Source organism: Sminthopsis crassicaudata, chromosome X, assembly GCF_048593235.1.
Source record: "Sminthopsis crassicaudata isolate SCR6 chromosome X, ASM4859323v1, whole genome shotgun sequence".
In the NCBI taxonomy this organism is placed as follows: Eukaryota; Metazoa; Chordata; class Mammalia; order Dasyuromorphia; family Dasyuridae; genus Sminthopsis; species Sminthopsis crassicaudata.
Window position 1 is genome coordinate 88,858,598 of NC_133623.1, and position 72,089 is coordinate 88,930,686.

At 41.0% G+C, this 72,089-nt stretch overlaps 1 protein-coding gene across 8 annotated transcripts; it reads right to left on the minus strand.

Moving 5' to 3' along the window:
- Positions 1-21,285: 21,285 nt before the first annotated feature.
- On the minus strand, positions 21,286-49,006 carry LOC141548221 (structural maintenance of chromosomes protein 6-like). 8 transcript variants are annotated; one of them, XM_074276946.1, is made up of 4 exons: positions 48,915-49,006; positions 39,747-40,029; positions 35,702-35,794; positions 21,286-29,187 (listed from the first exon to the last, which is right to left on the minus strand). In XM_074276946.1, exon 4 carries the CDS (start codon positions 29,164-29,166, stop codon positions 25,909-25,911), a length of 3,258 nt encoding a protein of 1,085 aa, XP_074133047.1. In that variant the 5' UTR covers positions 29,167-29,187; positions 35,702-35,794; positions 39,747-40,029; positions 48,915-49,006; the 3' UTR covers positions 21,286-25,908. The 8 variants fall into 8 exon arrangements, with proteins under 8 accessions (XP_074133047.1, XP_074133048.1, XP_074133049.1 ...); XM_074276947.1 differs by lacking the exon at positions 48,915-49,006 and adding an exon at positions 48,784-48,844; XM_074276948.1 differs by lacking the exon at positions 48,915-49,006 and adding an exon at positions 48,749-48,763.
- Positions 49,007-72,089: the final 23,083 nt, after the last annotated feature.

The following is a 72,089-nucleotide window of genomic DNA, read 5'->3' on the forward strand; positions in this document are numbered from 1 at the left end:
CTGGTCACCATAGCAACCAGTGGTTGAGACCAGCTGACTCCATCTTGAAGTCTTTTTCAACAGGGCCTCATGAGTGTTAAGGATAAGAGCTTCTGCTCAGAGCCCATATTGAGATCCTTTCCTCCCGCAGGGCCCCCATCAGCATCCTCCTCTCTCCCACCACCCATTCAGAACAGAAAAAGGGAATTCAGGCAAGTTAGAATCCAGATGAATGGAAAGGAGAGGAAGCCAGTAGTCCTTAGTGCACCCTCAGGCACTCCTCCCCACCAGTCTCCACAGCCCAGTAGGGATGCAAGAACTGGCCTTAAGCTTCCTTCCTCGGGTTCCTATTGGGATCCTTTTTTACTTTACAAGCATGCTGTTTCCCCTCCTCCCTCCTCCCTTCAACAAGTGGCAGGCAGATTCTTTCCTCTTATTGGAGAAGAAAGGGGGTACTGGTGGGGGGCCCCCGACGATGGTCTGCATTCTGTCTGTTGTCATCCCTGAGCTAGGGACCCCAAATCAGTAAAGACTGTGTTCAGATTTCCTCTCCCAACGCTGCCAAAAAGCCGTCGATGCCGATGAAGCCCAGAACAGAAGGAAAGGGGAGCCAAGGAAGGAAACGGGCAGGGAGCCAGGCTAGCTGACTCCAAACCCCAAACCAGATGTCTTTCCACTATGTCATAGTCAAGGAGTGGAAACCACAGGTGAGCGGGGGAGAGATTTAGGATGATGGCAGTGAACACTTTCCCTAAAATCACCCTTCACAGACAGGTCTGTCCCAGGTCAGGCTTGGGGAAAACCTTCACCGTTTCCTACGGCAGAATCCGTCCAGTGTCGGCCGAGGCATTTTAAGTGACTGACAAAGGGTCAGCCCACTAGTAAGGGTCTGAAGTGGGATTTGAACTCAGGACTTCTTGGTTTCAAGCACAGTCCTGCATCTACTACTTTACTGAAGTCAAAATGGGATAGAATGAGATGGGGAAAACTCCTATGGTCTATGATGATCATGATCGCCAGCCTCAAGTTTTGTTTTGTCTTCTATTATATTGCAGAAGCTCTTCAATAGCGGATTCTCTTGACAGAAGCTTTGAAAAATTGTATTTGTGTCCCCAGGGCCTGGCATACAGATAGTGTACACTTAATAAATGCTTGGGGTGAGAGGGAATCGCTTTTCCTGCTTACCAAGCATGCAACAAGTAAATCCAGTGCTTTGCAAAGTAGAAAAGACATATTTGTTAATACAGATTCTGGCTTCCATTGATTTCTGGCCCACAGCTCCATCTACTGAGCCACACTAGCTATTGTTATCTAGGCAGGGCTTCACAGGGATGCTCCTATTGTCATGATGTGTTTTTCTCCTAAGCTGCGATTATACTTAATAGTTTATATAAATGTAAAGCTATAAGGCTGTGAAAATACTTTCCTTACAATTGTCTGGTAATGGAGGAAATGCATTATTGCCATTTTTCATTTGAGAAACAGAAGGCTTAGAAAATTTTCTTTCTATTTAGTTGACCAGAAAGTAATATCAGTAGCCAGAGCCTGTAATTCTCTGAACCAATGAAAACTCTAATAATTTTAATACCTTTTAAAATGCATTTTTACCAAAGCTTTTTAGTTTCAAAATATATGCAGGGATGATTTTTAACATTGACCCTTACAAAACCTTGGCTTCCAAATCTCCCCCTTTACCCACTCCCTCCCCAAGATGACAAGTAATACAATATATGCTAAATATGTTAAAAATATATGTTAAATCCAATGTACGTATACATATTTATACAATTATCTTGCTGCAAAAGATAAATCAGATTGGGGGCAGCTAGGTGGCGCAGTGGAGAGAGCCCCAGACCTGAATTCAGGAGGACCCGAGTTCAAATCTGGCCTTAGACACTTAACACTTCCTAGCTGTGTGACCCTGGGCAAGTCACTTAACCCCAGCCTCAGGGGGGAAAAAAAGAGAGAGAGAAACCAGATCAAAAATGAAAAAAGATAAGAAAGAAAAAATGCAAGTGAACAACAACTAAAAGAATGAAAATGCTATGTTGTAGTTCACCCTCAGTTCCCACAGTCTTCTGAGTGTAGATCACAAGTCTATTGGAACTGGCCTGAATCACCTTGCTGTTGAAAAGAATCAAGAACATCAGAATTAATTGTTACATAATGCTGTCGTGTACAAAGATCTCCTGGTTCTGCTCATTTCACTTTGCATCAGTTCCAGGCCTCTCTGAAATCATCCTGCTGGTCATTTCTTTTTTTTTTTTTTTAATTTCATACTTTATTTTTTAAATTAATCATTTTTCAGTTTTGGGCTTCTGTCTATCTGATGCTTAAGAACTCTGACCTGCTAAGTATTGCCTTTTTAAAATTTTTTTTATTAACTTTATAATTATAACATTTTTGACAGTACATATGCATATGTAATATTTTACAACATTATCCCTTGTACTCCCTTCTGTTCTGAATTTTCCCTCCTTCCCTCCACCCCCTCCCCTAGATGGCAGGCATTCCCATACATATTAAATATGTTATAGTATGTTCTAGATACAATATATGTGTGCAGAACCGAATTTCTTGTTGCACAGGGAGAACTGGATTCAGAAGGTAAAAATAACCTGGGGAGAAAAACAGAAATGCAAACAGTTTACACTCAGTTCCCAGTGTTCCTTCTCTGGGTGTAGTTGTTTCTGTCCATCATTGATCAACTGGAACTGAATTAAATCTTCTCTATGTTGAAGATCTCCACTTCCATCAGAATACATCTTCATACAGTATTGTTGTTGAACTGCTGGACATTTCCTACAGAACAATAAACATTCATAGACCATAATTTACCCAACCATTCTCCAATTGATGGACATTCATTCATCTTCCAGCTTCTAGCCACTACAAAAAGGGCTGCCACAAACACTTTGGCACATACAGGTCCCTTTCCCTTCTTTAGTATTTCTTTGGGATATAAGCCCAGTAGTAGCACTGCTGGATCAAAGGGTATGCACAGTTTGATAGCTATTTGGGCATAGTTCCAGATTGCTCTCCAGAATGGTTGGATTCTTTCACAACTCCACCAACAATGTATCAGTGTCCCAGTTTTCCCACAGCCCCTCCAACATTCATCATTATCTTTCCCTGTCATCTTAGCCAATCTGACAGGTGTGTAGTGGTATCTCAGAGCTGTCTTAATTTGCATTTCTTTGATCAACAGTGATTTAGAACACCTTTTTATGTGACTAGAAATGGTTTTAATTTCTTCATCTGAAAATTGTTCATATCCTTTGACCCTTTATCAATTGGAGAATGGCTTGAATTCTTATAAATTGGAGTCAGTTCTCTATAGAGAACCCTAACCCTTAAATGTAAAAATGTTTTCCCAATATATTGCTTCCCTTCTAATCTTGTCTGCATTCATTTTGTTGGTACAAAAACTTTTCAACTTGATATAATCAAAATTATCTATTTTGTGGTCAATACTGATCGCTAGTTCTTTAGTCACAAATTCCTTCCTTCTCCATAGATCTGACACGTAAACTATTCTATGTTCTTCTAATTTGCTTATCATATCACTCTTTATGTCTGAATCATGAACCCATTTCAACCTTTTCTTGGCATGGGGTGTTAGGTGTGGATCAATGCCTACTTTCTGCCATACTAGTTTCCAAGACTGGGGTCTTTGTGTTTGTCAAACACTAGATTTCCATAGTTATTGACTATTTTGTCCTGTGAACCTAACCTATTCCACTAATCGACCATTCTATTTCTTAGCCAGTACCAAATGTTTTTTGAGGATCACTGTTTTATAATATAGTTTTAGGTCTGGCACAGTCAGACCAGCTTCATTGGCATTTTTTTTTTGCATTAATTCCCTTGAAGTTCTTGACCTTTTGTTCTTCCAGATGAACTTTGTAATTATTTTTTTCTAGCTCTGTAAAATAGTTTCTTGGGAGTTTGATTGGTATGACACTAAATGAGTAGATTAGGTAGTATTGTCATTTTTTGTTATATTCACTTGATATTTTTCCAGGTGATTAGATCTATTTGTGTGGAAACTGTTTTGTAGTTGTTCATAGTTTCTGACTTTGCCTTTGCAGGTAGACTCCCAAATATTTTATACTATTTACTTACCTATAATTATTTATTTTAAATGGAATTTCACTTTGTATCTCTTGCTGCTGGGCTTTGTTGGTAATATGTAAAAATGCTGATGATTTCTGTGGATTTATTTTGTATCCTGCAACTTTGCTAAAGTTGTGAATTGTTTCTAGTATTTTTTTTAGTTGATTCTCTAGGATTCTCTAAGTATATCATTGGGTCAACTGCAAAGAGTGATAATTTGGTTTCCTCATCACCTACTCTAATTCCTTTAATCAAATCTTTTTCTTCTCTTATTGCCAAAGCTAACATATTGAATATTGAATGAATGGTGATAGTGGGCAACTTTGTTTCACCCCAATCTTATTGGGAATGCTTCTAGTTTATCTCCATTACATCTGATGCTTGCTGATAGCTTTAAATAAATGCTATTGATCCTTTTCATTAAAAATTCATTTATTAAAATAAGTTTTTAATTGATTCCTTTTGACATCACCACAGTATCCTTCCTATCCTTCCCAGAGAGCCATCTCATAGATCAAAAAAATGTTTTAAACAAAAAAAGGAAATTTATAAATCAGCATATTTGACTTCAGGCTGGTTTGAAAATATGTGCAATGTGCAATATTTTCCAATTCCCATATCTACGAAGCTGTTGTTTTGGCAGTCTCTTCTCGTAACTTTTCACTCCAGCAGGGATAGGAAACAAAGAAATGTATGCAAACATCATTATAATGATCTGGAGTAGAATGTATTCGGAAAAAAAGTAGGGATGGTAATCGATGATCTCAAACAAAGTTAAAGCTAAATTAGATTCAATTAAAAAAGAAAAATAGAGAGTCTGCACTATATGTCAGCTGTTTTACATTGTTTTAGACTATTTAAAGCGAGATAGTATAAGGTTGGAATATTGCTGTGGTGTAGGAAATGATGAGTTGGTGGATTTAGAAAAACACAAAGACTTGGGCCTAAAAAGGATGATCGTATTCACCTTCAGAGAAACAGGACAGACAAATGTAGTGCAACCTTAGATGTATATGAATGTAGATGCATATATATGTATATGGTTATAGATATCTATGTATATGTACATGTGATGCATGTATGTGCATATATATGGATGTACATATGCATTGTGTATATATGTATGTGTATGTATACTATATGTTTGTCTATATATGTACATGTGTATATTCATGTGTACAAGAATATGTATATGTGCATATATATGCATATAAGAATGATGTATGTATATATATGTATTATAGGTATATATAGATATGTGTGTTTACATGTATACATGTATGTGTATATATGTATATATGTTTGTATAGATATATATAGATATAGATAAATGTATGTATGTTTAACCCTAACCCTATAGTTTGCTTGGAGTTAGTAAGGGTGGGGAGGGGGAAAATATTAAAGTAAAAAGTGCAGCAGAGAACAAAAGAAAACCAAGAAGAAAGCAAAGATGGCCAGTTCTGAATATATGATGTGGTGTTTATTATATACATTTTCTTGAAATGGAAAATTATTGTTTTGTATTTTGAATCCTCTTGTGTTCTCTGTGCATGTGCTAATTTTTTGTTTTTCTATTTTATACTTAAGTTTTAAATAAATACATTAAAAAAAAAAGATGATAGCTGTATTTGGCTGCTGCTGCTGTTGTTAAATTCTTCCAGTGATAATGAATTTGTGAAATTATGAAATGGGAATAGGCACACCTGGTTCTTTCAGTACTTACCAGGAGAGACCACAACTGGCCACAGAAAACAAACTGGCAATCACATTTTAATTGAGCACAGAGAATATGGAGGCAAAAACACAAAAAGGCAAAGACCAGCAGAGAAAAGTTTTACAGGGGCAGAGGGAGTAGGGAGCTAAAGAAAACAGATAGCGTTGGGGAAGAGGAAACAGAAGAGGAGGTAGAGTTGGATTCGAGTTGGGAGTGCTTGGTGGCCTAGACCTGGATAGAGGCAAGAGAAGAATGGGGGGAAAGGCAGCAGTTTGAGATCTTTTTGTGGAGTTGTTTGGGGAAACAGACCAACTGCTATCTCTATAACCTGGGGGGTAGGTCATTAACATATCCAAACAGTTAAAAGGTCATCCACCCCTTTTTGAAGTTCTGCTGGTTTGGAGTTGGAGAGGTCTGGGTTTGGTCTGGAAATTATATATGGTAGGACTGGAACTTTGACAAGCAGAGCCTAGATAGCTTTTCTTGATTCAGCACATATTACAGAATGTGAGTTTTTGTTAATATACAATTGAGTGATGTATCGTATAATAATACAATTAGTACCATTTTATTCCTTTGATCTTTGTGACTTCCAGGTTTCCTTCTGCAATTTTATTTGCTGCTAAAATGAACTTCTGTACTGATCAGAAGGGGGGTGGTAATCAAGGGGACCAGAATGAGACAATTTCAACACAATTCCCTCCCTGGTTGCCACCATGAGCTACCTTGTCCATGGAGTAAGCTAAACAAAATCCAAGCACAATAATTAAAATAACTCCCAAGAATCCTTGCAGGAATCCTGCCCATTTGCCTGGGGAAAAATCCAGGAGAAAAGATAAACAGTCCTAGGCCCTAGTGAGATGTTCTTGCTGTCTGCAGATAGGGCAGCGAAGGCATTGAATCAAGTGTTTTTACTCTACTTACCATGTGGTGGGTGGCGAGGGCTATTTCTCTGGACAAGTCAATGTCCCACCTGCAATGGGAGGATTTTACAAAACCACACACTCTGCCCTGTTTGACTAACAGGAAGTCCAAGGCAAGCTGATGGTCCATCACCATGACTCCTAAAGCAGCCAAATGTACTTCAGCCAAATTGGGTTCTTTAGTTGCTCTGCAACAGTCATGGGTGCATCCTTCAGCTTGCTAGGGACCTCTCCTCCTGCAATTGCCCATATTTCAAGTCCAACAGATCTCCCGGGCCTATTGGAACAAGTCCCCCAGCACAGCGATCATGGTGCAAAAAGCCTGGGGACCTGGTGGGTATTGCTGGGCATCTCTGCAGAAGGTGAGGCGCAGCCCTCTAGTGACCAGGATGCAGGTAAAGTTGAGCAAGAAAGGTATTGGGTCGTGTCTGGAGTGCTGCCCCTGGAGGCCATTTGCTTTTCCCTGAAGAGTGAGGTAAGGACTAGCCTGGGCTCATAGGTGTGCTGGGAGCTCAAGGGCCTGTAAGGGCAGCTGTTCTGAGTACAGATTTCTCCAGGTACCATCTGCATCCACATGGGGTTCCGGTTTCCTCCTAGAAGTTTGAGCTGGACGATTTTTACGAGTTCATCATGCTTTTCAAACAGTCCAACAGCCTGGAGACTATGGAGCAGGAGGAAAGACCGCAGAAGCCCATCACCTTCATGGTCTGGGTTATAAAAGAGGTGCCCTGACCCAAATGGCACAAGAATTTCCCTTGAAGATCCCTATGTAGATGACACGGCAAGAGTTCAGTCTGCCATGATGAGGGCATGAGCAACAACTCCAGTTTGAGACAGCAAAGGTCCTATAAAGCTCACTTGCCAAATTGGGTGAGGCAGCCACCCCTTAACAACGCTGCCTGGAAGTCCGAGCTTCCAGAATCCAGACCGTCTCCGGCGTTGCCTGGTGACCTGGTCGGTGGGTGCCGTGAAGGCTCTCGACCTGGCAAACAAGGCTGACGGTCCGCAAACGTCTGGAGCACCTAAGTGACCACTTCCACTGTGTCCCGGTCTAGGCTGTTGCTTGTGTGAAGTTGTCTTAGACATGACTGACCCAGACTGGCTGGGTTGGTGCACAGGCTGCTTCCGATTTTCAGTGCTTCACAGTGATGGATGTGCCACTCATCCTGGACCTGCTTGCCAGACCATTGGCAACTCTCTAGAATTAGTATAGACCCAGGGAGGGCCCTCCTTTGCTTCTGTGAGGCCCTTGTAGCTAGGTAGATGGCTTTCAGCTCTGCCCATTGGGCACTATGTCCTCCTACCCCCAACCCTTAAGGAGACTGCAGATTGGAAGGCTACAGCTACAGCAGATATTCCTTCCAGAATGGGAGGCAGCTGTATGTGAAATAAGTCTCATCTACCAGCTGAATCCAGACTTAGCTAGTGGGTTTGGCAATGGGGGAGAGGGCCCTAACGAGGCTGGTACCACCCCCTGGTGTATATTGTTGACTCCCTGGGGATCCCAGCCTAGACTCGCCCCCAGTGCCATTTCCATTTTAACAGACACAGCAGCATCATTGGCTATTTTCCCTAATCCAAGCCCGTATAGGTAATGCAGTGCCTGCCCAGGGCTCTGTGGTCCTCTTCACAGAGAAATACCTGGTGGTCCTTGCAATTCAAGTTTTACCAAAATATGGCATGTAAAAGGGAATGAGCTGTAAGAGCAAGAAAGCCAGAAGTCCACTACAGAGCAGATCCAAATTGCTTATTTATCCTAGTAGTAAAGATTGCTTTTTCAAATTTAGGAAACCTTGGCCATGATCAGCCTTAGTTTCAATATAGTGTAATTGGGTCCCCTTAAACAACAGGGATGTGAATAATAGGGATGCTGACCGATACACCCAAAGTAATGTCTCTATTTCTTCTCTTGCTAAGAAGTGTGGTAGAGACGTGGGAAAACCGAGAACCTCAAACTTGGACAAATAATATGTTCGTGGCAGCAAAATGGAACCTTTCATGGTTATATTTCCTGCTTGGGAATAACATTGGTCAGTGCTTGTGTTTGATCAGCTCTCTGTGAAGGGAATGGCCATTGTCTGAACCTTAATCTTATCAGATTTGGCGCAAAGAGGGAATATCCTGCATAGTTTGGTATGGAAACTTATCTCAGAAAATGGATCCCCGGTCAGTTCTGTCAGTAACTCACCCTGTGGGTGCAAGAGGCCCATTCCCTAAAACCATAAGTTACAGGCCAGAGCTTGATCTGCTCCTGGAAAGAGAACTCTTTCATTGGGAATTCCTCGGACCAGATGGAGCCACAGGATTGGTCCAAAAACAAAAAAACATTTTGTTTCCCCATTTCCGTTGTGGTTATCTGAATCAATCCACAGAAAAGTGGCCAGTATTCATTTTCAAGCTACTCATATCCTAATAATATTTATTTTTTATTATATTAATTTTTCCTACTAATATTAAAAAATAAATTCTTGTAAGTGAAGCGGTTTGGGGTCCCTTTAAGAAACTATATTTCCTGAATAGAACCAGAAGATCGCTGTACACTTCAATGCTGTATGAAGAGGTATTCTGATGGAAGTGGAAATCTTCAACATAAAGAAGATCCAACTCACTTCCAGTTGATCAATGATGGACAGAGGTAGCTACACCCAGAGAAGAAACACTAGGAAGTGAATGTAAATTGTTAGCACTACTGTCTATCTACCCAGGTTACATGTACCTTCGGAATCTAATACTTAACGTTCAACAAGAAAATGGTATTTACACACATATAGTGTATCTAGGTTATATTGTAACACATGTAAAATGTATGGGATTGCCTGTCATCGGGGGGAGGGAGTGGAGGGAGGGGGGATAATTTGGAAAAATGAATACAAGGGAAAATATAAAAAAAATTTACTCATGCATATACTGTGAAAAAAAATTATAAATAAATAAAAAAAAGAAAAGGAAAAAAAAATCTTATCAAATGCCTTCCTGAAAATAAAAAAAAAAGAAAAGAAACTATATTTCCTATTGATCTGTGATTCCTTTCAGATTCTCAACCCCTCCTGGCTGAGGCATATCCTCTCCAGCTTTCCTGGATGCCAGGGCCTTTGATTCACAAATCCTGGTCAAAAGCATCCCTTTGAATTCCAATAGGAGATCCGGGCTTGTCTCAGCCCCCACCAGAATGGATCTGCTCCGGTTGTCCCAGCCCCCATTCTGATGATCTGTTGGGGTTTCCCAACCCCCACCAAGCAAAGCAATATAATGAGCTTCCATCAAGTAAGGTCTTTGCAGATGGACCTCGGCAGCTCCCTTTGCTGCCAGGACTTTCTGTCCACTGAGAACTGCATTCTCAGAGCAAAACTCCATTTTCCAGAGATCTGCCCGCTGGAATAATATTCTTTTCCAGGGTTATCCTCTCTTTATCCTCACCTATTTCCCTAACCAGACTTTATGCCTCTCTGTCAGGATTTCCAATCTCCAGAATAACCTCTTATATCAATCTAGGTTTTCGGGTCTGTAAATTCCTTTATGGAGAACCTCTGTGCCACCAGAAGGAGGTTCCCAAAACTCCCTACCCTTGCGCTGAATCCCAAGGGGTTGTAGGGGAAACAAACCTCTCCACTTGGTTCTCTGAACCCCAAACCTGCCACTAGACCTTATCATTTAACTCCCTGACCACCAGAAACGCTTCCCCAAATCTAAACCTCATCATAAGGAAGAAAACTTCCCAAGCAGAAATTGTATTGACCTCCCAAATCTCTTTTCTTAAAGGAAATAGAAAGGGCAGGAGTAGGAATTGGGCCATTTTATCTTAATACACATTGGAGATAGGCAAGATTTGGAGATGTTGGATCTTCAAATTTCTGTGACCTGCAAAAGTAGCAACAATAGCTACAGGAGAAACCACTGTTGTGTTTTCCCCAAGAAGTTAAGTGGATCCAAAGTTTATTTTTGTTTTTAAAGGACACTTTGGGTTAGGATATGGCCTGACACCCAGATATAATGACAAGGAACTTAAAAATCAGAGGGGCTGCTAGCTAGCACAGTAGCCAGCTAGTAAGCACAGTTCTTATGAGAGCATTAAGACTTGGAGTCCGGAAGTTCAAATCTGGCCCCAGACACTTACTAGCTATGTAGTCCTGTTTTTCTCAGTTTCCTCATCTGTAAAATGAGCTGGAGAAGGAAATGGCAAACTACTCCCGAATCTCTGCCCAGAAAACCCCAAATGGGGTCACATAGAATGGAAAACAACTCCACAACAGCAAATAAGAGTCAGAAATCTTGCGCTCAGACCCTGACTGTGCTTAGGCCTAACATACCTTTGTTCTGAGCTCCAGTTTTTTTTCTAGATGGAGAAAGCAGTTGCTTGTTCAACTTAACTTCCAGAGTTATTGTGAAGATCAAGTAAGATGACATAGCTAAAGCCAGTGCTGGCGGTAAACTTTCCAGCACTATATGAAGCTAAGTAAGGTCCTGTTTTGACTTTGATGGAGGATGGATTGTAGAGGGTGTGAAGGAGCCTGGAAAGATAGGGGTTAGAGCCAAATTGTGAAGGGCTCAAGAAGCCAAACAGAACAGTTTCTGTCTGATCCTGGAGCTCTCCTGAGATCTTTTGGCCTTGGTCTCCAAACACCGCAAGACTGAACTCATAAAATAAGCAAGCAGTTTTGCTCTCGAGAAAGAAGCATCTGTTACTTGGTTCAGATCCAGGACTGCTAGCGAGTACAGAAGGGAAGACGAGAGTTCTTCTGGGCCCACAAGAAGGAGAAGAAGGGGAAGCAGGAGCAGATCCATCAGTCAAAAGGCAACACATAAGGAACAGGCTCCTCAGATTCCTGCCCCCTCTGCAGTCCCCAATTTGAGGTTCTTCTTCACTGCTGGACCCTTTCCAGACTTTCATTCCACACTCTCGGCAGTCCAGCCATATCAGTCACATTGATATACTTGTTGTTCCTTACAAAGCAACAGTTTCACTCTGTCCCTGCCTGTGCACTGGCTGTCTCTCCCCTGCCCACTCTTCTCCCTATCTCTGCCAGTTTACAGTTAATTTGCCAGAGATTGCACTGGCCCTCTTCCTGTCCATTTACCTGAATGCTTCCCACCACCACTTTCCCTGGTATAATTTCTATAGCCATTCTGGCCATCTCTTTGTGCAGATTCTGACCTGGATGGAAGAAAATCTTATTTATGGTTTTCTTTTTGTTTTTATTATTAGTCTTTCTAGGGCCTCTTTTGAGATATGTCATGGGTTTGAAGTAGCACATCCAGATTTATGTTTGACCTGTCACATTGCCACTTAAACCACAAGTCCTTCCAGAGCCGTCTTTAAAAAAATACATTCTCACAACACCTAAATATGCTTCTGAATCTTTCTGCCTGTTCTCTCCCAGCAAACTACTTCACAGGACAAGGAATATTTTAAAGGAAGAACATTAATAAAACTAATCAATATGTCCCCCTCAAAATCTCAAAACATTTTACTAGTTCACCCCTGGGGACCTCTCACTTCTACAAAGTGAGAGAGAAAGTTGTTCTTCTCCTGTTTCTTCTTTGCAGCCATGCTTGGACTTTGTAATTTTGCAGTGTTCACTATTCTTCATTGAGTAAAAGTTTTCTTTCCACATATATTGCCTGTCATCCTTGTTTATGTTGTTTTCTTGGCCCTGCTTATTTCACTCTGTATCAGTGCTATTCCTCATAGCACAATAATCTTCCATCGCATCCAGGGACCACAATTTGGTTAGCTTTCCCCTAGTTGATGTACACCTACTTCGGTTCCCAGTCGCTTTTTTTTTTGGGGGGGGGGTTGCTGCCACAAGTATATAAGTAGTATTTTAGTGTAAATGGAATCCTTTTTTTTTTTCTCCATGACAAACCAAAAAAAAAAAACCAAAAAACAAAAAACTAGATTGTGTTGAAAGGAGCCATAGACAACAGATCAATAATAGTAAGAACCTTAAATGCTTCAAATGCATTAACATCTGAATTCATAAAGGAAACATTTGAGGTTCAAAAAGATATAGGAACTATCAATGCCCGTCTTTCAGTTTTGAAAAAGTTTAACAAAAAAGATAAAGAAAAAAGAATAATACAGAACACGTCAGACCTTAGACAATCTGATTAAAAAGAAGAAAGCAAAAAAGTGAATTCAACAAAATAACAAATGAGTGAGGTAAAATCATAATATAGCCAGAAGAAATAAAAAATAATCAGAACATATTCCAAACAGTTCTATGCTAACAAAGCCAAGAACAGAAAAGAAATAGAGGAATACCTTCAAGAGTAAACCAACAAAAACAACACCATTGGAAGCCCTGCTAGGGATCTTAAAAAAACACATCTCAAAAAATGAAATTGATCTAGCTGTAAGAAAGGGGGAAAGGAAGGGGAATGGAAAGGAAAGAAAAAAAAAGGAAAAAATCCTAGTGTTGAGGAATTTAATTCAAAGGGGAATTCTATCCAACTTTTAAAGAACAATGAATGCCCATTCTTCACAAATTATTCTTAAAAATCAAAAAAGCACCCTCCTCCCCAAAGCCTCTTATAAGACAAATATATAGTCCTAATGCCTAAATTGTAGAAAGGAGAAACATAGAATCAAGAACAATATAATTAATGAATATTTACTCAAAAAAAATTCAACAGAACCTTATCATATGGACTACAGCAATTTATCCAAGAATTTATTCATTTTGAGTAAGTGGAATATATTCCAGGGATGTGAGGATGGCTCAACATAAGGAAAACAATCAACACAATTATAACAAAGACCAAACTATCTGGAACCACATGATCATGTCAATAGATATAGAAAAAGCTTTTTGGCAAGCTACAAAACTCTCTTATTCTAAATACCCTACAAAGTATAGGCATAGATGTACCATTATTAATATGATAAAAGTAGCTATTTAAAATGAAAAGTAGACCTCATATGCAGGAACATACTAGGACTTTCTCCAATAAATACAAGAATGAAGCAAGAATGCTCATTCTTCTCACTATTATTTGATATAATTGATATTTTTATATTATATTATTATATTATATTATTATTATATTATATTTATATTATTTTATAAAATTGACTATTTGATATAATTCTAAAAATGCTATAGTGATAAGACAAGAGAAAGAAATTTAAAGGAACATAGGCAAAGACATGATTAAACTGTCCCTGTTTGCTGATGATGTCATAGTTTATTTGGAAAATTCTAGGGAATTAGAAAAGATAATAATTAAGACAATTGTTTCAGCAAATTTGTAGGCTACAAAATAAATCCTCAAAAAATCAGTAGTGTTGCTATGTAATAATAACAAAATACAAGAAGAATAAAAAGGAAAATCTCATTCTAAGTAACTAAAAGATGCATGCAATGTGTGCAAGTCCACTTCCCACCTTTAGTCTACTTTATTAAAAATTGGTATACATTCCATTCTCCTTAATAAGAAGAAACAATTGAATAGCTGGAATAATATTCTATGGCTATGATTAGGTCAGGCCAATAGAATAAAAATGACAATACTATCAAAATTAATTTATATTTTTCCTGCTATAGCAATCCCCAAGGGGAGATACTTTACAAAACTTGATAAAACGAGAAGAAAATTAATTTTGAAATACAAAAGATTTAAAATTTCAAGGGGAGTGATGAAAAGAAGTAGGGATGAAGGGACCTCAAACTAAATTATAAAGTAGCAATTTATCAAAACTATCTGGTCTTGCTTAAAGAATAGAGATAGATCAATGGAGCAGAGTAGATAAGGGGGATTCAGAAAGAATAAAATCCAATGATCCCATGTCTGATCAAATGGAAAACATAAAGCAGAAAAGCAGAAAAATCTCTTATTTGATGGGACTTGCTAGAAAAACCAAAGGGCAGTCCAACAGAAATCAGGCTTAAAGTAGAAGTTTATACCAAGGGCACCTAGGTGGCACAGTAGACGGAAAGCCCAGCTTGAAACCATGAAGATCTGAGTTCAAATCCAGCCTCAGACAACTCACTAGGCTATGTGACATTGGGCACCTCACCCTGTTTGCCCCAGTTTTCTCATCTGCAAAATGAACTACAGAAAGAAATGGCAAACCATTTGAGGTATCTTTGGCAAGAAAACTCCAAATGAGACATGATTAGAACGACTGAAGAATGAGATCAGCTTATATACCTCATTCCATGGCATGATAGATAGCCTTAATTTAACAATTAAATTCTTTTTTAAAAAAATAGAGAAGAAAAACAATACATGTCATCTTGGCTCGAGACATTTTCTCCCACTGTCAGCCTTACCTGAAATGTTGTCTTCTCTGTTCTTCCTATTGACTTCCCTGGCTTCCTTTAAGACCAAATTTCAATTGCACTCTCTTACCTTCCTTTATTCCTCTGAAGTCCAGTGCTTTTCCTCTGTTCATTATTTTCCATTTATTCTGTCTAGAGCTGCCTTTGTATAGATTTGTTTTCTGTTGTCTCTCATTACATCATAAGCTTTTTGAGGACAGGGATTGTCTTTTGCCATCTTTTGTATCCCCTCATTTAGCATGAGCCTGGCACATGAGACAAATGTTTATCGATTGATCGATGGGGACAATTTGAATCAGGCTACAAACCCCCTTTTTATCGCACTTTCTAGTGCTTTGCATATTTTTAATGGAAATAGCTAAAAATAGCTTTTCCATATTTCCATAAAAAGGCTTGTTGACTTGACTTCCCCTGTTGTGTGGAACCACATGCTGTTTTAGAAGAGAATTCAAATAAATGTTTTTGTTTCCCCAGGACACACAAATTTGACTATGGGACAGTGGGGAGAAAGGAATCCAGATCCCAAAGTGGATACATACTCCTAATGTGCCCTACCACTCTTCCAGGATTGTGTAAGGACGCAAAGTGCCCATGACATCTAATGGGAGGTCAAATTACACAGAAGCCATTTCTGAAGAGTTTGCTATATGTTTCAGAGACGCAAAAAGTGCATTTAACCCTAACCCTAACCCTCTTGACTTCAAGGAGCTCATATTCTATACTGGAGTGAGGTTGGTGGAGATGTCAAGCCTATTAAGTAGATACTCAGCAAGCGCAAGATAATTAGAGAGGAAGGGGCAGGAAAGGCATCCTGTAGGAACTGGCCCTTGATCTGAGCTTTGAATGCTATGGGTGTATTCCAGCCCTGGCAATAATAGCTAGAACCAGAGAGGAAATACAGTTAGAGAAAACAAAGTCACGCCAACTGGACAACGGAACATATGAAGATTGATCAGTAAGGGGGAGGTATAAGTACAGTATAGACGAAGAATTGGATTAGGTAGAAAGGAAACAAACTCTCAAAGAGGGGATGGAGGGGAAGAGAAGAAAAAGGTAGAAGAATGGGGGGAGGGAAATACACAATTAGGGCACTTGGGAATATTGAATGAGATGAACCTTCTGTTCCACAAAAAAAGGGAAAACATAGCAAAGGGATTCAGAAAACAGTCTAGCAGTGTTATATACAGGTCACATACAGGCTATATACAGATTACATGTACACACATACACACACAATTAAAATAAGGCCTCTAGGAGACAGTGGTTATCCTTTGAGTCCCAAAGGGATATGATGTAGGTCAAAGCCCATTCAATTCCCTACTAGTCTGAACCCTGCAGTACAGTCTGGGGTTACAGTCCGAGGCTCTTATGGGGCTATAGCAACTGGACTACAGGATCCTCTTTGGTCTGGGACCCCTGCCCTAGTTATTCCAGTGCAGGCTTCCACCCCGAGCTAGAGGCTAGAGCTGAGTCCCCGATCTACTGCTGGCATCAGACATAGGTCACTGTGTGCTTCTGAACTTGTTCCATGCTTGGCACACACAGCTAAGTAGCCAACTCGAAGCGATTGCTCCTTTGCACCACTCCAATGTGCAGGTCTCTCCAAATGATCTGACCAAGAACAGACTCATAGGTGGCAGAGCTGCCAGCTGATACCCATTCCTATAGGCTGTACTAGTTCAGGAATTGTCTGGCATCTCTTTCTGCCCCAACGATGCATAGTGTACATAAACAGCAAATTTATTATTACAAATATGCTAACTGGTGTGACAGACACATGAATTAGATGTACACTTTTCAGTGCTGACAGTCAAACTTTATGAATTAACTATTTCTTTAATGCTTTGTTGACTATTACATTATGAAATATTAACTATTTAATTCACTACTTAATGAAACATTCGTTTATAACATCTTTTAAAAACATTTTTATTTTCAGCTCCAAATTTTCTCCCTCTTATCCCTCTCCAACCTTTGAAAAGGCAAGAAACGAAATCCCCATGATCCTTATGAAATCATACAGAATATATTTCCACATTGGCCACTTTTGTGTGTGAGGGTGTGGAAAGCAAGATAAATAAAGTGGGGGAAAATGTGTCGATCTTCATTGAGTTCATCAGTTCACTCTGGAGAGATGGATAGTATTTTTCATGATGAGTCCTTTGGAATTTCTTGAATCACTGTCTTGCTGAAAATAAGCAAGTCGTTCACAGTTAATCTGTGTTACAGTGTTGCTGTTACATTGAACGATATTCTTTTTCTCATCACCTCACTACACATAAATCTTCCCAGGTTTTTCTGAAACCATTGCCGTCATTGTGTCTTACAGTACAACAACATTCCGTTAGGATCATACCTAACCTGTTCAGCTATTATCCACTTTACGGGCATCCCCTAGTTTCTAATTCTTTGCCAGCACAAAGAGATGCTATAAATATATTTGTTACCAACAGGTACTTTTCCTTTTTTCCCTGATCTCTTTGGTGTGTAAACCTAGTAGCAGTATTAATGGGTCAAAGGGAATGTAGAGTTTTAAAGACCTTTGGGAGTAGTTCTGAACTGTTCTCCAGAATAATTGGACCATTTCACCGCTCCACCAACATTAGACTCCTTATCTTCCGCATTCTGGAGAGCGTCTGTCATTTTCCTTTTCTGTCACATCAGCCAATCTGATGGCTATGGGATAGAAGTTGTTTTAATTGGCATTTCTCTACTATTAAAGATTCAGAGCATTTTGATATGCCTATTGAGAGCCTTGATTCCTTCTGCAAAGTATCTTTTTAATCCTTTGACCATTTATCAATTGGACAATGACATCACAAAATGGCCTAATATGAAATGCAGTCACTTGTGTCAAGGCCATAAATGTATTCTCAGTACAATTCTCTTCTGGCGGCTGGCTGTCCCTGTAGCCATCTCGGATGGCCTCTTCATAGTATTACAATGATCACTTATACAATCCAAACAGCACCATCATTTAAGGTCAGAACATGATACACCAATATTGCACTTAGCATTGACGAATGGCCTGAGATTTTCCCTCTAGTGTTCACTATCACGTCCTTCATCACCTGGCTTTCCTCAGGCTAGCCATGGCTCAAGTTTGTGCTTGCCTACAGCTCCCTCAGTGGTGCTTAAGCAGTCACCGTGCCTCGGTGAAGTTTTCCTGGGTCTCTGGCAAAAGCAAAGTTTGTAGCCCTTCACTTTCAGTAGGTGACACTTCTCACTCTCAAGCTGGTGGGGTTTGGTGCCCTTGTGCATCCTGCTTACTGCAACACTGATTTACCAGAACAGCTGGATATCAGCCACCCGACCAGAAGGTGAAGTCATCCTTGGAAGTCCCTAGAAGGGACTGCATGAAAATACTGTGATCTACCATAAAGGATAAGGCGTGTGTGTGATGAGATATGCAAGGAGCAGCAGCAGTAGAGTCAGGAAAACACAACTGCTGAAATCCTAGCACCTGCTCATCTGGTAAAAAGAAAAGAAAAAAAAACTTGGCCTATTTCTCTATGTGACTTGTTTTCAAGACACTTGAAACCATTTACCAGGCCCATCTGGAACCCACGCTATATTCTGCTTTCCTTGGCTCACTGGGCTTCCCTAGAATGAGCTGCTGTTCCGTTGAAGGGGGAGGGAGATCTACTCCACCACAGTCTGGCTCTCTGTGAAAATTTGTCGGCCCTTTTCCAAATCAGTGGGAGGTGGGGCAAGAATTTTAAACTCCACCATCCATGCAGGATGAATTTTCCTAGATCACTGGCTCACGGATTTTCAAATGACTACATTCTACTTGGTAACGTTTGCATCCTCTTAAGATTGTGTTCACTTCAGTTTTAATCAGCTAGGATTCCTACACATTGTGGCCTGTAAAGTAGGTGGAACCATAAAGGCATGGGGCCTTCATTTAGTCCTTGACCATATGGCTTACCAAATAATTACTATTTGGCCCAAACCAATTAATGATGCTTTCCTTTCAAGAGCAGAGTCTGTGTCTTCTCAAGTTCAGGGGAAAACAAAACCCAGTCCTATGCCTGTGCAGACAGAATTTTTTGGTTAAGTTAACTAGCAAATAGGCAAATATAATCTCTATGCATACAGTCCCAGCTGTTGGTGATGGATCCAGACGACAGTTTCAAGAAAGGTCTAGACTTCTAGCAAATGGGCCAACGTAAGTGCTGTGGGTTGAAGAACTACTTTTTCTATCATTAGCCCTGATTTATTATCAGTCCAACATCTGCTGAGATGGGAGATCCCTCTACAAGCAGTTTACCTGTTTGGGTGCCATCCTTCTCTGATACCTTAGAAAGCATGTCAGTGTAATGGGATGCTAGCTACATTCTCATGAAGATGGCTCATCTCTTTTTCTTTAGTACTGGCTCTCGGTTTTAAACCATTATACTTCAGCACCAACTGAGCGGTAGAAGTTCCAACACATTTGTTGGGGTTGATTTTGGCCCATGCTAATACAGGAATCAATATTTCTACCATTAGCAGCATCCCTTAGGTTTGGCCTTTGGTCTCCATGATAGTATATGAACAAGGACAATTTTCCCCACGATTATCTTTTTGGTGCCAAATTCTATTCCCAGGTAAGCTTTTTCGTTATTTCACTTGGGCTTGATTTACAAGCACCAAGTCATGAAATCTCCTTCAAACTGACTTCTGGCTTTAAAAGGGGGTTGAAAAAACTGGAAGAGACATGGATGCTGAATTGCCTCTTTCCCTTGTTCTAATGCATGCTGTGGTTTTGCTCCTCATTCAGGATATCTGTACTTCTTTTTAATTTTATATTTGGTGCCACCATTATACCTAAATGTGGAACGTTTTCTCCAGAAAACAAAACATAGTGATCCAACTGTTTTTGGTTTTTTTTTTTTCCTTCCTGTGCTTCCCTTTTTGCCTTTTGGGAATAGCTTTAAAACTATTTTGTTCTACTTTTGGTTGAGTAAGATACTTCTCCTTCCCTAAGATACTTTGCTAGGATAATTGAAAATAATGATAAAGTTGTTGTTGCCTCATCATCATCATATTTGCATAGTGCCATGTGATACATAGTGCATAGTGACACTGTGTGAGCTACTTTACAATTATTGAATCTCCGGTACCAATTGTGCTCTATTAGTTACATCCTTCTGTGACCTGTACTACTTTCCGTTTATCATGTCCCCTAAGATGTCATGTATAAGCTGCCGTCTAAAACATGTACCCAAGTCCATTTTATGTAGGTCTTCTCTGCATAGATTACAGAAGAAGAGTGCTTTTTCATTTCAACTTAGATAATGGGCTATACAAGAACCTGTAGTAGGCCAGTTTGGGTTTGTGGCACCACAGTAGATTTATATTATCATTTACGTCCCACTAAGAAGAAAGCACCAACATGAATCCCTAGGGCTTGCAAATCAGCGTGTCTTAGTAACACGTTTCCTTCTCTTTGCTCAGCCAGAAGTCATCTGTCTCTCGAGGAGATGGTTGACTGGCAAGTCTGCATATCTCTGTCAGTCAGCACTGTCTTCAAGCAAACAAGAGGTGGATGCTTGAGACTCAAATGTGAGGAACATAGGAGCCAGGCTAAGTATCAAGCCAAGAGCAGGCTGGAGACAAGAGCCACCAGTGTGTTCCTGTTGTGTCCTGCTTTCTAGTGCCCCCACGCTGGGGTGATTAAAATATCCTGCTTTCTAGAGCCCCCAAGTTGGGTGACAAAACATACCATTGCTTTCTAGATCTCCCCTCCCTCCCCTGCCCGGGGTGATTACAATGTCCCTTCCTAGTGGAGAAGTGCTGAGGTGGGACTCCTGAGGATGGTGGGAAAATGGAGTCTGTTCATTTCAAGGGCTTTCCCCTTTTTAGCCTTTATATCCTTAAGTAACATGCACCCAGTACATACTGCCCAAGTGGGACCACAGAAATAACTTGCTATTGTCTGTAGTTTGCCACCTGGTATCCCTCTGCTTCAATCACAACACAGGTTGTCACCGCCCCCTGACTTCTCAGGAAGGTCGAGAGCACTCAGGGGAGATGGGAGCCAGACCCGACATTGTCAGCAGGTTCCCTCTGGGCTGAAGGGTCTTATACCTCACCCAGAGTTCCCCCAGTGTTTGTGGCCCTCCACATGTTCCCTATAGGTCTAGCGATACACATTAGCTGGTTATACACAAATTCAGACTGGGCAATGAGAAACTAAGCCGTTTGCCAATTGATCTCACTGACAACTGATACAGGTGTGAAGATTACAATTGCCCAATTTACAAGAAAAACCACTGAGGCAGAATTTTAAACTCATAACACTTTATTAAAGGATTTGTGGACCTCAGACCTTCTTCCTGCCCTCTCCTTACAGAGACCTTGTTTTAAATATGCAAAAAAAAGAAAAGGTATGGCAAAATGTGTTGACTTATTCACCTGCTCGTGTTGGACAAGAGAGAATGGCCCAGAGGTACAAAATTAAGTTTGGGGGACTTTCCGAAGCATCAAGGCAGCTCACCCATGCTGAGTTTGGTCTCAGAATTTGAACAAAACAAATGGAAATGTCTTTGTCAGCATCCTTCCCGTTGTGCAAGTGAGCCTCCTTATTTGGTAAAGAAGTAGAGAACATCACATTAAAGTTTGAGGCTCACTATTAAGAACCTATTTTCCCCTCTATGATTTATGTGAAATATTAAACTGATAAACTGATTGGAACAGAGCAGGTCCCCAAATGAATTATATCTCACATTCCCCCACTTGGATTCAAAGAAAGATCTCAGTCTTTCTTTCTATCCTTACTATCTAAATGCATGAAGGGCAATTTTCCATGGGTGATGCAAAACCAGAAGGGGGCAGTCCCCTTACTGAGGCACAAAGGTTACATTAGAGTAGCTGGAAATGGGCACAATCTATAATATACTGCTTATGATCTATTTGATTAAACATTAACTCATAACATACTAACTATAAAATAAATGTCTGAAGTGACTTTCTCACTAACCAAAACCACAATGGACAAGTATTTCTCCTAGCCAAACACATGAAAATTTGGACACCACAGGGCATTCATTCAAGGGCAAGCATTGTTTGCCCTATACACAAATTCAGGAAATCTTTTGACTTTTTGAAAACGAGTCAAGCAATTGTGACAATTTTTCAGTCTCTGAAACATCTTCTGATGTAGTCCTGTTTCTCTGGAGATCTCCCCTCTTCGGAATACTGGAATGACTGGGACTTCACAGCAGCTTCTAGTGGATTTGCTTCTCCAATTCCGATCACTTGCAGAGTTCCTCTTCTCTGTTAAAAAGCTGGCAAAATTATCTTAATACAATTCTAGTGTGCTATTAGGATAATCAGGTCGGGTAGTGACAATGAGCTCAAACCTTAGTAGCATTAATATGAACATCACTAGATGAGAGATTTTACATTCTTAAGTAGACTAATTGAAATAACTAAAAAAAAAAAAAAAAATTCTGAGCCCAAATTTTGTATTTGGTATAATTACCTAATAATGATAATAATCTATATCTATCTATCTATCTATCTATCTAATATAACCTATATCCTACTACCAAACAGTATCTATATTATACTTATACTATACCTATACCTATAATTACCTAATCTTATTACAATTATTTATTTAAACCAACTGAAAAATTATCACTCTAGCTATTTTCTTTTCGCTGCTCATTGAGGATGAGATTCTGCTAGGGAACTATTAACAAAACATCTTCTTAAAAAAAATAATATGATGACCTTGATACACAACTAAATTCATTTAAAAGTTGCTAAAGCATTTTCAATTGTAACAAAAAGTCCTGGGAAGAAATGTGCAAATATATCAAGTAGCTGATTTTGAGACAGTGCAGGTCCAATTAGTTCTAAGATTATTCTCTCGAGTTTCCCAGGGATAGACATTTGCCCGTGGCAGTCTGACTGCAGGGTCACGTGGCATTTCCCTTGAATGATGAACCCGCAGCCTTTTGAGGAATCAGCCACAATGCTTGGATACAAGACTTAGAATAACACCAAGTTCAAGTCCCAAGAGACTTCCTCAAGCAGCAAAGTTTCACTAATTACAGCTTAGGGCTAGATAATTGTTATCTCTCATATATTATCCTCAAAAGCTCAACCTGAACATTTCATTTATCCATCAATTCCATTTACAACTATCATTTTAAAATATTTATTCGTCTATTCACGAATATCATCCCCCTTCCTTGATCTGCACATAAAGCCAAAGACAGCCCATCAGATCATTTGTAGAATACAATGAGATGAGACCCCATCACAGTCCATGTAGACAAGTGGGTCATATCTGGGTCCAATTTCATTGGGGAAAGCTAAGAGACCCATTTTAACCTTGTACTGCTGGTTCCACTTTTTCACTACAGTGAGTAATTGATTCAAAATAATAGTAACAAACAATACGTGAATTTCCAAATTATCTCATATGGCATCCACTTACTTTTTAAAAGCTTCATTTCTCCACTTTGGATGGGAGAGGCTCTAGATCCTCAAATGGCATTGCTGCAAAGTTTCATAATCTCCCAAGGAACTTTATAGACAACAAGCTCCTGAGATTTTACTATGTTTTTCTCCCAATGAGAAGTCATTTGCTATTTTTTCTAGGTTTTTAAAGGAATAGACAAAATATGTTCTAATAATCATATCAGATATATTTATAATGTAAAAGTATTCAAGTTGAAAAGAGGAATAAACTTAACAGTTTCTCTTAGTCCTCTTGTATTTAAAACTTCACCAATCAGGGGATAATAAGTGAGTTAAATACCTTTCTAATTTATCAATTCATAAAAGGTCATTTATCTTATCACCCCTGGCATTTTAATGCTAATCACGGTAGTTTTTGCAGTGCCTTCCACATGCCAGGCTTTTTCTCTATCTTTAAAGTTGCTTAAGTCTGTTTTTATTTCTATTTTTAAAAGCTCAGTCTATAACATCACAGTACCTAGATTTATGTATGCATATATCCATATACATACATGGATGAATGTAATGAAATATTATCCTTCTGTAAGAAAACAATCAGCAAGCTGATTTCTGAACAGCCTGGAAAGACTTACATGAACTGATGCTAATTGAGGTGAGTAGAACCAAGAGAACACCACGTACACCACGGCAACAGCAAATTTATGTGATGAACAACTATGATGGACTTGGTTCTTTTCAACAATGGGATCCTTCAGTCCAATACCAATAGACTTGTGATAGAGAGAGCCATCTGCATCAGAGAGAGGATTATGAGGTCTAAATGGGGATCACAACATAGTATTTTCCCCTTTGTTGTTATTGCTTGCCTGCTTGTTTTTTTTTTTTCTCATGTTTTCCTCCTTTTAATCTTATTTTTCTTGTGCAGCATTAGAAATCTGCAAATGTTTAGAAGAATTCCTTGCTGTCTAGGGGAGGTGGGGAGAGGAAGGGAAGCAGAACAATTTGGAACACAAGGTTTTGCAAGGGTAAATGTTAAAAATTATCTTTGCCTGTATTTTGAAAAATTAAAAGCTATTATATGTTTTAAAAACCCTCTTGTTTCCTAATTACATTAATGCTGTTAGAATCCCACCCCAAAAATGTATCTTAGTAACTATACAAAATCTCTTTAGTATAACTTGCCAATTGAGTTCACCCACTTTAGAATAAGCCCCAGAAAGACAGAAGAGCTGGTTAAAGTTCCATTCCTCTGGACTTTTTGCCAAAGTATAAAGACAGGAAGAAAAACTGAAAATGAGGAGGGATTTAACAATATCAAAATCAAAAGTTCATTTGTTCTAAGCTGATTTTGGAAGATTGTTCAATAGAATTTCCTAACTTTGTAAAGAATAAAAAAATTCTATACTTTGGCCAAAACAATCCTCTAAACCCTTTGTATTCCCAAGCCAAACTTGACACAGCTTAACAGCTCTTTCTTTCTTTAGTCATCTCCGGACAAGAAATTCACTCCTGTCCTAACTGAGATGCCAATTTTTCTTCAGGTATTTCTGACCAGGAATGGTATTCTTTGGAGGCATTTGCCCTTAAAGACAAACTAGATTCCTGACATAGCCACCTTTTGGCTAATTCCATCCGAGAAGTTCCCCAAGTGAAAGCCTGCCCCACTTTTGCTCATGGATCCTGGGAGGCAATCTATCTGCCTGAGTCATGCTTGTATAGGAGTTCTTTCCCTGCAGCTAAAACTATAATATTCAGGGATTTATTTTGGCAAATTCTTCAAAACTTTGAATTCTTAATTTCTGACCTTAGCTTTTAGGGGCCTGAGACTGACCAAACAGAATTTTAATTTTTAGTCCTTTATAAGTGAATAGTCAGCAAAATTCATACTACTTTCCTTTAAAACTTTCTGAAAATTGAGCTCTGGTTGTGACTGACTTAATCCTAAAAAATAGGTAATAATCACCTTACTCACTAAATGAAAGTCTTTTCCTCATCTCTGTAAAAGTAAAATGAGTCATCTTCTTAGGTCAAAAAGATTAGAATAGTTTCCAGTGTGGTCACATGCTTTAACAGCTTGTCTCAAAGGTAGGGAACCTCTCCTCTAAGACTATCATGTCTGATCCTTGAGTGAGGTATCACTCCCCAAAGCCCTGTTCCTCAAGGGACCGGTCATAGTATTCTCACCTGCTGTCAGTCACTCTAATGCATACCCCCTCATTTTGTTTGAGGGATTTTTTTTTAACTGATGACAAAAATGATTTAATTCCTCCTTGATGAAAAAAAATGTTTAAAGGCAAAAAAAAAATCTTTAAAATTAGCTAAGGTGGCTGGCTAGTTGAAAATGAGCATTCCCACTGTTGAATCTCTAACAGAAGAAAAGTAAAGAAAATGGAGGAAAAAAAGAAAAGCAAAATAAAAGGTGTTTTTAAAAATTAAATTTCCAAAAATTGGCAAAATTTGAAAAATGAAAAGATCAGTCATCATCTTCTGCTTCTGAATCAACTGCCTGGACAGGTAAGGGTATGACTTCTTGTTCAGGATCTGGCATTTGGAGTATTTCAATTAATGGACTGGAAGGAAGAAATCTCATGGACTGTGGACTGAACAGGATGAACTGGTGGTGTTGCTGGGAATGGGCTAATTTGAGGATCATGTTCATGGCGAGTTTTCTATGGTTCCTGTCCATGTAGAGATCAAACACATCCAGACATCTGAAGGGTGCTTCTGTAACAGACCATAAAGTAAGAATGAATAAAAAGTTTAAGAAAGATTGTCTGCCTCCTGAGAATTCTTGCACATCACTGGAATCAGAGATATCCTCTTCTTCAGGACAGATTGACAGAGCAAGGGTCTCATTCTCATGATCCAAGTTCATCTTCCCATTGAAGGACCACTGAGATATCAAGCTGTAAAAGTACAATTTGCATTGTAAAGAAACACTCTTTCTGTAATTCTGGAATATTAAAGAGCTGTGGTTTGCTGCTTCATCAAATAGTTTAATAAGCCTTTTCAAACTCTTCACTCGACCATCTAGTTTGAGACAGCTTTCTTTTATTTCTTGGTACTGCTTCCTTATTTCTTCTTGGCTTCCAAAACTATACCTTTCAGTTTGGATAGCCTTTCTCAAGTCACTAATTTCTATGTCAAGATCAAAGGCAGATTTGGTAACTTCTTTCCGTTCAGAGCAGATGCGTTTGGCCAGACCAATCTCCCTCTCGACTTCTGTCTTTTTCATAGCCAGCTGTTCTTTTTTCACCTGGAGAAAGTTCAGGTGTTGCTTGAGCCTCTCTTCATAGTGCAACACAGACTGACGCTTGGTGTTCATTTCTAAAGCAGTCTGGTTTTCTTCTTCCGTTAGGGATTCTATGCCTTCTGAAACTTGGTTACATTTCAATTTAAAGTCATTATATCTCTGTTCAGCATCTATTTTCAATTGCCTTAAATTCTCCATCTTTTCCTTTTGAACTTTCATCTTCCCCTCGATCTCTTTCATCTCTTCTTTAGTTTCTTGAGCATCCTCTTTTAGAACCGAGAGACCAATTGATTCACTTGTATCTTCTTCCTCAAGATCACTGATTTCTAAAGTCATAATGCCTACTCTGATCTTTGTTTCCTTTAGATGTTGATAATGATGATTGACAGTTTCTTGATTCTTCCTGACATCTGTTTCAAGCGAAGACGCCTGTTGCTGGAATGCGAGCAGCTGTGCCATTTTAATGTCAATTTCTTTCTCCAGATGTCTTATTTCTGTTTCCACGTCACCCAGGTAAGTAGGTCTTGATTCTTTACATGAGTAATAGTGTTGCTCAAATACTTCATCACCACAGGCAGTTAAAGCTCTACTACAGTTCTTGGGGGGGTCCTGACCTTGCATCACTTCACGGGCCAAAGAGCTACTCTTAATAAGCAGCACGGACTCGATGCCCCTCTTATCGATCAAAGTATTGGCCACCACTGTATTGTCTATTTCTAAAGCTGTGAGAACGGTCGGAAATTCCGGGTGACAGGCTGCTCTGTCTGTCAAGTCATACATCTCACATTCAAATGCTGAGACGATTATCTGTGGTTGCGGAGAGTCTAAAGAATAAAATCTTTTCATCAGCTCTTGAAGGATTTGCTCATCTTTGTGGTTGTCACAAAAAAAGGCAAGGAGAAGGTCCTTTAAGCAGGACTCGATAGCCAGAGCAAATTCGGGGTCTCGGAGACGAATGCAAGCTCCCAGCGGACCGATCGGCTTAAAGGTGAAGCTCCCTTGTCTGTGGGCATCATCTACTGCTTCCAGAAGGGCCGGGATCTGTGGTCCAAATCGTTTGAGTGGGTTTGATTTATACTCTTTCCATTGGGTCAGCTGTTGCTGTTGCTGATGCAGAGTTTGTTGCACATCTGACTCTTCTTTTTTAATTTGAGAACATTCTTTGCCATCTTTTTCTATAGCTTCCCGGAGATGTTTTAGGTCTTCAACAAGTGAATCTTCTTGATCCTGAAAGTTCTTTACTTTTTCCTTCAATGTGGAAATTTTTTCCTGTTTCTTCATCTCTTGGAGTTCCACACACTTTTTCTGGTTTTCAATTTTGTTCTGGAGCAGTTCTGCAATTTTGTCCAAATTGTCCAACTCGTTCTGGGAAGACATATAGAAAGCCTCCGCTTGATAATAGGCCTTGTCTGTGCTCTTGGTTTCTTCTTTCGCCTCAATGCATTTGGGCTCTAATGCAGCAGCTTCTTCCTTTAACTTTTGCAGGTTCTCACAAATGGTTTTGTACTGCTTCTCTGTTACAGTAAAACTGGCCTTGGAGGCTTCCAATTTCTCATTTAGTTGAACAGTCACTTCATCTCCAGCATTTACATTGCTAATCATATCATTGAGGTCTTTTTCGCTTTCACTCACCAGTGCCCAAGCCATCTCATGCTTTAAGTCTTCTAGATTCTCCTTCAAGGTAACTATCTTCTGAATATGGTTCTCTATTGCTATGCCTTGATTTTTAAGCTGCTCAAGCTGTTCCTTCTTTTGGTCTATCTCGTGCTGACTTTTGGCTTTTCTCTCCAGAATTTGGGAGTGCTCGGCCAGCCTCTGTTCAAGTCCAGTCGTCTTGAGAAAGAATCTGTATCGGTCACCATCGTGTCTGAGCTGAAAAAACTGCCTGCCCATCTCCTGCTGTAAAATAGTCGATGGATTATCCACCTGGATTCTGAAATGATCAAGCATGGCTGTGAGCTCTGTCTCCTGAGAAGAAACCACGTTTCTCGCTTGGTCTTTTAGTTTGTAGCTTGTGCTTCCACTGACACTGATGCATCGCTGCACGGTTATTGAGTCACCGTACAATTCAGATTTGAAAGCTCGGTCCCCGGTGTTGCATAATGTGATGGAGATGTTGGCTGAAGTCTCTCCATCCTTCACAAACAGTCCCAAGGACGATCCTAATGATTTTCCACCAAGCCCGAGTACGAGGGCGGTCAGCAGTGCGCTCTTGCCTCTCTGTCCCACCACAAAATTGACGTTGGATCCAAATTTCACTGGTCCGAGCATGGCATGGCACATGAAGTTCTCCAGCTGGATATTCTGGATGATACCTGTTCCTTCTGAGCCCAGAAGAGAAGCAGCAACTTCATGTGGAAAACTCTGGATGGGGATGTTCTCCTGCTCCTCACCCAAGTCACTCTTTGGCTTTGAACTTGTACTGGGCTCCTCATCAGGGGCAGCTGGGGAGTCATGGTCTTTCTCCTTCTGATCCATGGTGTTGGGAAAAGAACACACCTGCAAGGATGTTGGGTTGACCCTTCTAGCAATGATTCCTCACCTTTTCGCCCCATTGTTCCCCCTTTGCTCCTCCCCGTTTCCCCTCGTCCCCCTTCCTCGGCCTCCCTTGCCACCACTCCCCCATTGTTTTTCCCTCTTTCTCCTCTGCCCCTCCCCTATTCCTCTCCATTCTTCTGCCACCCATCCCCATTCTTCCTCCCTTCTTCTCTCCCCCATTCCTCTGCCAACACAGCCATCCCCCCTCATTCCTCCTCCCTACTCTTCCCCTTTCCCAATCCCTGTCTTCCTTCCTTCTTCTTATTTCCTCCTTTCCCATTTCTCCCCTCCCGCTCCCCCATTAGTTTCCCCTTATTCCTCCTCTGGCCCTCTCATTCCTTCTCCTGCTCTTTCCCCATTCTTCCTCCTTTCTTCTCTCCCCCATTCCTCTGCCAACACAGCCATCCCCCCTCATTCCTCCTCCCTACTCTTCCCCTTTCCCATTCCCTGTCTTCCTTCCTTCTTCTTATTTCCTCCTTTCCCATTTCTCCCCTCCCACAACCCCATTAGTTTCCCCTTATTCCTCCTCTGGCCCTCTCATTCCTTCTCCTGCTCTCTTTCCCCATTCTTCCTCCCTTCTTCTCTCCCCCATTCCTCTTCCTGGACAACCACCCCTCCCCTCCATTCCTCCTTTCTATTCCTCTTTCCCATTCTTCTTCCCACCCTTCCTCACTCCTCTCATCCCCCTTCACCTCTCCTCCACTACTTTCTCCCTATTTCTACTGTGACCCTCAAACATTCCTTCTCCTCCACCCCTCCCCTATGCCCTCTCAGCCACCCCTCCTTATTCCTTTTCCCTACTCCTCCCTTTTCCCATCCCTTTCTTCCTTCCTTCTCCTTCCTATACCCCCTTTTTCATTTCTCCACTGTCCCTCTCATTACTTTTTCCCTTTTCTTCCTCTCTCCCTCCCCCTTTCATTCCCCTTGACCCCTTCCCTGATCCTCCTCCACCCCTGTCTCCCTTTCCTGCCCCTCCCCCATTCCACCTCCTTTCTCCTCCCTTCTTCTCTCCCCCATTCCTCTGCCTCCACAGCCATCCTCCTCATTCCTCCTCCCTATTCCTCTTTCCCAAATCTTCCTTCTCCTTCCTCTTCCTGAACGGGAAAGAAAAGTGTTCCCTTTATTGTTACTGTGCTCCCTTTAAGATTATCACTCTGAAACTGTGTTCCCTTTAATCTGTGATCCCTTTTGGAGTCTCAGCCCCTGCTGGGGAAGGCATGTCCCCCCCAAGAGAAGTTGTCTTTCGGGGATGCCAGAGCCTTTGATTCAACTAGAAATCCTGGTCAACAGGCACCCTTTGAAGTGCTGTTGATTCCAACAGGGGATCTGGGCCAGACACAGCCCTGGGATCCTTGGCGTCTTGAAGCCTCAGGACCTCTTTTAAAGGGCAGTTTCTGAACTCTTTACAAAAGGTCCAAAGCACCTTGCTCTGCTTCTAGACCCTCTGAGAAGGCCTTGTCTTCTCAGTGCCAGACTCCATTTCCCGAATAGGACTTTGCCACTAAAGAAGTCCGTCTGTGAGCAAAACTGGCTGCCAACCCTAACCTTTCATTTCTGCCAATAAAATTGTACGTTCATGAATTCTTTTTTTATGAAGAACCTGTGCCGACCATAAGGGGATTTCAACAACTCTCTCATTGACCCAAGCCTCATCACATCCACCCTTTCCCATTCTTCCCCAATTCCTTTCCCTTTGTCCCTCCTTATTCCTCCCACTTTTCCTTTGCCTTCCCCCATTAGTTTCCCCTTATTCCTCCTCTGGCCCTTCCTCATTCCTTCTCCAGCTCTCTTTCCCCACTCTTCCTCCTTTCTTCTCTCCCCCATTCCTCTGCCTCCACAGACAGCCCCCCTCATTCCTCCTCCCTACTCTTCCCCTTTCCCAATCCCTGTCTTCCTTCCTTCTTCTTATTTCCTCCTTTCCCATTTCTCCCCTCCCGCTCCCCCATTAGTTTCTCCTTATTCCTCCTCTGGCCCTCTCATTCCTTCTCCTGCACCCTTTCCCCACTCTTCCTCCTTTCTTCTCTCCCCCATTCCTCTGCCAACACAGCCATCCCCCCTCATTCCTCCTCCCTACTCTTCCCCTTTCCCAATCCCTGTCTTCCTTCCTTCTTCTTATTTCCTCCTTTCCCATTTCTCCCCTCCCAGTCCCCCATTAGTTTCCCCTTATTCCTCCTCTGGCCCTCTCATTCCTTCTCCTGCTCTCTTTCCCCACTCTTCCTCCTTTCTTCTCTCCCCCATTCCTCTGCCAACACAGCCATCCCCCCTCATTCCTCCTCCCTACTTTTCCCCTTTCCCATTCCCTGTCTTCCTTCCTTCTTCTTATTTCCTCCTTTCCCATTTCTCCCCTCTCACTTCCCCATTAGTTTCTCCTTATTCCTCCTCTGGCCCTCTCATTCCTTCTCCTGCTCTCTTTCCCCATTCTTCCTCCCTTCTTCTCTCCCCCATTCCTCTTCCTGGACAACCACCCCTCCCCTCCATTCCTCCTTTCTATTCCTCTTTCCCATTCTTCTTCCCACCCTTCCTCACTCCTCTCATCCCCCTTCACCTCTCCTCCACTACTTTCTCCCTATTTCTACTGTGACCCTCAAACATTCCTTCTCCTCCACCCCTCCCCTATGCCCTCTCAGCCACCCCTCCTTATTCCTTTTCCCTACTCCTCCCTTTTCCCATTCCTTTCTTCCTTCCTTCTCCTTCCTATACCCCCTTTTTCATTTCTCCACTGTCCCTCTCATTACTTTTTCCCTTTTCTTCCTCTCTCCCTCCCCCTTTCATTCCCCTTGACCCCTTCCCTGATCCTCCTCCACCCCTGTCTCCCTTTCCTGCCCCTCCCCCATTCCACCTCCTTTCTCCTCCCTTCTTCTCTCCCCCATTCCTCTGCCTCCACAGCCATCCTCCTCATTCCTCCTCCCTATTCCTCTTTCCCAAATCTTCCTTCTCCTTCCTCTTCCTGAACGGGAAAGAAAAGTGTTCCCTTTATTGTTACTGTGCTCCCTTTAAGATTATCACTCTGAAACTGTGTTCCCTTTAATCTGTGATCCCTTTTGGAGTCTCAGCCCCTGCTGGGGAAGGCATGTCCCCCCCAAGAGAAGTTATCTTTCGGGGATGCCAGAGCCTTTGATTCAACTAGAAATCCTGGTCAACAGGCACCCTTTGAAGTGCTGTTGATTCCAACAGGGGATCTGGGCCAGACACAGCCCTGGGATCCTTGGCGTCTTGAAGCCTCAGGACCTCTTTTAAAGGGCAGTTTCTGAACTCTTTACAAAAGGTCCAAAGCACCTTGCTCTGCTTCTAGACCCTCTGAGAAGGCCTTGTCTTCTCAGTGCCAGACTCCATTTCCCGAATAGGACTTTGCCACTAAAGAAGTCCGTCTGTGAGCAAAACTGGCTGCCAACCCTAACCTTTCATTTCTGCCAATAAAATTGTACGTTCATGAATTCTTTTTTTATGAAGAACCTGTGCCGACCATAAGGGGATTTCAACAACTCTCTCATTGACCCAAGCCTCATCACATCCACCCTTTCCCATTCTTCCCCAATTCCTTTCCCTTTGTCCCTCCTTATTCCTCCCACTTTTCCTTTGCCTTCCCCCATTAGTTTCCCCTTATTCCTCCTCTGGCCCTTCCTCATTCCTTCTCCTGCTCTCTTTCCCCACTCTTCCTCCTTTCTTCTCTCCCCCATTCCTCTGCCTCCACAGACAGCCCCCCTCATTCCTCCTCCCTACTCTTCCCCTTTCCCAATCCCTGTCTTCCTTCCTTCTTCTTATTTCCTCCTTTCCCATTTCTCCCCTCCCGCTCCCCCATTAGTTTCTCCTTATTCCTCCTCTGGCCCTCTCATTCCTTCTCCTGCACCCTTTCCCCATTCTTCCTCCTTTCTTCTCTCCCCCATTCCTCTGCCAACACAGCCATCCCCCCTCATTCCTCCTCCCTACTCTTCCCCTTTCCCATTCCCTGTCTTCCTTCCTTCTTCTTATTTCCTCCTTTCCCATTTCTCCCCTCCCACAACCCCATTAGTTTCCCCTTATTCCTCCTCTGGCCCTCTCATTCCTTCTCCTGCTCTCTTTCCCCATTCTTCCTCCCTTCTTCTCTCCCCCATTCCTCTTCCTGGACAACCACCCCTCCCCTCCATTCCTCCTTTCTATTCCTCTTTCCCATTCTTCTTCCCACCCTTCCTCACTCCTCTCATCCCCCTTCACCTCTCCTCCACTACTTTCTCCCTATTTCTACTGTGACCCTCAAACATTCCTTCTCCTCCACCCCTCCCCTATGCCCTCTCAGCCACCCCTCCTTATTCCTTTTCCCTACTCCTCCCTTTTCCCATTCCTTTCTTCCTTCCTTCTCCTTCCTATACCCCCTTTTTCATTTCTCCACTGTCCCTCTCATTACTTTTTCCCTTTTCTTCCTCTCTCCCTCCCCCTTTCATTCCCCTTGACCCCTTCCCTGATCCTCCTCCACCCCTGTCTCCCTTTCCTGCCCCTCCCCCATTCCACCTCCTTTCTCCTCCCTTCTTCTCTCCCCCATTCCTCTGCCTCCACAGCCATCCTCCTCATTCCTCCTCCCTATTCCTCTTTCCCAAATCTTCCTTCTCCTTCCTCTTCCTGAACGGGAAAGAAAAGTGTTCCCTTTATTGTTACTGTGCTCCCTTTAAGATTATCACTCTGAAACTGTGTTCCCTTTAATCTGTGATCCCTTTTGGAGTCTCAGCCCCTGCTGGGGAAGGCATGTCCCCCCCAAGAGAAGTTATCTTTCGGGGATGCCAGAGCCTTTGATTCAACTAGAAATCCTGGTCAACAGGCACCCTTTGAAGTGCTGTTGATTCCAACAGGGGATCTGGGCCAGACACAGCCCTGGGATCCTTGGCGTCTTGAAGCCTCAGGACCTCTTTTAAAGGGCAGTTTCTGAACTCTTTACAAAAGGTCCAAAGCACCTTGCTCTGCTTCTAGACCCTCTGAGAAGGCCTTGTCTTCTCAGTGCCAGACTCCATTTCCCGAATAGGACTTTGCCACTAAAGAAGTCCGTCTGTGAGCAAAACTGGCTGCCAACCCTAACCTTTCATTTCTGCCAATAAAATTGTACGTTCATGAATTCTTTTTTTATGAAGAACCTGTGCCGACCATAAGGGGATTTCAACAACTCTCTCATTGACCCAAGCCTCATCACATCCACCCTTTCCCATTCTTCCCCAATTCCTTTCCCTTTGTCCCTCCTTATTCCTCCCACTTTTCCTTTGCCTTCCCCCATTAGTTTCCCCTTATTCCTCCTCTGGCCCTTCCTCATTCCTTCTCCTGCTCTCTTTCCCCACTCTTCCTCCTTTCTTCTCTCCCCCATTCCTCTGCCTCCACAGACAGCCCCCCTCATTCCTCCTCCCTACTCTTCCCCTTTCCCAATCCCTGTCTTCCTTCCTTCTTCTTATTTCCTCCTTTCCCATTTCTCCCCTCCCGCTCCCCCATTAGTTTCTCCTTATTCCTCCTCTGGCCCTCTCATTCCTTCTCCTGCACCCTTTCCCCATTCTTCCTCCTTTCTTCTCTCCCCCATTCCTCTGCCAACACAGCCATCCCCCCTCATTCCTCCTCCCTACTCTTCCCCTTTCCCATTCCCTGTCTTCCTTCCTTCTTCTTATTTCCTTTTTTCCCATTTCTCCCCTCCCAGTCCCCCATTAGTTTCTCCTTATTCCTCCTCTGACCCTCTCATTCCTTCTCCTGCTCTCTTTCCCCATTCTTCCTCCCTTCTTCTCTCCCCCATTCCTCTGCCAACACAGCCATCCCCCCTCATTCCTCCTCCCTACTTTTCCCCTTTCCCATTCCCTGTCTTCCTTCCTTCTTCTTATTTCCTTTTTTCCCATTTCTCCCCTCCCAGTCCCCCATTAGTTTCTCCTTATTCCTCCTCTGACCCTCTCATTCCTTCTCCTGCTCTCTTTCCCCACTCTTCCTCCTTTCTTCTCTCCCCCATTCCTCTGCCTCCACAGACAGCCCCCCTCATTCCTCCTCCCTACTTTTCCCCTTTCCCATTCCCTGTCTTCCTTCCTTCTTCTTATTTCCTCCTTTCCCATTTCTCCCCTCCCGCTCCCCCATTAGTTTCTCCTCATTCCTCCTCTGGCCCTCTCATTCCTTCTCCTGCTCTTTCCCCACTCTTCCTCCTTTCTTCTCTCCCCCATTCCTCTGCCAACACAGCCAACCCCCCTCATTCCTCCTCCCTACTTTTCCCCTTTCCCAATCCCTGTCTTCCTTCCTTCTTCTTATTTCCTCCTTTCCCATTTCTCCCCTCTCACTTCCCCATTAGTTTCTCCTTATTCCTCCTCTGACCCTCTCATTCCTTCTCCTGCTCTCTTTCCCCATTCTTCCTCCTTTCTTCTCCCTCTCCCCTTTTAACCCTAACCCTAAATTCCTCTACCTTCCCAGCCGCCCCTCCCCCATTCTACTTCCCTCTTCCCATTTCCCAGTACCTTCCCCTCTTTTTCTTCCTCCTCCTCTCAATGTGTACCTCTTCTCCTAGGATCCTCAATGAAGGTACCTCTTCGGACTTCAGTGCAGACCACTCCTTGTCCGAGTACAGGATAGAGCCTCCTTCCGACCCCTAAGAATACCAACATTCAGTGGAGGACGAGGCAGGTAGCTCAGTGCCCTGTGTCTCCTGAGGATCACTGAGACCACCGGCCATATCCTCTTACTTCCTAGGCTTTGACTGAGTCCTCTACCTCATTCAGCCCCAGACTATCCACAACCACAAGGTTGTATATTAAATATATTTGCCCCACCTCCACAGGCCTCTCTACTGGGGCTTTCATCCACCCCACAGGCCTCCTCTACTCCTCCCCCATTTCTCCTTCACAGCCGCGTTGCGGCTCTGTCTCTCCCCGCTCCTCCTACAGTCCTTCCCCTTTTGTCTTTTCCACCTCTGTCCCACTCCTCCTACTCCAGTACTCCCCCATTACTCCTTCCTGGCACCATTTCTCTTCTGCTCCTCCCCCATTTCACCATCCACCACTCCCTCTCCCCTCCCCCTCCCCCATTCTTCCTTCATAGCGCCACTCCTCTCCTACCCTTTCTTTCATTCTTCTTGCTTCCTCCTTCCTATTCCCCCTTCCCATTCCTCCTTCTCCATCCTCCCTTCCCGTTTCTCTTATTCTGCCCCTCCCCCTCTGTCTTCTCCTTGGCTTTCTTCCCCCAGGACCCTCAATGGAGTCCTCTGAGGCCCCAGGGGTCTGCTCCTAAGGCCTTGGCCCACCCCACCTCACATCCCAAGGGCAGCAGGCAGGGATAGGGTGGAGCCTCCTTCAGAGGCCTATCACTGTCGCCACATGGCGGAGGTCTCAGGTGGGATGTTCAGGGCACTGCGCCTCTTCAAGACCACTGGGACCACTGGCTACACCCACTCCCATCTCCAAGGCTGGGTCCTCTACACCGTTCATCCCAAGACCACCCGCAACTATGACGTCCGTACCCTGAATCTATGGTGGCCACAATTCCACAAACCGCCTGCTACCGCCTCCGCCGCTCCAAAATGGCGTCTGCCCCAAAGAGGAAGTGCTACCAGTGGGCTGAAGTGCGCCTGTGTGCCTGTGCTGGAGCCTCGCTATCGGGGCATCCGGGTTCTCCCAGACTCCTCTTCCGCCACCCTTCCCCCACTCCTCCTTTCCGCTGGCCAAGTTTCCCAGTGGGCAGGAAAGGCAATGACCCGTCCCACGTCTCTCTTACTATCCCTGCACCATTGATCGTACCTGCTGCCTGTATGATTGTATCTGCCCCCCCCCCAGCATTCCCTCCCCCAGTGACCTGGACTTCCATAGCTTTTGAATGATTCCTCCCCCGAAGGACTCAGAGGCAGGGAAGCTTCTAGGAGGTTTAAGGCGGGAAGTCAATTTCTTATCACGCGGTCAGGGAGGTTAATATTTACCGCAGATGGGTTGCCGGCTCTCCAAAAGTCGTAGGATAGGTAAAGACTTTTCAGTCCCTGAGATAAATGTGGCCAAACCCTGGGTCTTATCTTCCTTTACCAAAAATCATCTGGCTTCCGAGAAACAGGAACTTCAAGTTCCCCTCCCTGGAATGCTATGGTCAGACATTGCCACATCAGCAAAGCTCATCCCAAGTAAGATTATGGATGCTGTGGTTTCCTTACTCTTTGCAGCTGGGGTAGTCTAGATTGTGAGCCTGCCCCCTGCTCCCTGGGATTGGAGGCCAGCGGTGGGTGGGGCATCTCCAAGTTAGGGGTACGTAACTTAGTGTTCCTCTGTCACTTGCCTGTCCTTGGCCCGACTGCTTGTTGGGAAGGAGATGTTCTTTCTCACAAGATCGTAATAAGATTCTGCTCTTCTACCTTGAAAAATCTCCCTGAGCTAGCTGAGCCAGTGGTCTTTGTTCCACACAAGTGCAGGCTCATCCAGGATCGTGAAGCCCACCTGGGAGGAGAGATCTCCCTTCAAGACTGGGGGCAGGTGTCCCCTGCCCAACCCAATCCTGGACGGTGACTCACCCCCGGCTTGCTAAATGACCCGAGAAGGGGAGACTGGTGAAGCAGAAACAAATCAGGAAAAGACTCTGACTGTACCAAACCCTCTGCCAGGCGAGTGGAGCAGTCATGCAAGATATAAGCATGTAACCCGCATGTGAGCTAAATGGGTCCCAGGGTCCTTAGAGAGAGTGACCCAGTGGAAAGGGGAAGCACCTATAAGCCCACCAAGGGCTGAGGGAAGGGGGTGACCCCTTTGTAATTGGCTTGTATAGCTATCCAAGGAAAGAGGCAACACCTAGTAAAGTACGTCCAACGGAACCTTGGGACCGCTGAACTCGTTGCCAAATTAAGTCAGAATCTAAACCTGAGATACCAATAGACAACCCCTTGGGGAATAAAGACTTAGAATTGGGACAAGGATCCCTAAAAATAAAGGTAAAAGAAGATAATATTGTTTTGCTCTGTGTGGGGAGCATGCTCCCAAGGCTAATTGGGTATATGGGACTTAAATGTATATGTAAACGCCGGAATAGGAGATTTCCGTGTGTGTCTGTGGATGTGTGCTTTGCACTCGGTGTTCTGTGTTAAAAGTTAACCAGCTTGTGAGAACTAAGAATTCAGCCCCTTCGTCCTCCAATCCGGCTTGCAGAAATACCTGGATGAATTGCTAGAACTCATTCAGAGTAATGCTTATTTCGGAGTTGCTCAACCATCCCTTTCCACCCCCTCGAAATTTAACCCCTTCCTGACTTACACAAAAGACGAGATTTGTGTGAATTAGGAAAACAACTAAAAGGCAATTCTTGCTTGAACAAATCATCTAGATAGATTTTAGGGACTCTCCCAACTGAAGCACTGGTTCAGTTAAAAATAACTTTCAATCGGTATGGGTATTAAAATTGGAAACTTAATTGCTTGTGATACATATTGGTTCTGTTCTACCCCAATGGATGAGCAATGGGTTCTTTCTGAAATTGGAGAACCTCGATTTGGGTTATCAAGCAACCTGAATGTTATTGGAATATGAACTGAAAAACTAATGGGAGGTGGAAAATGTGTTAAAGAATCTGTTATTATTATGAGTTGTACTAACTCAGTAAATATCATTTAGGAGATTGGGTATTTCCACCCAATTGTGAGTTAAGAGGATTACAAATGACCATGTTGGCTATTATTTCTGGAAATTCTAAGATTGTTCATTATGTTAAAACCCACAATTGGTAATTCCTGTGTGTGAAGAACAAGAATAGAAAGGAGAAGATTTAGTAGTTACTGGAGTGGAGAGATCTTCATTCTAAATTAGTCAGGAGTTTCAGGACAGAAGTCACTCCTGTATGTGAAATAGATGCAAATACCAGAGGTGGGGAGTAACTTTTCAGGCCTACACTGAATTACGCAATTGGTATTGCAATTTAAAATGTTGAACTATTACATAGATTTCAAAGTGCACCTTCTTTTGGTAGAATATGAATGACAGACGTAGGGGCACATTTAAAAATTCCCCACTTAAAATCAATCTGAAAAACCCAGAGGATGGGATGTGTGTGTTAAACAATACCCCAAATCATTAAGGGAAAAATAAGCTTGCAATCAGTAATGAAGGAACTTGTGAACGATGGACCATTAAAATTTTGTATGGCCCTCTTCATTACCCCTCCTCAAGAGGGTTCTCAAGAAATCAAACAAGATTTATGGATTAATACAAGATCTTGGGGCAGTAATAAAAAAAAATTAGTGACATGTTAGCATCAGAGGGGATCAAAGGAGCCTGGCTCCAGAGCATTCAAGTTAGATTTTACTGAGAGGACAGTAGCAGGAAAACTGAGCTATTTATTGGTGATAGTGGACTATTTGATAGGACTGGTGGATGCTTGTGGCGAGCTGTCGTCTCCAGAATTTAATTGTCCAGACAACCTGAGTTCTCACCTAGTAATCCTAACAGATGCTTTCCCCTGAACTCTGCTACGTTGAAGAGATTATTAAAATAGCATTGGAATAAATTATGCGTAGGTACGGATTGCTAGAGACTATTGCATTTTGACAATGGAACACACTTTACTTATGTCACACTGACCGTCAGCCTTGGCACGGGGCTCCTGGCAAATCGTCCTCAAAGAGATGGGAGAGCCGGGGCAGCTCACTTGTCTGCTGAGGAATCTGGATGCAGGCCGGGAAGGAGACAGCTGCCAGCCAACCGGGGACAGCCCATCAGTTTAAGGCTGGCAGAAAGTGCCTCAGGAGGGCGCCATCACTTATAGGCAGAGTAGGGTGCCGGGCCGGATGAACCCAAAGCTGGAATGAAGAGTGTCGGGGGAATCGTCAAGAATCTCACTCGTGTAGACAGCCACTCACGAAGCCTTTGAATGAAGATGGAGGAGAAAAGTGTCAAAAATGGCTTGAAACCTCACATTTTTAAAAAAATGAAACTAAGATCTTGGTAACTGCTCTCATCACTTCCTGGCAAATAGAAGGAGAAGAAGCAGTGCCAGATTTTATGTTCTTGGGCTCACAGCAGATAGGAACCGCAGCCATGAAACTGAAAGGGGTTTCCTCCTTGGAAGGAAAGATCTGCAAAATCTGGACGGCCACTACCCAGCAGAGATCACCTCCGAGATGGACAAAGGTCCATCGCCAAACCTGTGGCTTTTCCAGTAGCAGCATATGTCTGTGAGAGCGGGATTATGGGAAAGCTGGGCACAAAGACCTTGGGACTGTGGTGCTGGAGTGGAGTTTGGAGAATCCCTTGAATAGCAAAGAGATCAAATCAAATCAGACAATTAATTGAGCTCCATAGGCAGTCAATCATGGTCACCCTTGAGAGTCTGGCCAGCATCTCACAAGGATCCTTCCTTTAGGTTCTCAAGACTATCTGCTCTGCAAACATACTGAGGATCGGTTGTAGCTTAGGAGTTAGTTATAGTTCAGATTGTATAGACATATTGGGCCTGTGTTTGGATATAGACATATTGGGCCTAGGTTTGGATAAGCCTGTCCTAGGATTTCTCTAGTCCTTTCAGAAGGTAATAACCATTGCAAAAGACCCTGATGTTGGAAAAGATTGAAGACCAAAAGAGAAAGAAACGGCGGAAGTTGAGACAGACAGATAATGTCATGGAAGCAACGAACATGAGCCTGAACAGACTTTGGGAGAAAATAGGGGATAGCACCTGCTGTGCTATGGTCCACGGGGTCATAAACAGCTGAACAACAGAGTCCTAGTTCACTTCTTTGAATAGTCAGTCCCGCGGCAAAGTCAGAATGCACATGATAGGAAGCGTCCCATTTTTGCTATGAGAGTTTGTGGGAGAGTGAGAGATTGTGCTAAGAGAGGGGATCCTAGCTTTGAGAAGCTAGGCTTCCTGAGGTAAGCCAATTCATTTTGTTAGAATTTCACATTTAGCAAGTTCTTTGACTGGGCTGATAATATTTAATGACCTTGCCCAAGCAGAAGGGCAGGTCCCAAGGAATATGCAAGTTTACAAGTGAGAACATTTTTATGGTCTTTTAAGAAAAACTTTTACTGTGCAGCAAATGATTATTATTCCCTTTTAAAATAGCCCCAATTTAATTCTCAATTAAATACTTGAGAGATGTTAGCATTATGACGACAGGTATTTCATAACTTAATAATTCCATGGCAGCCTTATCAAAAAGTTGGATTTTCCAATGACACAATTTTCAACAGCATTTCTTATACCATGGTTTCCCAAAATTCACAATACAAGAAAATTTAGAAACACAATAACATATGCAAAACTATGGATTTAAAACACAAAACAAAGTGTATTGCCAGTCAGATGACATCTATTCAGGTGAATGCATGCCCAAATTATCTTTTACAGAAAAGCACTTCATTCATCTTCGTTTCGACATGCTCTATTGAGCAATTCAGGATAATGTCATTTTCATCTAATTATACTTTTTAACAAAACTTATTTTGCACCTTCTAAACACATCACCTTAGTACCAAACGCCAATTATATTTTTTCTGTTAAGTCCTGATTTACTTAGAAAGGATCAACTATCACAGTTTTCCTAAAAGGAGGCTCTATATCACTTAAAATGAATCTAGGATAAATTCTCTCACATCTGGATCAATATTTGCAAATAATATCACATGTAACCTCAATTTTCCCAAGGGTCACTTACTGCTAGAATTTCAGCTTATTGATCGGCTACTTTCAGTTAGTCTACTGCCAAAGATTTTAAATGGCAGTTTTATAGAAAAAGAAAGTCCCTTCTTTTAGGATCCATGAAGACTTTCCCAAAACATGGAAATTGCAAAAATCATCATAATGAAATTATGGATGTGCATTCCTTATATAAGGACTAAAATATACCCCTCTAGTGGTCCTTCAAAGACAGAACTTTGGTTTACTTTCCTCAAATAATCCCATGCTGCAAATGTTCCTGTCTTTTCCATATCACAAAGAATAAAAAGAGTTTCTCATATTCTTATCTCAATGAGACAAAAAACAAAACAAACAAAAAAAACCTTCCTAAGAACTTCTCTTTCCCAAACTCCAAATCCTTTACGTTCAAACCCTCCACCCACGCTGTCAGTATAAGTGGACTCCAATCTAACTTACCTTTCCCCCTTACCCTCGTTCTCCTCTTCTTTTTCCTACTTGCTTATACCTTCTCTCTTCCTTTCTTTATCCTCCAATGGATTTTGATTAGCCCTTCAAAACTGCACCTTTCTTTTATTTTGTTTTTCTGTGATATTCTGATACAACACATCTTTCTTTCTTCTCCTTTCTCAGGTGCTCTAAAGCCTAGAGGAGCTTTAGTTCCCAACCATATTGCAGAATAGCTTAAAAAAAAAACAACAAATCTTTCCTCCACTGAATTTCTCCTTGGTGTCCTCTAGACTTACAAATGCATAAGCCAGCAAAAAGACAGGGTGAAACAAATTTCTAAAGTAAGAAATCTGGAAGGATGGCAGGAAAAGGTCTGTCCCATTTATGTAAAGGGGAAACACAGTCCAGGATAGGTTTGTCCTGCAAGTCAGCAGCAAGCCTTGCCTCAGGAAGCCAGGGGGAGGACCTTTGCCCCTTTGCAGCCACCAGGCAAGCAAACCCCACCAACAACCCCCCATATGTGGCTCAACACAGAGCGGGGCGAACAAACCCTAGTATCAGGACCCCCCCACACACGCATGCCTCAGCACACCAGAGCAAACAGACTGGTCCAGTGCCAGGACCCCCAGTATATCTCAGTATGGCACCAGATGAGCTGCCAGGGCACCTGGGAGCACTGTCATCCTCCACTCCACCTCCACCCCCAACCCTCTATGGCAACAAGCAAGCAGCAATGCAGCATAGGGGTCCCCTGTGTGCTTCAGCATGGGACCAAGCCAGACCTTGTGAGGTCCAGAAGCACCAGGCATCCCCCCTCCCATCTCCTCAGCACAGCACCAGGCATGAGGATCTCCCATGGGAATCAGGAGAGCATCAGGCAAAAATCCAGGGGCTGCATTCCCTGGCACAAGGAGCTAAGACACTAACTCAGAAGGAAACAACATCAAAAGCCCACCTTCAAAGCCCCAAAGAAAAATGTGAATTGGATTCAAGCCCCAAAAGAAACCATAGAAGAGCTCAAAAGGGAGTTTAAATATCAGATAAGAAAGGCAGAAAAAAAACTGGGAATAGAAATGAGAGTGATGGAAAAAAGTCAACAGCTTGATTTTAAAAAGGACAAAAAATAGAAAAAGAAGTACAAAAATTTACCAAAGAAAATAACTCCCTAAAACAGAGAATTAGCCAAACAGAAAAGAAGATAAAAAGGCTAAGTGAAGAAAATAACTCCTTAAAAATTAGAATTGGACAAGTGAAAGCTAATAATTCTGTGAGACTATGAGAATCAAACAACATATTGTGGGATTTTGGTTTTTAATCCTTTCTGCTGTCTGCTTCTGTGTTAAGGGTGAATTTATCCTCTTCACATTCACAGTGATGATGACTAATTGTGCGCTTCCTGCCACCCTATTTTATTGTTTCTCTTCTTGTCTTTTTTATCCTGTTCCTCCTGTAAAGTTAGTGCTTTTTGTCTGATCACTGCTTTCTTTCCTTTGACCTCCCTTTTTATTGTCTCCCCTTTCTTTTATTCCCCTTTTCTCCTATTTATTATTTATTTTCAATGTCTGTCTGTTGACATTTTCTCTCCTATCTACAAAGCTATGTCTCTTCACCCTCAAAAATCCTTGCTTTATCGTTTATTGTCGATAATTCTCATTCCACATCTCTTTTGCCATTGTAGCTAACCCCTTGGAGAAGTAATCTATCATACATTCCTCCATATTCTCTTCTATCATTCTTTTCTTAACTGCTTTAAGCTGCCTTCCAATCTCACCTTTCCATTAAAAGGTGTCTCTCTTTCAAGTTGCCAGTGATCTCTGAGTTGATGAATTGTCTATTCTCAATCCTCACTCTCATCGTCCTCACTGTATATATACCCTCTCCTCCCTGACACTCTTCTCTCTAGGTTTTCAGCACCCTGTTCTCTGTTGCTTCCACTGCTGCCTATCTCACTGCTTCCTCTCAACCTCTTTCACTGGTCCTTTCTCCAGACTTCACTCTCTTACCATAGCTGCCTCACATAATTCTGCCTTGGTTTCTCTTCTCTTTCACTATGTATTATTTCACTTGGTGATCTCATCAGCTCCCGTGACTTTAATTATGATCTCAATGCCAACAGTTTTCAAATCTATTTTCCCCTAAACCCAGTGCTGATCCCCAAACTCACCTTTTTAACTACCTTTCAGATACCTCAAACTGGATGTACAGTAGGTATCTAAAAATCAAACAAAAACAAATCAAACTCATTGATTCCCCCCCCCCCAAATTCTTCTCCCTTTCCTTATTATTGTAAGAGGCAACATCCTCCTGCCAATCCTTCAGGCTGCCTACCCAAGTGTCATCCCCCAAACACTCATAACTAATCAATTGCCAAAGGTTGTAAATTTCGCCATTTCACCATTATGTGACTAGGTATTTTCTCTCCTGTGATACCGCCAAGCACTCTGGTCTAGGTGCCCATCACCTCACACCTGGACTATTACAATAGCCTACTGCAGGGCTTCCATGCCTCAAGTCTCTCCCCACTCCATTCCATATTTCATTTCAGCCACCAACATGAGTTTACTAAAGCACAGGCCCAACGATGTCACTCCCCCACTCAATAAGCTCCAGGCGCCCCTCATTGCCTCCGGGATCAAATACTAAATGCTCTGTTTGGCATTGGAAGGGTCTCACAAACGAGCTCCCTCCTACCTTTGCAGTGTTCTTATACTTCTGTGCCATGCCTTCTTAAATCCACTGACACCGATCTCTTCACTGTTTTGAGAATAAGACATTCCATCTCTTGTCTCCATTTTCTTTGGCTCTCTCCCATACTTGGACTGCTCTCCCCCTTACTACTTTGAAATTCACTCGATCCATTTTAGCACATAATCAATATTCTAGTGCTTCTTGTCTACTGAACTCCAGTAAACGCTCTTTTTGTCCTCGAGGAGTTCAGTACCTCGCTTATAGTCTGTCTCTCCCCCTCTGCTCCGGCCTTCAAAGTAGGGGACATGAGCATTCATATCAATGCATCCTTCACAACCTCTACCTCTCACTTTTTCAGCTCCTTTCTGAGGACCTACTCCTCCACCTCATTTCAGCTAAACATAGAGATAGCTTCAGCTGGGATCTTGCCATTAATCACAATGTTCTCTGTTAGTGACTCTGTCCTTCCTTTTTAAAACAGGAATTTTCCTTTTTAATGATTAGATAGCCATCATCTGTTTTGATTACACTTCTCCCTGTACCTTTCAAAATTATAAATTGTCCTTTGTCTTTACTGTCTACTCCAATCCTTCTCTACCACAGTTCTTTCCCAGGCCATCATCCCTGCACTGGCTATACATTTCTCCCTTCTATATCTTGACCCAGTGGTGGATCAGTTTGACTATATTGGTTCTTCCTCTCAGGTTGAGCCCTCCTTTCACTATCTTCTGCCTTGGCTCCGACTTCATTCACCCAGCTGAACGAGGCTGTCAGAAGTCACAAAACCATCCTGACTGCGTCCACTATGCATCTATGTTACACAATCTCAACTAGACCCTCATTCTAAGAAGGCAATCCTTTTTACCTCTCCCTGATTGGTTCATGTGTCTACTCACCATAACACCATTTTCAAACCTTTCCGTGCCTTCTCCAAACTCCCATGGCCTTCTTACCCTTTTAACAAAGAATCTTGCCTCATGTTTCACTGAAAAACAATTGAGACCATTAACCAATCAACCATTCCCCTTTTTGCCTGTCATCCTTATCTCACATTAATGAGAACTCTGCCTCCACTATTTCTTCCTCCATTCCTATCTCACATGAAGAGTCGGCCCTTCTCCTTGGCAAGGGAAACCCCTCTCCATGCACAAGTAGTCCCATTCCCATGTGTGGCCGGCACAACACAAATGGGCTGGTGGCGGCTGAAAATGAGGAGATGGTGTTACCGAAAATTCCACAGAGCCTTTTGAGAGAAATCATGTTGCTTATATATCTCAAAACCATATGTTACTATGAAAAACATTGTTCTGTGACCAGCCTTGCTTTCTGTTTTCTATGCTCTAGCTCTCTGAAAGATATCGTTAGTTTCTAGGGACTCAATCTTATTTAAAGTTCAGTAATTGTGCCAGGACTTTGTTTTCTCATGATTTTCAGCTTATATGCACTCATGAATAATCGTAGGATTCCTGAAGTTTCTAGCTTCCTGGGAGTTCTCTACACATCTTCTCCAGAAAGTCACTGCCTTTGTCATCCTCTTCTCTCATCAATCTTCCATCTCTCCTTATCTAATGACTACTTCCTTAATTCCTATGACCACAGTTCTCTCTCCTCCACCCTCAAAAGTTCTTGACTTGATTAGTCCATTCTCATTAGTTATGGTTCTGTGTTTCTCCTCCTTTTTGTGGATCAGTTTTTAGAGAGGGCCTTTAACAAATGGCTGCATCCTTTCATTTTGCTTTTTTTAAAACTTCTCTGCAATCTGGTTTCTCATCCCACTATTTTTGTTCTCTCCCTCTATTCTGATCCCACCATTCAAAAGCTCTCTCCAAACTTACCAATGACATTTTCATTGAAAACTCTGTTAGGGTCTTCTCAATCCTTCTCGACTTCTCTGTAGCCTTTGCCACAGTAAATCAGATTCTTACCTTTGATTCTCTCTTCTCTCTAGCTTTTTCAGATTCTACTTTTTCCTCTTGACTCAGTTTCCTTTGCTGGATCTTCAAATTCCTACTAAACTTTTTAACATCCTATAGACAAATCTTAAACTCAACAAGTCCAGCACTGAACTCGTTATTTCCTCTCGCCCAAATACCTCTTTGTCCTAACATTCTCGTTCCTTTCAAGAGGACCACCGTCCTCCCAGTCACCCAGACTCACAAACCTAGGAGAAAGCACTGATTCCTCACTTCCCACTGTCCTCCCACCATAACCCAGGACTTTTGCCAGGTCCAGTTGTTTCTAACTTCACAGAATCTCTTGGCAGACCCCCTTCTCTCCTCTGACCTTGCCACCATCCTAGTGAGACCTTCATTACCTCATACCTGGATGGTTGATTTAATCTTCTCATTGATCTTTCTGCCCTCTTTATTTATTTTCACTCCAGTCCATCCTTCACTTAGCTGTCAAATTGATTTTCCCCAAAGTACAGTTCTAACCATATCAGCTTCTCTCCCCAATAAATTGCTGTGCCTTTACCTAACACTTCCAGGGTCAAATATAAATTTTTTGTCCTACACAGCTGGTCCTTCTTACCTTACCAGTCTTTTATATCGTACACTCCTCCATGTACTTTATGATTCAATGACATTGACCTTGTTCCTCTCTATTCTTCATAGGGGGCACTTTAATTCCCACTGTGATATTTCACTGATTGTCCCCCATGACAACCTCTTCTTACTTATCTTCACCTTCTGGCTTCTCTGACTTCCTTCAGGGGTCACCTTCTGCAAAGTGACTTTCCAAGTTCTTAATCTTAGTGACTTCTCTTTGAGATTACCGCTATTTTTTCCTTTATTCTAAAATCAAAACATCTTATTTTTACATAGTTATTTGCCTGTTATCTTTCCCTTTAGAATATGAGCTCTTTGAGAACAGAGATTCCTTCCTCCCAGACCCACTCTTCCTTAATTTGTATACCCACATTTAGCTTAGTGTCAGGATAGGCTGTTAATAATTTTTTTTACTTGTTTTTAGCTTCATAATATATGCTAGTTCATCTTCCCCCATTTTTATATTCCTTTCCCCCATATTTAAAAGGTTCTTCTCTTCTCCATTACTTCTATAAACCTCTATCTCTGTGACTCAGCTCAAGCATCATCTTTTTTAAATGGATCTTTACGGAGTCCCCTAGTTTTTAGCATCTGTCCTTAATCACTGAGGTTTTACAAACACATACATACAGAGACAATGCACACACTTACCATTTTCATAGAGAAATTTGAAGTATGTATCTATGTACATGTAACAGGTATCTACGTACATCCAGGTATAATATTCTCCTTGTTTGTTTCATTAGCTTTACAAAAATAAAAATAAAATAAACAAGAAACAAAATCCTTTTTCTTTGCCCTAAAAATTGAAAGAAATAGGTTTGGTTCAGGCTAGAATAGCAGAAGGATTGAACTATTTCCCTCTGTTTCTCAGTCTGTTCCCTGAAAATCTTGTAAATAACAGCTCTAAGAAGCCCCCATGGACTTGAGCTCAGATCTGCATCCCCTCGAGCCCCACCTGCAATGCTCAATGCTCAAAACACACACACATAGAGACACACACACCCGCACTCACAGAGACACACACACCCGCACTACAGAGACACACACACAGGCACTCACAGAGACGCACACACACTTACAGATACACTCACACAGACACACACACACACTCACACTCATACACAGCCACACACACTCACAGACACACAGCCACACAGATACACAGACACACACACAGACACACACACAGACACACACACAGACACACACTCATACACACACGGAATTGGATTTTGCGTTTCTTCACTCTCACCTACCAGAGTTATTTCATGAAGTTATTTGCATATTTTACCTTTTTACAGCAGTCTACCAGAAAGGTGGAGGTGGGGCACAGACAGGGATTTGTTTGATGCCTAGGAATGGATTTGGGGGAGGGGAGGGAGATACAGAATGGAAACAAAACCAAACCAAAACTCCACCTACCCTGGTTTCCATGGAAACGTTGAATGTCTTGAAAGGAGGAAAAAAGTGATGGAAAGTCTGCTTCTGACCCTGCAAAGGATCACCCAGCTGTATTCATGAGAGAAATAGCGCTGTGTAGACCATCTTTGATGGAAGATGCTTTGTGGGGTGGGGGGGGGGGATGTGTGTGAGGGGATGTGTAAAATGCCCAGTGATTATGGAGAGAAGACTGAAGGGTATTTGGGTGCAGGAAGAAAGGAAAGGGAGAAAAGGGCATATCTTGTTGCCATGGAGGGGATTTTCATTTTGCTACTTTTTCAAAGCTTCTAGCAGGTCATGGTTCTGCTTTGTCTGCACAGACTGTATCCCACTGAAAATGCCCTTAGTTTTCCCCAGATATCTTCCCTTCAGCAGAGTTCGGGTTTTATTTTCCATGACTCGTACCAGATGTCAAATACAAGCTGTGTGCGGAGACATTTCCCAAGGTTGGTCTGCAGCCACAAAGTTCCTGTGGAGGGTTCACTATATAGCTTAATGTAGGACCACACTGAGACTTTTTTATATAGCTTTTTATTGACAAAACATATGCATGGGTAATTTTTCAACACTGACCCTTGCAAAACCTTCTGTTTCTACTTTTCTCCTCCCCTAGATGGCAGGTAGTCCCATACATGTTAAACATGTTAAAGTATATGTTAAATACAATATATGTGTACATATTTATGTAGTTATCTTGTTGCACAAGAATAATCGGATTTAGAAAGAAGGTAACAATAACCTGGGAAGAAAAACAAAAATGCAAGTAAACAATAACAGAAAGAGTGGCAATGTAATGTTGGGGTCCACACTCATTTCATAGCGTTCTTTCTCTGGGTTCTGTTCATTACTGATCAATTGGAACTGAATTGGATCCTCTCATTGCCGAAGAGGGCCACGTCCATCAGGATTGATCGTCATATAGTATTGTTGTTGAAGTGTATAATGATCTCCTGGTTCTGCTCATTTCAGTCAGCATCAGTTCATGTAAGTCTCTCCAAGCCTTTATGAAATCATCCTGCTGGTCAATTCTTACAGACCAATAATATTCCATAGCATTCATATACCACAATTTACCCAACCATTCTCCAACTGATGGGCATCAATTCATCTTCCAGTTTCTATACACTATGAAAAGGGCTGCCACAAACATTTTGGCACATACAGGTCCCTTTCCCTTCTTTAGTATTTCTTTGGGATATAAGCCCAGTAGTAGTACTGCTGGGTCAAAGGGTATGCACAGTTTGATAACTTTTTGAACATAGTTCCAAATGGATCTCCAGAATGGTTGGATCCGTTCACAATTCCACCAGCAATGCATCACACACTGAATCTTTCCATCTAAACTATATCTTTCTATTAATTAGCTCTATATTTTGTGCGCTAAACCTCCCTGCCTTTGTTTTTGAGAAATTTAATACAGATATTTCCCCTTTTTCCCTTCTCATCCCAGTTGCATTAATTTCATGTATATGCAGAAGCTTTTCAGGTCCTTGTAATCAGTTACCCATTTTATCTTTTCTAATTGCCTCTAACTCTGGTGGGGTTAAAAACATATCTACCCATACTACTGAAAGGTATGTGTTCATTTTCTCTTCACTTTCTAGACTTTGGTCTTTCATTTTAAGGTCATCCCTATGTGGTGTTAAATCAAATTTCTGTGAGACTGTTTCTGGCTTTGCCAGACGTGTTTTTTTTTTTTTTAAGATCAAAATCATTATTTGTTCCTAAATAATTTATGTTTTCTGGTTTATTGAATTCCTTTGTTTCTTATTTTCCCTTGTTTGGTCTGTTTGATCTATTATTTTTTAAAACCCCAAACAGATGTATTTGATAACTTCTGCTTTATAACATACTTTGCAGACTGAAAGAACCATACCTCTGTATTCCTTCTTTTTATTATTTGACTTGATATTCCTGATCTTTTGTTTCTCCAAATGAATCTTATTATCATATTGACTTTTGTAAAGTATCCCTTTGATACTTTGATTGGCATAGCATTAAAATGCTAAATTAATTTTGGTAGTCTTGTCATTTTTATTTGTATTGCCATGAGCAAAAAATATTTTTTTCAGTGATTTTAATGCTTTATTTCTTGAAGAAGTATTTTGCAATTGATCTATATAAATTTGTGTGTGTGTGTGTGTGTGTGTGTGTGTGTGTGCGTTTTAGTAGACTGATCCCCATGTATGTAATGTATGTACCATTTTCTTGTGTTTGTTTTCTCCCAGTTTTGCTCTTGTGACTGGGCAAAGATAACTTATTACCAGGAACCAGATGCATTATAGGGTGGAGCCTGCTCCATGCTACCTCCACTGCTCTTAAATACTCACAACTATCATCTCACCTGTGACAGGATTTAGAATGTAAAAAGTCATTTTAATGGTGATGGAAATCTAAATTCCTATTTATTACATGGAAAAAATTCATTTGCTAAAATGAGGATTTTATTTGGCTTTGTTTTGTCTTCTTTAGCAATACAAGTATCCCTCATGTTACAAAATTTATTGTAAATTGTATTTCATTATCTATTACTGACTTGCCTTTTTTTTCTAAATATAGTTACTATTGTTATTTATAAATGTTGTCAATATATATGATTTTTTGGTAGCTTGGCTCTTTTCTGAATCTATTAATTTTTACATTTGGTACGTTTGTTTATTCCCTAGGATTTTCTTAGTAAATTATCAAGTCATCAGTAAATAGAAATACTTTCCTCTCCTCCTTGCCAATTTTCATACCTTTAATTTATGTTTGTTGTTTAAATGAAATTGCTATCATTTCTAGAACTATATAAAATATCAGGGACAACAAGCATCCTTGCTTTACTCTTATATCTTCTCAGAAAATTTCTGGTTCATTGTTATTGTTTATGATGGGTTTTTTTTGGATTTGTACAAATCTTTTCTCTGAGATTTGCCTATACTTTGTAGAGTTGTTTTTTTTTCTTTTCTTTTTCTGTTTTTAGTATAAATGAGTATTGTACTTGTCAAAGGCCTTTTTTGTATCTATTGAGATAATCATGAAGCTTGAGATATTTGTTTTTAATATGATGAATTATGTTGCTTGTTTTCATAATATTAAACCAGACATAGCTCTGGCTTAATCCAAATAGATTGCAATGATTTCTTGGGTCAATTATTGCATTCTTTTTTATAAGATTTTATTTAACCTCTTTGGATTCATGTTTGTTAATTTGTTGCATTTCTAATTTTAAAATGCATATTCCATTCATTTTGTTGTTTGGTCACTTCTGTCATGTCTGACTCTTTGTGTACAGTAATTTTCCTTTTTCTATTTCATTAATAAAAGTATGTTTTTACCAATATAATTTCTTCTGAGGATTGTCATGGGTGCATACAAGAAATTTGTATGTGTTGTTGCATCATTTATATTTTTTCATCGAACTTTAAATTCTTTCTATCATTTATTCTTTGATTTACTCATAGATCTCTCTTTTGACAGATATCTCTTTTTGGGGGGGAGGAGGGAGGTGTGGCTGACAAAAACTGCAATATTTGCTTGCCTCAACATTTTCAGTGAGCTATTATAATATACTTGGATCCTAGAAGTAACCAACACACCATGCTATTTTGCTCAAAAATAATTGTTTGTTTAATGGGCATTTTTTCCAGCACCTATAATGTGCTAAGGGCTGGAGAGACAAAGACAAAAAGTTTCATAGCTCCTGCCACAAAAGGAATGTGTTTCTTGTTACTGCAAAGAGCCTGTAGCTATATATGTTGACCTACACTACCAACAAAAGACAAATAAATGGGGGTGGGTGCATGAGCTAAAAGGAGATCGGGAAAGTCTTTAAGACAAGGTTGTTATCTGAGCTTTGATGGAAGTAATGGATTCTAAGAGGTTGAAGTGAAGATGGAATAGGAAATAAGGTGTCATGTCAAGACTGAGAAAACCAATGTGTTTAGACCATAGTGTCCATGGAGGAGATGAGATGTGAATGCTAGAAAGGTAGGTGGGAACCAAGTTATGAATGGCATTCAGTGACAAAAAGAGGAATCTCTATTTGATCGGAGAGTTCTGAGAGGGGCCCAGGAGTTTATGGAACAGGGAGCTGCCATGAGCGATATGAGGAAGAGGAAGCCTTGTGAAGCAGAGTGAAGGATGGATTATAGAAAGGAGATGTTAGGGAGAGATGGCGATGAGGAAACTGTCACAATTGTGCAGGTGAGAAAACATGAGATAGTATGAGCCTGTGAATCACTTAATAAGCATTTGGTATCACTACTGATCAGAGAAATGCAAATTAAGACAACTCTGAGATACCACTACACACCTGTCAGATTGGCTAAGATGACAGGAACAAATAATGACGAATGTTGGAGGGGCTGTGGGAAAACTGGGACACTGATACATTGTTGGTGGAGTTGTGAAAGAATCCAACCATTCTGGAGAGCAATCTGGAACTATGCCCAAAAAGTTATCAAACTGTGCATACCCTTTGATCCAGCAGCGCTACTACTGGGCTTATATCCCAAGGAAATACTAAAGAGCGGAAAGGGACCTGTATGTGCCAAAATGTTTGTGGCAGCCCTTTTTGTAGTGGCCAGAAACTGGAAAATGAATGGATGCCCATCCATTGGAGAATGGTGGGGTAAATTGTGATATATGAAGGTTATGGAATATTATTGTTATGTAAGAAATGAGCAACAGGAGGAATACAGAGAGGCCTGGAGAGACTTACATCAACTGATGCTGAGTGAAACGAGCAGGAGCAGGAGGAGATCATTGTATACTTCAACAACAATACTATATGATGATCAATTTTGATAGATATGCCCATTTTCAACAATGAGATGAACCAAACAATTCCAATAGAGCAGTAATGAACTGAACCAGCTACACTCAGCAAAAGAACTCTGGGAGATGACTATGAACCACTACATAGAATTTCCACTCCTTCTCTTAATGTTTGCTTGCATTTTTGTTTTCCTTCTCAGGTTTTTTTTTAATCTTCTTTCTAGATCCGCTCTTTCTTGAGCAGCAAGATAACTGTATAAATGTGTATACATATATTGTATTTAACAGATACTTTAACATATTTAACATGTATGGGACTACCTGCCATCTAGTGGAGGGGGTGTAGGGAAAGAAGGTAAAAAAAGTTGGAATAGAAGTTTTTGCAAGGGTCAGTGTTGAAAAATTACCCATGCATATGTTTTGTCAATAAAAAGCTATAATAACAACAATAACAACGACAAGCATTTGGTAAGCACTTCCTATGTTCCAGACACTGTGCTAATCATTGGGAATATCAATACAAGTAGAAAGAAAGAGTCTGTTCTAATGGAACCACCTTTTTCATGGGAAAAGACACAGGAAGAGGGAAAACTAGAGTGGGGGGGTAGAGGAGGGTACAAGAAGTCTGGAAAAGGAGCCGTAGCTAGCTAAGGTGCCTAAGTGGAGGCTCTGGGAAGAGCTACCTAATCAGAGGAAAAGGCAAAGGGAATGCAGGGAGCTTCTAAGAGGAGACTGCCAGGGACAGAGGGAAGCTTTGGGATGTCTCTAGGACATGAGAGAGCAAATCTGGAATGAAGTGAAGAAAAGGGGGTAAATGCAAACTAAAGAGCTGTCAGGCCTGAGAGAAGCCGAGGATCATTAGAGAGATGACAAATAAGGACATGGTAGGTAGATAGAAGTTAGATAGATGAGCCACAGGCTTCAAACATTCATTAATCATCTACAATGGGTCAGGCACCAGTAAGTGCTGGGTCTACACAGAAAAGAAAAAGGCAGCCTCTACTCCCAAGAAGTGCCTACTCTAGTATCGGAAACAATATATAAATTCTGTAAAAATACGATATATACAAGATATATATATAGATATATAGATATATAGATATAGATATAGATATAGATATAGATATCTATATCTATATCTATATCTATATCTATATCTATATCTATATCTATATATATATAGATATAGATATAGATATAGATATAGATATAGATATAGATATAGATATCTATATATATATAAAACAAAGAGATGGCATTACCATTAAGGGGATTTCTTGTAGAAAATAGAATTTTAAGTTGTAACTTGAAGGAAGTCAGGAAAAGCTAAAAGAGATGAAGAAGGAGAACTGTTCCCAGCATGGAGAATAATAGGAAGTGAAAATGCCCAGAGTCAAGAGATGAAGTATCTAGTCTGAAGAAGATCAAGGTTTCATTGTATGTAAGAGTCCATGAGAAAGGAGCATGGAATGAGGAGTAAGATGACAGAGAGAGACAGAACGAGAGACAGAATGAGAGAAGACTGAGAAAGAAATGGATAGAACATTTATTAAGCACTTACAAAGTACCAGGTACTGAGCTTAGGTGGAACAAGACATTGCCTACCCAAAATGAGTGTACCATCTATAGGGGAAGAGGACATATAAATGGGAACTGGAATCATGATTTTGAGCTGGAGGCCCTCATCACGTTAAGAATAGTGAGAAGGTGCAGGAAATACATGGAGATCTGTCTGCTAAAAGCCAAAATATCTGCTTAGATTCCACTAAAATTTTTCCATTAAACAAAAACAACCTGGAGGATTATTCAGTGATTGGGACACACCAATTTAATAAAAATGGTATTGCACCCAGAGCTAATTAACTGATCGCAAGGGATATTTTATAGAACTCATAAAAATAGTAAGAAAATTTGTTTTGATGGGGTACAGCTTCAGTGATCCTGAGGTCCCCTGACCTTAGAATGCGCTGTTCTAACAATCTGTCCATCAATGATTATAAATCTTCTGACCTAGGAATATAATATTTGTTCGCTTAGACTTTAGGGAAGATATAGCAGTGATCCTGAGGTCCCCTGATCTTAGGTAGCTTTTGTTCTATGTCTGTCAATGATTCTAAAGTCTTCTGGCCTTAGAAAAGTCCTACACACATTACTGACTCAATGATAATCTGTTGGTCTGTGATAACCAAGTTCATGAGGCAATAGTGAACAGACCACCCCTCAGATCTTCCTGTAACCCATAAAATTAGCAAATAAGTAACATGAAGCTCCTGGTCTAACTTTGTCCTATAAATCTATCTTCTTTCTCTTGGTTCCTTGCTAATACCTTTTGGAATTTAACTCGTTGTCAGCAAAATAAATCTGAGACAAACTGAGTTTGTGAAATGTTTTGTCATACCCGCGACATCGATCTGGGGAGCCCCAACATTATTGGGGTGCTTTATTCCTCAACAATTTGGGGAAACAAAAAATACATAGAGTATCAAGGAAAATGAAACTATGTTTGGAATGAAGGAGGAATTGAATATTCAAAACTCAAACTCTATTATAAAACATTAGTAATCAAGAACATTTGGTATTGGTTGATATGTGGGATGGACAGAGGCCTTCTCAGAGAATTGACCCCTGCCATAGTTTGGGGAGAAACTGAGGCAAGGTAGAGATTAGAGAGTATTTAATATTTTATTTGAAAGGGAGAGATTTACTGGGACCAAATGGATCCATGGTTTGGTCCCAGGGCTGAATGAGACTGTGGTCTCCAAGAATCCAGCCAATGATGTGAGTTCCTGATGACATACGTGATGACACGTGGCTCACACAGCGGGTAGACCCAGGCAGGGGTGGAGTCAGAGTGCTGAGAGTGAGAACAGGATTATGGACCTGCTTCTGGGGGGATGGGGGGAGGCATCTTGTTAAGATGGTATCTGATATTCTGATAGCTTGGGATGGGGAGAGGCATTCTGATATTCTCAAACATAAGATCTTTTATCCTTATCAAATATTCTGATGATTAAGAGGGAGGGGTGGTTTCGCAGGATTGAGCAGAACAATTAGAAATTGAGGCAGGACAATTTAGGGAAGCTGAGGACAATTCAGGGAAATTTAGGGAAAGTCAGGATAATTAGGGAAACTGAGTCAGGATAACAAAGGACTGTGGCACAACAATGCAATCAAAATTTCAAAGATATCCATTCTAAAATATCCTTGAGGAATTTCTAGTACTACCTTTTAAAGCTTCACTTCAAGATTCTCCTTTAATTTTGTCCATGGCTCCCAGAAAAATGCCAGTTCCTGCAAGGGTCAGAACACTGCCTCATGCATGGCCTCCCTACTAGCAAGCCAGTGTCTAAGAGGGCCATAGGGAGGGGCATTGACAGGAGAAGGCTTTTGTTGAATTTAATGGAATTTAAGAGGGCCTTTGTTGCAGGACAGCTACTCCCTGAGGAAAGCCGAAAGGGGCATTAATTCTCTTGTCCTTAAGTGGGCCCTTTTGTTGTCATAAATAGGCCCTTTTTTCAGGAAGCCCTAGACAAATTCTTTGCCTAGACAAAATTATCAGGACCACCCCCCAATTACTATATTCAATCAGAAGGCCAAGTTTATGATGGCAACCCCCAAGGTTATTTGTATCCTATAAAAGAACCTACTCGTACCCCACTTCTTTGCTAACTCCTTTTAGGGTTACTAGTTAATTAGGAACTTAGCTTGTCCTAATGGGATCTTTCTCCTTGTTATGGTGTTTTGCCCTGTATTAAAAGGTAAAATTCCTAAACTTACAGGAACTGATGCTGAGTGAAGTGGGCAGGACCAAGAGATCATTATACATGGCAACAACAATACTATATGAGGATCAATTCTGATGGACGTGGCCCTCTCCAACACTGAGATGAACCAAATCAGTTCCAAAAGAGCAGTAATGAACTGAACCAGCCACACCCAGCGGAAGAACTCTGGGAGACGACTATGAACCACTGCATAGAATTCCCAATCCCTCTGTTTTTGTCCGCCTGCATTTTTTGTTTCCTCCACAGGTAAATAATACATTATTTCAAAGTCTTATTCTTCTTGTGCAGCAAGATAATTGTATGGATATGTATATATGATAGGGGTTAAAGATTCCTTTCTAATTCCCAGCCCCCATGAATACCTATGAGAGATATCCAGGCTTTTCCAGCCCCCACCGGATCTGAGCTAACTTGGGCTGTCCCAGCCCTCACTCTCATGATCTGCTCAGGTTTTCCCAATCCCCCCCCCCCCCAGCACAAACAGCTCCTTATCTAAAAAAACCATTGAATTCTATTCAATTCTAACCCTGGCCAAAACCAGCCAAGAGCCTGGGACTCCACCCACCTTCAAGATTATCAAAAGCCCCCATTATAAAAAGGGGAACCCTGGAGCCCACTCTTTGCAGGAGCCCCAAACATGGCATCCTTACGTTGGCCAAGCCAAGGGTTCCTGTCAGCCTGACGCCAGCCCTGGCCCTGGTGTCTTTCTACCTTTACCCTTACTTCCAAACCCCATAATAAACCTCTAGGTTTTCGGGTCTGTAAATTCCTTTACAGGGGACTCTGCGCCTCCACTAGAACTCTGTGTCCTTGTGCTGAATCCAAAGGAGTTGCAGGGGAGCTCTATTTGACTCCCTGTACCCCAAACCTGCCACTAGACCTCAATTAACCCTAATTTCATTCAGGTACCCCTTACTTAACTCTCATCATATATATATAGTATTTACCATATACTTTAACATATTTAACATGGATTGGTCTCCCTGCCATGTAGGGAAGGGGGTGGGGAAAGGAGGGGAAAAGTTGGAACAAAAGGTTTTGCAAGGGTCAGGGCTGAAAAATTACCCATGCATAGATCGTGTAAATAAAAAGCTATTAAAAAAAAAAAAAAAAGTAAAACTCCTTTTTGGAAATTAGCCTGTTGCCAGCAGCATAATGAAATCTTTGCCTCTTGATTTGGAGATAGTCTAAGGCTGCATTTTTTTTTAAGTACTGTATAATGCCAGCCTGAAACTCATATATTTTGGGCTTTAAATCCTGTACTCCCAACATTTGGTGGTCCAAAATATTTTGGGGTTGTGCTTTTGCAACTCCAACCCCATCAACTACATCCATAATTATGAAACCCAGCACAGATATCTGCCTTCCCTCCTGGTTATCTGCTTTCTCCCATTTGTCTCAAAATCTCCCTGAGTATATGCCATTTTCCCCAGGTGCCAATGAACGCCAAAAGCTCCAACTCCCTTCTTTCAAAATAGGATGTGTGTCTTTTGCAAGCACTAATTTCCCCAGACCGCACCCAATGGAAGGGCTCCATTTCCTTCATAGAATATCTCTTTACTCATAGGAGCATTTGTCCATTGGACTCCCTTCCACCAGCAAAGCAAGGTCTCTTTCCTTCCCCATCTTTTTAATACTTTCCTCCTTCTCCTCACTCACTCCCCTTCAAGCTTTTCTTGAGCCCATAGAGGTCATTTTCCCTCATATCTAGATGTCCATTTGACCTAGATACATCACCCACTCTATTCTGTCCCCCAATAATCTTCCCTTTCATGTCTCCTTCTGATGGGGGTGCAGCTTCTAGGACAAATGTAGCAGTAATCCTGAGGTCCCCAGACCTTAGGAGTGCTATTGTTCTAACAATCTGTCAATGATTCCTTAGTATAGTCCTAGAAACATTGCTGGCTGCCAGATAACAATCTGTGGTCAGGGATAACAAGGTTTCGGAGACAAATGGTGAGGTGCACACCAGACTACTCCTCAATTCTACCCCTGGGCCATAAAATTAGCATATCAGTGACATGAAGAACCAGATCTCTCAGTCATTTCCTGTAGCTGTGTCTTCTTGCCACTGGCTCTTTGCTAAATGCATTTGGAACTTAGTCCACTTCAATTGGCATTACTATTACAATAAACTTTGCCCCTTGACTTGGACATAGGTTTGAGCCTGCAAATTCGTTTGAGAAACCTTGTCACATCAGTCTGTGACCCCAAACTTTTGGGGTCTACTTTTGAACCTCAACTCTTCCATTTTGTAACATAGTCTCACAAATATTATTGATTCACCCATAGGCGGGATGTTGACCCAGTCTGTCCAAGACTCACCTCTTCACCAAATGTTGATCTTTACCCCTGTTTTCTCATTGTACATTTTCAGGTTAGGTCTGCATCCTGAGTTCCGTCACTTTTTTGCCATTGCCTCATGCGAGTTCTGGTAAGTGCATAACAAACTTGTGTTATTCACATTTTCTTTCCTTTGTATTTGAAGGTGTTTTTCCTTATCGCTTTCTTTAGTGGATATTCAAATCCTTAAATCATCTCGGGGGAGGGGTCTCAGCTCCCTGATTTTGATCACCCCTACCTGGAGAAGATAAGTCAAAATAAGATTAGAAAATGTGCCAAGTTCTTTGAGGATGCTGAAATATTAATTAAAGGAACTGCGGCTGCAGGACTGGAGAAGTGGATCAGAGACACTGTCAGTCCCAAGACAGGTGCCTGTCCCTTGGAGATTCCCAAGGATGATTTCTGGTTGTTCCCAAGAACAGGTAATTAGAGAATGGTCCCAGAAACTGAGTCTGCCGGGGAAATTCCAACAAAATAAGGGGGTTCAAAGTTAAAGCAGAGCCAGCGATCACAGCCCAGCTGGGGTTTTAAATGAATGTACAAATAATAAACCAAGCAAGGAGTAAAGATGAAAGAGGACCTCTGGGAGGGCTTCCAAATTGAACTGTTGGGTTAGGAGGGGCAGTAGAGCCTGGGGCAAAGTGAACAGGAACTAGTGGCACTAGGGGTGGCATGGGCTGAATGGTAATAGGCAGGACCGAGGTTGTGGAAAGGATTACTATGGTGGCCAGAGAGATACCTGTAACCTGCTGCCTGAAGTTTAACTTTTGTCAAATCTGCTTCTCACCTCTCCCCCAGCTGCTCTCCCTTTAATCTAATCCCTAGGTGAGTTGTCTGATGAAAGTATCTTTCCCATCCTTTCCAGTGCTGTGGGGAAAATGCACCAGCTTCCGGGTCCCTTATCTCTTATCCTCCCCTTTTGTTTTATTAAAGGAATCCTCTGAGGGGAAGTAAATAGGTCTCTAATTGTCAAGTAGCCACCTCACATGCAAGTCCTGAAAGTGAATTAAAGTTCCTATACATAACAGACTAATACAGTAGGGGTTTTCTACCTTGGAACTTATCTAAAGATCCCTCAAATAATTACATGTTCTGAAGGGAACATTGTGATCAATTAGATAATGCAGATACAAATTATAAGCACCCTTTTCAGCAATAGTTACCCCAAATTTTAACCCAACATTTTCCACTCTAAATCCTAAATACATTGTAATAGGGGATCCAGTCAGAACCAGTTCCAATTCCTCCCAAATCAATGGAGCTCAAAGTCCATTAGGGGCAGGGGCAACTCATCTTCTGAAACTGCTTCCTGTTATGGGCCAAAACTTGAAACAAGGTGCTAAGTCGCCTGAATTGATAGAGACAATGATTATGTACTTAGTACTTATTAGAGTTCACACCTTTAAGAGAGCACATATAAGGAGGAGCTCCCACAAGCCCACTTCCCTCAGAGGCAGAGGCACATTCATTCCAACTTCCACCCTTGTGCTGGCTGGAGACATTGGGAGAACAAGAGGCTGAAGCTGGAGGAGACAAGGGACTAGCGGCAAAAGGAGAGAGACAGGCCTCTAAGAAAGCTAGCCAGGCTCCAGGAAAAGGTTCAAGACTTTGAAGGAGAAAATAAAAGAGCTGGACTTTACCTCCTGGCTGCATTTGGGATTATTGAACTGAACTGAAACTAAGGCTGCCTCCAGAAGCTCCCCAAGAAACCTGCTCCCAGAGAACGTTAAACTTCAGAGAAGAACAGCAAAGCTTCCTGCTGAGAGTGGGCTCAGTGCTGAATCCTATTCCGGGGGAGGGGGGGGGTGATGTGGTGTACTAGAAGCATCCAATGGACTGATCCAGGTCCCAGAAGCTGCTCAATACAGCTGCAACCTGACCAAAATCTAGAATGAAAAACAAATCTAACAATCAAAGGTTAGAACAGTCTGAGATAGAAAGATGGTTCACAAGGATTGCTACAAGATGTGGGGAGGCCAGTATAGACTGGCCAGCAGCCTCCCATGTAAGGAACAAGTTTGTCTCACAGGACAGACAAATGTTAAAGATGTATTAGCTTTAGTCCAAATAAACAAAAGGGCAGTTAGATCTCCTGGACAATTTGCCAATTGTCCTTTTATTATTTTAGACACCTTTAAGGACCTGAATACCTACAGACACAAATATCTAGTAACTGATAGAGGACTATGCTAAATACTCATTTGCCTAATTATTTAGGATATAATGACTACATTTAATCAGATTGGAAGCAGCAAGGTATTACATAATTGAATTGTGTTAGTGGTTTCTATTGACTATTGGTTCTGATTATAGAAATCAGCTATAAAAAGCAGGGATATGGCTATTACATAATCAGTCAAAACTAATTCTTCAGCACACACATGACACAGGATAAAGTAGCCTTAACTCAGTTTTACTTCAGGTGATTGTCCCAGTAACTTTCCGATGGTGGAGCTTTAAAACTCCCAAATAACATTAGCCACAGGCGCAAGAAATTTTACCCCCACTAACAAATCTCATTAACCAGATGAATCCTAAACAGGTATTTACCATGACCTTATATTGGTAACAGTAAGAGATTTGTCCCAGAGAGTTCACAGCTTATCTTTCATATCTAAGTAGGTATTTTTTTTCTTTTAAGTACAGCATTACACAAATTATTTTACTTTAAAAATGCCCAACGTATAGAAAAATTCTAAATTTCATACTGTCCATAACAGAAACATGTTCAAAGGGACAAAGGTAAAAACTATTTTTCTCAGAGTCCCTTTAAATAATGGGTGCAACTTTAAGATGACACCGTACAATCAATTAAAACTCAAAAAGAATATAGAATATCCTAATTTCATATAAAAGAACCTGATCATCAGAATTAACACTAATAACCTGTAAAAGTAGGCTGTTCCTTTAAACAATAAAATGCTCTCTGCAGCAAAGAGTCAACTGAGTTTGTCCTCACTTCTTAAAAAAAAAACCAGCCACAATCAGGAGGAAGGAAGGAAGGTGAGTTAAATTTTCATCTTTGAAGCCAAAAGATCTCTTCCCTTTTCTGCCTCCCCCACTCTATTTATCTTTATAATTAACTTTTAGGGTGCCAAGTCATTCTCAGGATTTAGCCAGCCAGTGTGTTTTCTTTCTCCAAACAAATGGCAAGTTCCTTCCATTTAAGGGGCTCGCCTTTTTCTTTTTTTCCAACTTAACTCTTCTCCCCCTTTCCAACATGCTTTTTCCCTCTCTCCCTCTCGATTACCAACACTATCTCCCTGTAACACATTCCATCTCTCTCCTCCCAATTGTAACATGCTATGCTTATCTCCAACAAGTTCCATCTCTCTCTATTCTCTTTGACTACAACATACTGTTTCCTTCTCTCTCCAACATTATTTTTTTAGGTCACAATATTATGATAACCCCTATTTAATTGTCAATTTCCCAATTTCCAACAAATGATAGCTAAATAAACATAACATAGCCTATCACAAAATGGATAGGAATCTCATGCAATATTTAGTCATTTCAAATTTTAACATAAACACCAATTAAAATTATTTGAACAACACCAATACTTTTCCATGTGATATTTTAACTCGATATTTCATTCAAACTGTCAATTGTTCATGCAAATTAATCTTTCTTGTCCCATGTATGCAAAGTTATCTCTTTTCTCCTTAGTTTTCTTTTTTCCTTCAAAATTTTTAAGATTCACAATATAGTTAATAGCTAAATAACCTCATAAAGCTTATACACGTGTTCAGCCCAGCTGATAAAATTTCAAAGCATAAATTATAATGTTTATAAATTACCCAATATATGTTTAGAAGGTGACATACTTCATCTAATTAGGGGTTATATGTCCTCTTCAGGTAAGTTATCAGGACTTTATTTTTAACAATCTATTGTTAAAATGAATCTAATCAAATACAGCTTTTAAAAAATGCTTTATTTTTCTTTCAGTACTAATGGTTCAATATTCAAACAAATTCCTAAGATCTTATACCCAGAATAAACATATTTAGCATGCACAAGGCAATAGTGGTTATCTCACGCAATTTCAGAATCACTTACCACTTTAAATAAAAATGAAACTCCCAAAATTCAATAGACCAATAATCCATAGCCTTTTTTCCTATTTAAGTAAGGTTCCCTAAATTCTAATCAAATGTCACAGACAAACTGAATTACTATTACTTAAACTATTATACATACATACAACACACACACACACACACACACACACTTTAAAGTAGCTCTCAGAAGTTTGAGTAGATGAAGAGGCTATTCTTTCCATAGAGATTTTTGTTATTCCCCCCCCCCCCCCGGAAGCAATTGAAGTTAAGTGACTTGCTCAGGATCACAGAGGTAGGAAGATTTGGACTCTGGTCCTCCGGACTTCAGGGCTGGTGCTCTATCCACTGCACCACCTGGCTGCCCCCAGTTTTTTCTTTTTTTTCTTTTAAGTAATTAACATCAGCTTCTTTTGTTCTTTCTACTAACTCCCCCCTCCCAAAATTCAGAGCTGCAACTTGATTCACATAAGGTTTTGTTGCCCTTTTTTTCCTAACAGGTTTTGGAAAAGACTGTTTTTCTGCCAGATTTTAAAAGCTCCCAAGTTTTTTTTTTTTTTTTTTTTTTTTTTTTGCAAATTAGTGCAAACAGGTTACAATGAAGTCCAAGAAAGAAGTTAATACTCTTCAGCATTTTTTTATGCTAAACACTTTTGCAATCTAGAAATCACCAATTGCCAACTTCCTCAATCACTTTTCTTAAAACTTAACAGAGCTCCTTAAATCAACATAACAGACAAACAAGTCACTAAGACAGACCACACAGACCCAACATTTAACAAATACAAACTAGGGACAAATTTGATATCTCAGGAGTGCCTGAGGGGAGTTTTTAGGTCGATAATCTCTCCTTCCCAGAAACCCAAACTGAGTCTTTTCAAAGATTAACTTTTCCAAATTCCAGTGTAGAACTGGAGGGATCAGATCAAGTGCATCCCTGCATTTAGAGAGCACCCAGATGTATTTTCCCGTGTTTTTACACACACAAAAATACCCAGAACCAAAACAATGGCATCCAGATTTGTGCCAACAGTCACCCAGACCAAGTTGTGCTTTAAAAAAAGCACCCAGATTTGCGCCCCAAGGCACCCAGACCAGATAGTGCCACATGGCATCCCATTGGCACTTCCCAGAGTTGTATGGCTCCTCAGCCCAACTTTTTTTCTGGGGACCCAAATTTGCTGGCAATCAAACCAGACAGAAAACTTACCCTGCACAAGTTTCAAACCAAGTTCTCCACTGTAGCCAAAATAGAGGTGTTAATGGCGAATTCTTGCTGGGCTTGACCTAGTGTCTCCGTGGGGCTTCTAGAAGAAACCACATGCTGGCTCCCTAAAAAGGGTGCAGGACTAGCCGGCACAAGGCATCGAGACCTGCTGTTAGCCAATCTCTAATCTTGCTCTCAGATCTCATATCTTGCAAAGGCCTCCAAATGTAATGCCAGAAAAATGAGGCAGACAAAGACTGGTTTTTTAATCATTTTAATTGTGGAGAATTTAGACTAGCTGAGGCCAGCTGGCTGATGGGACTCTCTTGTGTCAAAGCATTCAGCAGCAAGCAATTAATTCGGGAGATTTTATAGCTAGGGGAAACAAAGGCAGATGTGGGGGGGGTTGAGGATACTGGACAAGCCATAGTTCCAGAAAAGGATCATAACTCAATCCTGAAAGGATAAGGGTAAGAGAGAGGGGCGAGGACACTGGATGAGGACAGGATAAGAAGGTCGAGGGCAGGAGACAGCAGGGGAGAGGCAATACTCAAAAGGAGGGGGAATTACCCAGCAAGCATTTGAGATAAGGTACCTGGAATTTTATGACTCAATGGTATTTCCATCCAACTCAGTCCCAATGGCAAGGGACAAAGGAGTGGGGCTATGACAATCCTATTCAGGGCATAATAATTCAGGGAAACTGAGGCACAGCAGTCTCAATTACCAACTGCCTTGGTCACAGATATACTTCTAAGGAAATGTTGGATCCTGCCCGTCCTCATTCTAATTCCTTATCAGGCCTATGTTATAACCACTGAGCCATAAGAGATGGGCTTCTCCCCCACTTCATTCAGACATAGGGTGACATAGACCTAGGTCTCTAGGTGCTGCAAAATAACCGAGATAGGCACATATAACTACAAATTTGTACATGGGGGAGGGGTCAGAGAGAGATTAACAGCCAATCTAACTGATCCCTTGAGTGCCAAAAGAATGAATGGTGAAGAAGAAATTTTGAGATACAATATGTAGATAATACACTGGAAAAGGTTAGTAGTGACTGAAAGGAGAGACAGACAGACAGACAGAGACAGGCAGAAACAGAGACACACAGAGAGAGGTCTGTTCAGCATGCAGAGCCACAGATGGAGGAAGATGGAAAACATGGTCCAATAGTAAGACCACTAGGATTCGAGTCAGAAACACCAGAGTAGAATTCTTAATTACTGGGCACAATGATCACAGTAATTAGCATCACCTAATATCTGACTTTGAATATTCCAAGATTCATGGTTGTGACAAGCTCTGGTCCCCTAGATAGTCACCCCCATGCCTGATTTGACACTGGTAAAATTTTAGTCAAACTCATGATATTGGTTTTTGAATTTTTTTTTAAAATTAGAAATCACTACTTAAATGATCAGTAACTTATCTGTTATTTATTTACTGTAAAATTTGCTCTTGTTCATGGACAACAAGTAGGCTGAAATCAGTTCAATATTCTCTCCGGTGCTCTTGGGCCTGTTGGATCAATGCTTAGTCATGGTGCGTTCCATCCATTCTGCCACCTAGAACATTAGTACATCAGAGCTTGCATGCCTGGAGCAGGGACCCTCCTCACACTTCCATGTCAGAAAAGAGTGCTCGTGGTCACTCACAGGGCAGAGCAGAGTATATTAAAATCACCTCTCCTGAGATCATACCACCTTGAAAGAACTAAAAACTTACAGGTCCCTGGAAAGCTTTCTGAAAACAGCTGCACAAAAGTAAGACAACTCTGAGATACCACCACACACCTGTCAGATTGGCTAAGATGACAGGAACAAATAATGATGAATGTTGGAGGGGATGTGGGAAAACTGGGACACTGATGCATTGTTGGTGGAGTTGTAAAAGAATCCAGCCATTCTGGAGAGCAATTTGGAACTATGCCCAAAAAGTTATCAAACTGTGCATACCCTTTGACCCAGCAGCGCTACTACTGGGCTTATATCCCAAAGAAATACTGAGGAGGGGAAAGGGACCTGTATGTGCCAAAATGTTTGTGGCAGCTCTTTTTGTTGTAGCTAGAAACTGGAAGATGAATGGATGTCCATCAGTTGGAGAATGGTTGGGTAAATTGTGGTATATGAAGGTTATGGAATATTATTGCTCTGTAAGAAATGACCAGCAGGAGGAATACAGAGAGGCTTGGAGAGACTTACATCAACTGATGCTGAGAGAAATGAACAGAACCAGAAGATCACTGTACACTTCAACAACAATACTGTATGAGGATGTATTCTGATGGAAGTGGAAATCTTCAACATAAAGAAGATCCACCTCACTTCCAGTTGATCAATGATGGACAGAAATAACTACACCCAGAGAAGGAACACTGGGAAGCGAATGTAAATTGTTAGCACTACTGTCTATGTACCCAGGTTACTTATACCTTCAGAAGCTAATACTTAATGTGCAACAAGAAAATGGGATTTACACACATATAGTGTATCTGGGTTATATTGTAACACATGTAAAATGTATGGGATTGCCTGTCATCGGGGGGAGGGAGTGGAGGGAAGGAGGGGATAATTTGGAAAAATGAATAAAAAAAAAAAGAAAAAAGAAAAAAATTTAAAAAAATGAAAACAGCTGCACAAACCTCTGAAGACTGGGGAAAACATTCAGGAGAGACAATGTCAAAATTATTCAACTACCTGAAAGTCATGATCAAAAAAAGAGCCAACACAGTATCTTTCAAAAAATTCTCAAGGAAAATTGCCCTGATATTCTAGAATCAAAAGATAAAGTAGACATTAAATTTTTAAAAATATTTATTTATTTAAAACTAAATACGAAATAAGAAAAAACAAAATAGAAAAAGAAATACAGAAAAGGAAAACAAAGAAAACATTGCTATGTGTGCAGCAAAACATCAGGGAGGATTCAAAATTGTAACCATAAATTTCCCTTTCAAGAAAATACATATAATAATAGGAGACATTATATTCATGACTGTCCATCTCTTGATTGAATTTTTAAGTTTGACTTTAAGGTCAACAATTACTAGCTCTACTTTTTTATTTCTAATAAATTCTACTCTTGATCCTTGTAACTTTTATGTGTATCTCTCATTTCCTATCCCTGCTAATTCTTTGACTTTAATTCTACTCCTTAACTTGCTGTGCTATTACTTAACCTCCTACCACCCCCATGGATCCCTCCCTTATCTTCTTCTCCCAACCCTTCCTTGTAATGTTCTTCTCTAAAATATAATCTCCTCTGAGAGCAGGTTTCTTGGGGAGCTTCTGGAGGCAGCCTTACTTTCAGCTCAGTGTAATCACCCCAAATGCAGCCAGGGATTAAAAGTCCCAGTCCTTTACTGCCTCTTTCCAAATCTTCTCTCCCTCACTTGGGGCTCAGCTAGTTTTCTGGAGGCCTTCCAGATCTTGGTTCCAGTGTTCTCCACAGGACAGCCCGCCACCACTTCTCTGTCTTTCTTCTTTCTGCCCGACTTCTGAATCTCCTCCACTGAATCCTGACTCTGAATCTCCCAGAGTCCTCTTTGGCCCTGAGAGCTTCTTGCTTATATGCTGCACACTGAGTATACACCAATCATTTCATTACTAGGAAACCATTATTTATTGTAGGATTAAATCAGTGCTAAACTAGATTTAATCATTGTCTCCTCAATTCCACTCAGTACCTTGTTTCAAGTTCTGGCCCATAACATCTCCTTGTAGGGTCAGGTCCATCCTACTGAATTAGATAATTATTGTCTCTATTCATTCCAGTGACTTAGCACCTTGTAAGAATCCTAACACTTCCTTTCTTCTTTATCCCACTCCATTAATTTACACATCCCCATCTTATCCTATTCCCTCCTTTCTTATTTCTTTATAGATTTTGGAGGACATTCAATAAACTTTTTTAAAATTTAAATTTTAATTACTTAATAATCATTGCTTTATGAATCATGTTGGGAGAGAAAAATCTGAACAAGAGGGGAAAACCTTGGGAGAGAAAAAAAAACAGTAAAAAGAAGTGAACATAGCATCCATTGTTCTTTTTCTGGATGGAGATGATGTTTTCTATCCAGAGTTTATTAGGATTGCCTTGTATCAATGAACAACCAGAAAAACCAAATCTTTCATAGTTGATCACCACACAATCTTCCTGTTGATGTGTATAGTGTTTTCTGCTTATTTCACTCAGCATCAGTTGATGTAAGCCTCTCCAGGCCTTTCTGAAAACCTCCTGCTGGTCATTTCTTACAGAACAATAATATTCCATAACCTTCATGTACACTAATTTATTCAGCCATTCTTCCATTGATGGACACCCATTAAATTTCCAGTTTCTTGACACTGCAAAAAGGGCTGCCACAAATATTTTTGCACCTGTGGGTCCCTTTCTCTCCTTTAAGATCTCTTTGGGAGATAAGCCCCAAAGTAACTAGTAACTAGTAACTAGTAACTGCTGGGTCAAACTAGTAACACTGCTGGGTCAAAGGGTATGATCAGCTTGTAACTTCTTGAGCATAACTCCAAATTGCTCTCCAGAATGCTTGGATCATTTCACAACTCTTATACATTAGTGTCCCAGTTTTCCTACATCTCCTCCAACATTTATTATTTTTTTCTGTCATCTTAGTCAATCTGAGAAGTGTGAAGTGGTATCTTAGAGTTGCTTTAATTTGTATTTTTCTAATTGTGTGGAATGTAAAAAGACCCTTACCCAAAATGACTACTCAAAGATCACTCAAAGTAGAAAGCAGAAAGATTGTTTGTTGAATCCTCATGAGGATGAGCAGTCCTACCACAAGATAAGGTAGAGAAAGCTCATGGTAGGAGGCCTAAAGAAGTAGTAAAGATACACAGCTTTTATACAAGAGAATACATCACAAGTAAGAGAGCATTGAGGGGGGGGAGGCATTTAATTGGTTGTTGCTATTTGGAGAGATTGGAATGGAAGGTTTCTGTTTCCCTGAAATCACCTGATTTCTAGGAAACAGAAAATCAGGCCTTCAGGCTTTAGATAATCAAGCAGACAGTGCTAAACTAATAGACTAAATACTGATAAATGTCAAATACTGATAAATGTCATCAGCTCAGTTAAGTAAATATGCTTATAGCTGGCCAAGGCTCAAGTAAATATGGGCCTGCACATATGATACAGGTCATAGGGGAAACACAGAAATAATGAAAATAAAATACAGAAAAAGAATTCATACATTCCTGTAAGTTCTTCACCTTTTCTCTCCATTCCACACATAATCAATCATGATTTATAGTATTTTTTCATATGATTATAGATGATTTTAATTTCATCATCTAAAAATTGCATGGACAAATTGGTTATGGTTTTTTTTTTATGGAAATGTATGTCATATTTAAGATTGACATCAGCAACTGAGGAGCTCAAAAGAAAGATTGAATCAGAGTTAGGTATGATCTTACTCTAAAAAAGCAAATTCACTTAGGAAAAGCTAAAAATAGTAATTATTTTATACAAATGAGGTGCAGAGGAAAAGTAGGCCTAAAGGCACTAGAGAGAGGAGGAACACTCGTAGCCCTGAAGACCTACTCACATCAGAAATGGGTTAAATAGGCAACACTACATATTTACCAATATATAAAGAAACACAGGGGGAGGGATTCGGGGAGGGGGAAGCAGAATTTGGGAGAAGAAGGCAAGGGAGAGATTCATGGGTGGGAGGAGGTTAAGTAGCAGTGAGAGCTAAGGAGTAGAAATAAAGCAGAAGAGATAGCAGGAACAGGAAAGAAGAGATATACACAAACACTACAACAAGGAACAGGAGTAGAATTTATCAGGAAAAAAAAGTATGGCTAGTAATCATTAATCCTAGTCAAACTTAAAAATTTAGTCAAGAGAAATGTACATTTTATGTCAGTCATACTAATGTTGTTTTAGATGTATGTTTGCATATGGATAAATGTGATCACATACATATATATGAGGATATGTAAATATGTATGCATATTGCTCTATGTATGTGTATAAATAGATGTGTATATATATATATATATGTATATGTATATGTATATGTAAATATATCTATGCTGAAGTATAGCCTGCTTGGGGAAGTGGGGGGAGATGAAAGGGGAAAGAAAGAATAAAGTAAAAAAAGTACACAGCAAAGAACAGAAAAACTACAAGGAAGTAAAGATGGAAACTCATGAAAGTAATTTCTTCTACTACTATATATTCTTTCTTGAACTGATAATTCATTGTTATATATTTAGAATCCTCCCTGATGTTCTGCAGGGCATATGACAATGTTCTGTTTTATTTGTGTTATTTTCCTTTTCTGTTTTTATTTTTTCTATTATTTTTTTAATAAACTGAAAATTACAAATAAAATTTAAGAAAGAATCCAATGTTCATCTCCTGAAAGAGAACACAAAATGAAATCTCCCAAGTATCAAATTCAGTCAAATTCAAGAGCTCCCAGATCAAGGAGAAAATATTGCCAGTAGCCAGAATTCAAGTATGGTGGAACCACAGTCAAGATAATACAAGATGTAGCAGCTTCTACTTTAAAAGACTGGAGAGATTGGAATATGATATTCCAGAGGGCAAAGGAACTAGGGTTATAATCAAGAATCATCTCCTCAGCAACATTGAATATAACCCTTCAGGGCAAAAAAAATGGATATTCAATGAAATTGAGGACTTTCAAGCATTCTTGATGAAAAGATCAGAGCTGAAGAAAAATTTGACTTTCAAATACAAGGCTCTGAAGTAACATAAGAAAGTAAACAGGATAGGGAAATCATAAGGGACTTATAATAGGGTTAGACTGTTTACATTTCTACATGGGAAGACAATACTAGTAATTCATAAGAATTGTCTCATTATAGGGCAGTTAGGGAGTGCATATATACAGAGGGCACTGGTGAAAGTTTAATATGAAAGGATTACATGTAAAAAAATAAAATTAAGGGATGAGAAAAATGTACTAGGAGAAAGGGAAAGGAAGAGAGAAAAT

Coding starts and splice junctions, on each gene's coding strand:
- LOC141548221 (XM_074276941.1), bottom strand. CDS start 36,005: ATGAAAGCCCCAGTAGAGAGGCCTGTGGAG. Junction 35,795..35,975: donor CAGTAGAGAGGCCTGTGGAG/GTGGGGCAAATA, acceptor TGGTATTCTTAG/GGGTCGGAAGGAGGCTCTAT. Junction 29,188..35,701: donor TGAGGATCCTAGGAGAAGAG/GTACACATTGAG, acceptor ACATCCTTGCAG/GTGTGTTCTTTTCCCAACAC.